This window comes from Lycium barbarum, chromosome 3, assembly GCF_019175385.1.
Source record: "Lycium barbarum isolate Lr01 chromosome 3, ASM1917538v2, whole genome shotgun sequence".
NCBI classification, from domain to species: Eukaryota; Viridiplantae; Streptophyta; class Magnoliopsida; order Solanales; family Solanaceae; genus Lycium; species Lycium barbarum.
In genome coordinates, this window is record NC_083339.1 from 63,326,734 (window position 1) to 63,398,822 (window position 72,089).

Below are 72,089 nucleotides of genomic sequence, written 5' to 3' on the forward strand. Positions count from 1 at the left end.
ACAAACGGCTCAGAGTCATTCAATGGTTTGCTAAAATATGCTCGGGGACTACCAGTTACTTCAATGGTAAGAATGACTTTCATGCAAGTTGTGGAGCGATTTGTGACAAGAACATAGCAAGTCAGAGCCATATTAGCAGAGGGTGGGAGATGGGTACTAAAACCTTCAAAAATGATGGAGCATCACAGGAAAAAATGTGAGCTGCACAAGATGACCGAGTATAACCTGGCTGAATGTATGTATAAAGTCAGAATAGGTTATTACGAGGGTAGGGGATGAAACTTACATACCATTTATTAGGGCACGAGAACGTGCAGTTGTGGTAAGTGGCAAACATACCACATACCGTGTTCTCACGCCGTCAAGTGTTTCAAGTCAATTGGAAAAACGGTATCAAGTTATGTGGCATCGAAATACAGCATCAAAAGTTATGCTAAAGCATATGCCGGCCACTTCTACTAACTTGGTGATCAAGCTTATTGGCCAAACGAGCCATTTTTAATGGTTGCTCACAAGGAGTATATCCATAAAATTCGAGTTAACGCACGAACTCGAATTCACAATCAAATGGATGTCAATGATAGGCATACCCTCGCAGGTACTCTATGTTTAAGGAGTTTGGCCATATAATGTGGGTATATTTTCTTTAACTATTTATGTGTTTACTTTCCCGCAATTATCAACTGTCATTGCATGCATATCATAACTCCGACATTCCTGGCATTTATTTTACACTTTGTTTCAAAGGCGACTTCGCGGAGCACGCGGTCGTACCTTTAGTATAAAACCAAAACATTTCTTTTGGAATCATTATAAGGCGGGGTTGGTTCGTGGTCATCCAACAACCCTAATGGTTCAGCCCCAATTGTCCGCTCGGGTTCCCGGTCTTTTGTGAAAAATCCACTCTAGTAAAACTAGGATAGAGCTAAGCCAAGTTCCTACCGAACTAGAGCATTCGTACCTAGATGAGCTTTGGGTATCTCAGACCTACCTAAAGCTCATTAAGAGAGACCACTTGTGTTCGGACGGTCTATGACCTGAAGAGCACCGCATCTCAGCTATGTGTTATGTGGAAACATTGTTTGTGCCTATGTGATGAACCATTGACCCTGTGAGGATGCAACCATGTTTTGTTTTGTAGATGGAAGGCCGGATCTGTTTTGACATAGTTACCGAGGCTCCAGATTTGTTGAGAGTTTGGTGGGAATAGTTAGGTAGCACTCACAGAAGGACGGTTAGTTGCACCCTAGGTCACCTACCCTCTATCATGACGATGAAGGGTCGTCCGGAACTAATAGAGGTATTAGTCGGATATTGGGACGACAAGGAAATGTTGTTTCGCTTCGGTGATATTGAGATGACCCTGACCCTGGAGGATGTTAGGGATGCCATAGACAGCAATGGAACTTGTATAAGGAGATGACACAAGCCAGATCACAACCTGTTATTTCCACATAGGCCCACAGTCGGCCAAATCATGAAGTTTCTTGCATTGACTGAGGCGTCCTGGGCACGAGGACCCACTATAGCCTTTAGGGATCTGTATCGGAGGTTCGGGGATGTCACCGGATGTACTCTGTATTAGAGGGAGTTCAAGAGTAGAGAAGAATGGGAAGTTGTTAGACCTTTGGCGTTCGCCATGGCCTTGCTAGGCACTATGGTGTTTCCACAGGACGAATCAATGGTCGTAGACTCCCGAGTGATCTACTTGGCTCACGCTATCTTCTATGGTATAACCAAGGATCAGGAAACGAGGTATTTTGAACTAGCACCCATCATCCTGGCAGACATTTTCTGAGGTTTAGACAAATGACGGAATCATTTTCGATACTTCTAAGGGTGTAACACGTTGTTACAGTGGTGGATTATCAAACACATCAACATGGCTAAAGAAGTCCAGTATCTGAGCAACCATAACAGGATAGACCGCCTTACAAATTATTGTCCGAACCTCAGTTACTTGTCCAAAGGGGCATGGGCCCATTTCCTTGAAGAGTTGACTGAAGATAGGGTCCAGTGGATGTTTCCTGACTTCATATCCGAAATCAAGGTGGTTCAAGGCAAGATTTGTCCCTTTGTGCCATTAGCAGGGTTTCAGGGAGTCTGTTCTCATTATCCGTCTCGGGTTTTAAGTCAATTTGGCGGAAGGAAAGTGATACCTCAGGTAGGAAACCCCGAGCAGTTCATCATTGAGCACACAGAGAAGAAAATCAAGAACGCCGGGGTGATCCTCAGAGAGTGGAATGGTCGTGTGAGTTAGGGCCCAGATACTGTAGCTCCAGACAAGTTCGAGGCAGGGTGTACCCAGGGTATCACGAGTGGCTACAGGGACATTTGGTCCGTGCATCCATCTCAAGGCCCACACTTCCTCACGATGCCCGAGAAGAAGAGCGTTTGAAGGAATGTTTGGGAAGCATGGATGAGCATTTGGCTAGGATTTTAAAAGGAACAGATCCGGTGATAATCAGGATGGAGATGTACCCAACGCGACTCTGGATTCAGACCACCCTTCAGAAGGTCAAGAAGGACAAGACGAGCCAGGCTTCGACATCAGCTGCTGGAGGAGAGCCCTGCTGATTTATTGCTTTACATCAAGCCCCATGTAGGCTTCATCATCTTTGTAATCCCTTCAGGGAAGATATTTTATTATTATTTATTAACTAATGATGATTTTCAGGGCAATGGTTCATCTTCACAAATGGCACTTGCATGTTTCAAGCAATTAAGTGAGCCTTAACTCAAAAAGGCCTTAAGAACGCGAGTAGTATAAATATCAAAAAATTACATGAATGCTTGCTACGTGCTTCACATGTCTATTTGTTGTGTGTGTTATTATATATTAAAACAAGAGTACATTTGATCCGATGATCTAAGCTACTTACCCAAAGAAAAACCACAAAGCTTAAAACTTACCCGAATTTATCTCCACTAAAGGTTGACTTACAATGATAAACCAAGGAGAACAAGAAACGTGGACTCTGAGAGAGACAGTTGAGATGCTGAAAGATAAGGTACTACAAATGGAGAAGCACCTCCAGAAAATAGGGAGAAAATTTGACGAAGTAGACAGATTGCTGGAGATGGTTGGGAACCCGCCAGAAGGCATACCCCAGGAACAATATTATGGGAATGTCCCGGAAGAAGAAAGAGAATTAGTACTGAGCTATATAACCTTAGAAAGGAGGCCTGTGATGCCTAAAGAAGGGACCCCGGAAGGAATGAATGACAACCAAGGAGCTAGATCAGACCAGTGGGTGATAGAATCAAAGCCACAAGAAGAGTCGAAGCCATAACAGGAAGCCTCCGAACCCATCGAGAAAGAAGAACCAGAAGAGGGAGAAAAAGAGCCCCAGGATATGGAAGAGGAAGAATTAGAGCCTGTCGACGTAGAGGTTGAGGGAGAAGAGGAACCATTTGAGATGTTCCCTGAGTTTGCAGAAGAATAGAATGATATGAACGACGAATCTGACTACTATGCCCCAACCAATGAGGGATCTGACTTCTACGCACCCTTACCCATTCTGGTACCTACAACCTCTACTATGGCGTCGGAAAATTTTAGAAGGGCAAGCCCTTCCGAACCTGCCTCGTGGGGGATAGCTTTCAAAGCCCATTTCTCCCCATTCAGGGTGGCTCCACGGCCCGTCAGCTGTAAGGAGGTATACGAAAGGATGGTCGCCACATGAGTATCTTGCACCACTAGGGCTAGGTTGCCGCCGCCGGAGTTGGTGTACGCATACAAAAGGTGCCTGTTTCACAGCAACTAGGCAGGTCATACCCTGAATGAGTGTCTGGCGTTACGGAGAAGAATTTGTAGCTTGATTGATGATAGGATCATTGGGACTTTGTGGGGGCCACATATATATACTGAATATACCAATTTCTACACATTTTATGAGTGTACAAAAGTGGATATACCCTGTATCTCTGATTATCTCACTTGGTATATCATGGGAGAAATCAATTAATTAAGAGAATAATAGCAAAGAAAAGCATACTAAGGCATTTAACACTTAGAAATTTTATATAAGCAGCATCAAACAAAAAAAAACCAAAGCAAGTCACATATAGGCTCAATATGCACAATATACAGGTCCTCATATTAGTAGAAACTGGAACAGTTTTGAAGTGCAATTTTGGACAGCAATTTCAAACCAAGAAAATGGGAAATGCAGAATATAAACACACATAGTTTTACTTGTTTTTCTTTTACCATTGGAAGGGTCCCATAAGACATAGACTCCTATGAGGGAACCCCAACAACTTAAGGTAGAGGAATTGAACTGAGTTAGCTAGAAACTCAAAGTTCTCTTCCTTTAGCTTCTAGCCCTAGGTAAATCACACTTATACTTATGCATGTACTAAGTGTCATCCTCCCTTTATATTAGGCTCTCCATTACTTAGGTTCATGCTACTTTTATTCCCATAATCCACACTCAATTCTCCATTTGACAGGCACAAACTGGGGCAAACAAACATGTAGGGTCACAAATATGGGACAATTTCAACATAGACATAAACAGATAAACAATAGATCATTATACATGTTTCTTCACTTACGTTCAATCATATCTATCAGTCATACAAAGTGGGATACAAACTGGCAGTGTTCTAGTTATCAGACATAAACACTTTTAAGTATAAAACAGGCATCAGTTACAGCATTTGATCATGTAAACATGATTGTGACATTTCTTTTAGGAATACCAATAAGACACAGTAATCCCTCCCTTTATAAAGATCTAGACAAGTGTTCTACAAGAGTATATACTCATCCAGTTCACACAATGTCCGCAGGTGAGCACAAACATATCCAACTTAGTAAGAAATGATCAAATAGCACACAGAGAAATTTCAAATATCATTACAAGACTCAGCATGTCACTTATATAGGTTTAAAGTTGCTAAAACAGATTTTTTAAATGCTTCAGACTCTTTTGAACCTATTCTGAGATTTGCCAATACTAGAGCTAACAGTAAGTTAAGGGTGCATGTCCCATAGTTTTTGAACAAAATCACTAAGGAGGGAGCATTCAAGGGTCCTGGTCATTTCATAAACCAGGTTACATGTCATTTAACCTCAAATGGACATAGTCTTAGCTCTAGACAGACTTACACAAACATGTATGCAACTTATCATCAAAGTTCAACAATATAGAATACAACAGCAATTAAACTCCCTAAAGCAAACATCATTTTGAAATGCCAACTCTATTGCCAAGAACCAGATACATATATACTTAGATATGATTTTGTGCTACCAAACAGCAACTCTAAGTCACATAGAGATAAAGTGAACCATCAAACATGTTATTTAAATACCTAACATTTTCAGCAGTTTTAACTGAATAGGATACCAAGGTTGGCATAATATTCATCAAAATACTCATTCCCATAGTTAGACAAGCTCCAAATGGATAGTACCCCATGATGAAACAGGAACAGTATGCTCTTTCACACATTTCTAAGCTTATACAACATTCAAATCCACACAGGGTCATACATCTAACACATACATGCTGAGTTTGACTCATTATGTATCACTAATTTAATCAAACATGTGGCTAAATCCAGGTAATTTAAGCAGTAGGACCATAAATCATACATAAGTGACTATTATAGATTGTACCTTAATCCTATTTAGACATACAGCAGGTATTTAAAGCTAACAAGACTAAGCATACATGTAACTGAACATATACTTAACTAAATATTAACTAATAGACATGCTAATCATATAATTAACAAACTGAACACATAATCAGATCTAAAACAGTGGACTACTCAGCAAAATCATAAACTAGATTTGATTATATTATACACTCAACTTGAGACTAACAATGTTAACACAATTACGTATCATCATATAATATATCACACATTCAACTAAGATAGTATAATAAACATAGAATCAATCTAAGCTAGGCAAATAACTAATATCTAACTACTACGGAAAAGCTACAAAAAAATTAAACGAGACAAGAAATGTACCTCTTGTGTGCGCAGCCTTGGAAGAGATTGAACTTGGAAGATCCTTTGCTTCCTTAACCCCAACACTCAGCCACGAAAACCCACACAGGAACACAGAAAAAATAATTTAAAATTTTAACTTAACTTAAACTATTAAAGTTTTGAAGCAAAGTGCCAAAAAACTTAGGTATTTGAGTTTGTGAATATGTTGCGATATTAGGTTGTGAATGTCTGATGGATTGGGGTTCTTTATATAGAACCCCCAAAATCCTTAAAACCCCAGATTTCTCGATATGGGACTAAATGGCTTTCTAAAAGCTAAATCCCTCAATTCAAGCATCAATGGTTAGCATTCAAGCAAGTACACATAATAGAGGGCCAGATTTGAACAACCCCCAATGGATCGTTATGGTATTAGATGAACCAATGAGATTAGAGGGTTTGAAATCACTTTGTACTCGTTAACCCGCAATGCAGTAGAAAAGTAGAGAAAAAGCAAGAAATACCGTGCTAAGGTTGCATTTGGTGAAGAATTAGTGGTTGCAATTAATGCATTACATTTATCGGCTACAAAAGCCTGGAAACCAGTGTTACCTCTATCACTTTGCCGTTATCGGCAAGCTGACATCACCGAGGAGAGAGAAGAGAAAGGGTAGTCTTGTGGTGGCTAGGGTTTTAATGTATAAAACCCTTGCTTTTCCTTTAAGGGGTCGTTTGGTATTGAGACTGAAAAGTGAATGGGGGTATTACCCCCTTAAACTTTATCTCTTGGGCCGTGTCAAGTCTTTTTGGGCCTGGACTCGGCCGACCTTAAAAGAAAGGAGAATGGGCCATCGTACGTATATGTATATACACGTGATATACATGTATACACACACATATATATATATATATATATATATATATACGACAGGAATTTGACACTAATTTAACAAATGGCCACAATTAAGGAAGTAAATTAATTTTAACCCTTCAATTATGGCCAAGCATAATTAATAGGCCACTTAAACTAAGCTAATATACATGGACAATTACGTAGAAGCCTTCGAATTTGCAAGTATAGCCTTAATCGACTTTAAACCATAGAATTGGTTGTTTCAATTATGGCCATAATTAACATAATCGAGCAACTATAAGGCTAATGAACTTAATTGACTTGCACTAATGAATTTGGCTACTTTAATTAAGACGTAATTGAACTAACAATTAATCATTTCAATTGTAGCCACTATTTTCCATGTAATAAAAAAATTATAGAGTTTAATCACAATTAAACATTAATTAATTATGGTAAAATGCTAATAAAAATGGGGAAATTAAGAGTTGAGAGGGTAAAATGATTAATTCTTTTAATTAATCAAATTCCTTGAATTAAACGGAGTAAAATACTTGATAATTGACCTTTTGACAATTTAAACAATTAAACAAATAATTGTTGTAAGATTTTTACCTTGGTTAAATTTAGAAAATGCATCATAATTGTTGCAATAATGCGTAAAAATATGTAAATTAATTTTTGAATGATTTATAACATTATAGAAATTACTTTAACAAATGAAATGGTAAAATATTTTCTAAATAATTTTATCAATAAACACTATCACAAAGGAGTCTAGTTATGGCTTAAAAATGTCATTCATCAAATCCGTAAAAGTAGTCCGGGCATTAGTAAGCCACAAAGACATAACAAGAAATTAATAATGCCCATATCTAATCCGGAAAGATGTCTTAGAAATATCCTCTACCCGAATTTTCAACTGATGACAACTCGATCTCAAGTCAATTTTCGAAAACACAGAAGATCAAACAAATCATTAATACGAGGGATGGGGTATTTATTTCGTATGGTGACTTTATTTAGCTAGTGGTAATCAATGCACATTCTCATCGTCCCATCTTTCTTTTTCACGAAGAGTACAAAAGCCCTCCCCTCCCCCCCCCCCCCCCCCTATACGGGGAGACACTCGGACGGATGAAACCCTTACTAAGAAGATCCTGAAGTTGTTCTTTTAATTCCCTCAACTCTGTTAGTGCCATCTGATCTGGCGGAATAGAGATAGGGTGGGTCCCTAGCTCTAAGTCAATGCAGAAATCAATAACACGGTTCGGTGGCATGCCTGGCAAGTCTGCGAGAAACGCCTCTGCAAACTCACGTACCACAAGAACTGACTCAAGAGATGGACCGTCTACACTGGCATCACGAATATGTGCCAAATAAACCAAACACCCCTATCTACTAGCTTCTTTGGACGAATAAAGGAAATAAGTTTCTTTGGAGAGGGACTAAGGTTATCCTTCTAGTCAAGTCTAGGCACCCCAGGCATAGCTAAGGTGGCTGTCTTGGCATGACAGTCTAGAATTGCATGATAAGGAGCTAACCAACTCATACCCAGGATGACATCAAAATCTATCATGTCTAGAATCACTAAATCAAACCAGGTGCCATACCCCATAAGTGTGACAGTACAAGATTGAAAAACCATATCTACAATTATAGAGTCTCTAACTGAAGTAGATACATGTATAGGGGCATCAAGAAAATGATAGACCATATCAAGACCCATGTAGACGCATAAGAAAATGTAGAACTCGGGTAAAACAACACAGAAGCCATCCGGTGACAGACTAAGATGATACCTGTAATGACTACATCTAAGCCCTCAGCCTCTGTCCTGCCAGGAAAGGCATAACAATGAACCTGTCCGCCAGTAGCCTGCGAACCATTACGATCAACCTGCCCTATTTGAGCTCCGCCCCTGCTGGGCTGATGTCCACCTCTACCAGACTGAAACCCGCCTCTGTTAGGCTGGGTTCCACCTCTACCAGCCGTGTGACCGCCACGCCCAGACTGAGCAAGGTTATCCCCATAAGATCCTCCCTCTCTACCTGATATTGGAGCACTGGGAGCCTGAAACTGAGTATCCTGGCCACCTTGCCTAAGTCTGGGATAGTTTCACCACACTCAAAGCATCCGCGGTCTAGCGTCGAACGCCGAACAGAAGCTGATGAAGCTGAATAACCACCATAATCTGGAGCTCTACTGTGAACCCCGGGCTGATCGGAATAGTACTGACTGGCCCCTGATAGGCCTCCAACTAAAGCCTACATGGCTGACTGAAGAGGCGTTTCGAATAGACCTGGGAACTCTAGCCCTTAGAGAAAGAGAAACTAAAACTTCCACCCTTTCGGACTTCTTCTCCGCGTACTTGTTATAATCATCCTGCCTAACACCCTCGACGGTCCTAACATGATCCACCACTTCTTGAAAGAAAGCACCTGTTACTACAAGCTGAAGAGAAGTGTTCAACACATTCACGAATCTCCTAACCCTCTCCTCCTCAGTAGGCACAAGCTGGAGGGAATAGCGAGATAACGAATGGAATCGAGCCTCATAAGCAGCCGCAGAAACATTATCTAGCTCAATATTACTGAACTCATCATGCCTCCTATCCCTCAAGGTAAAAGGAGCATACTTTTCTAAAAACACCTGGTAAAACTGTGTCCATGTCAACGGGAGCGACCCCGTTGGCCTACACTCTACAAAAGCCCTCCACCACAACTAGCAGTCACCCAAGAGCTGGAAGGTCACAAACTCAACATCATACTTCTCCACTGCCCCCATTTTATGGAGCCTCTCGTGACAGTCCATGATGAACTAATAAACATCCTCAACCTTAGTGCCAAAGAACTCTGGAGGCTTCATCTGAATGAATCTCCAGAACAGATCATATTCATCCCTTGTCAATGCCGGACCTCCCACTGGCCTAGGAAATACCTCTCATCCTGGAACCTCATCCAAACGAGGAGACACAGTTGTAGCATGTTGTAACTCCGGAGCACGAACTCTGCCCAGAGCTAGATCACCCACTCTGGCACCCTGAGCACCTGGAACAGCTGGTAACACACCTACCTCTATCAACCCATTCAGTAGGTTCAACGCTCAAACCATGACGTTGGTGTTACACTTCGCCATTTCGCATACGTTAAGGTTTTGTTTTAAGTCGGTTGTCGTAGGCTCGTATTGGGAATCATTTGGAAAGTTGTGTATGAGTACTACGAGTGCATCTCAGAGTAAGATAAGTCCTTAAACATGTTTGAATAAGATTACAAAGGTTACACTTTAAATGAATCAGAGAGAATACGTTTAGTCAGAAAATTGGACGGAGACCATTTTCACGCCTATTTTCACGGACCATGAAAATGGTGGTTGGACACCGTGAATTGAATGTAGTGGAGAGGAGACACTGGACTGATATCATGGCCACTTTCACGGCCAGTGAAATTATTCACGGTCCGTGAAAGAGACCGTGAAATTGAGATGGTGGAATTTTTCCCTTTCGTTATAATTAAAGGGCCACGACTTGGAACTTATTTTTTCACTAAAAATCAGATCCCTAGCCCTCTCCAAGCTCTCCCAACCATTTCTAATCATCCCAAATCATCCTGAGCCTTTTCAAGGGAAGGTCAAATCTTGAAACCCTAAGCTAGTTTATGGAAGGTGGATGTTCTTGCTTTCACTTGGAGTTGTGGTGAATTTGTCTTCAAGCAAGTTGTATGAGTTGGAGTTCTTCAAGTATAAGGTATGTTCTTCATATTATTACTTATATTGAGTTGATTTTGAGGTTAGTAAGTCTAAAAGGTGAAGAGAATCATGGTAGAAAGGTTATAAAGTATTGTGTTATAGTTGTTGGCTATGGATGGAATTTGAAAGGAAGTTTTGGACTGATTTGAGTCTAATTTGAAATGTAATTTCTTAGCTATGGTATTGATGATGCTGTTATTGATGTTTGGGTGTTGTTTAGAAGATGGATGGAAGTAAGTAATATAGGGGAAATGCTGCCAAAATTTCGCTAGCTTGCCAATTAGAGTAGTTTGACCTTATAAGTGTTTCAATGACTTAACCTTAGTCTGAATCATCTTGAATGTAGATTTGCTAGCTCAGGAGGATAGATGTTGAGTGGTTAAGTGGACGACGAGGTATGTTAAGGCTATCCCTTATCCTTCTTTTTGGCATGATTCTTATGAACAAGACGTACATGTAACGTTCATCCATAATGATTCTATTCTTAGAGTTGGGGACGATCCGTTTGATTCATGCTCCAGATGGTGTCTTCAGGAAGTTTTTCTTCAGATTCAGTATGATCTCTATGGTTACTTGTACACTTATCATAATTATGTATTGCAGTTCATATATATATATATATATATATATATATATATATATATATATATATATATATATATGTACACACACACACATGCATATACAAACCTGTGACCCCTAAGGCGCTATATACGCGTATATTATGTATTATGTTATATATATATATATATAATGATACACACACACACACACACATGCATGCATATACAAACCTGACCCCTCAGGTGCTATATACGCATATATTATGTATTATGTATTATATATATACACACACATACATGCATATACCAACCAGTGACCCCTCAGGCGCTATATACGCATATATTATGTCACTAGTTGATATATGCATATATATGTGTGTGTGTGTGTGTGTGTGTGTCTATATATATATGGGGGGTATAGGGAAGGTGACAACGTTATATGCACACTACCAACTGATCAGCTGATCATATGATGATGATGATGCCCACAGAGGCTGATACGATATGAAGGGATGCCCATAGAGGTTTGACAGGCGCTATATATGCATATGTATATGTATGACCTCATGCATGCATGCACAACATTTATGTACATCCTATGTTCCCTCAAGCCTCTTTCTTATTTCTCTCGTGCCTTACATACTCAGTACTTTGTCCGTACTGATGTCCCTTTTCTGAGGGCGCTGCGTTTCATGCCCGCAAGAGCAGAAAGACAGATTGGTGATCCACCTCAGTAAGTTGCAGTTCAGCCGACGTTGGAGCATTTCTCTTGTTCCGGAGTTGCTGTCGAGTTTTGGTATGTCATTGTTTTGTGTATATACGGGTACGTCAAGGCCCTATCCCGACCTTTTAATGACATATGTTCCAGTAGAGGCTTGTAGACACTCATGGTTGGTTTTATAGTATATCTTTATGGGCTCATTCCTTTTTAGCATATCTCTTATATGACTTAGCAGATTTCTATCTTGTTTATGATCATAGTACGAAAGTATGTTAGTGGTACTCGGTAGGTGGGGCCCGGGTGCCCGTCATGACCCTCCAGATTGGGTCATGACAAACTTGGTATCAAAGCAGTTGCGTCCAAGGATTGTCTACAAGCCATGTCTAGCAGATTCTTATTTATGGTATGTAGTGCACCACACTTATAAACAGGAGGCTATAGGACCTTTAGGAAAATTGCCTTTCTTTCTCATCTAAGATCGTGCGATAGAGATGTTATGAGGATTTCCTTTTTCCTGACCGTGTGTTACGATTTCAGTAATGCCTGTGACGACAAAAGCTTCAGCAACCCAGAAGGGTAAGTCAGTGGCAGGTCAGAGAACTGGACGGGTACCACCTATAGATGTTGAGAAGAGAGAGTCCTAGAATGAGGTTCCATCTCAGACCTCTTATACTCCGCCCGCTCCATAGGAGCATAGAGAAAATCCAACTCCAGCACCCCCAGTTCCTCCACCTGATCCCTCCAGTCAGGAGATGCGAGAGGCTATTTGGTTGTTGACTCAGTTGGAAGTTGCTCAGGCCCAGCGCTAGAGTACGGTTATAGTGATAGGGCCATTAGTGTTAGGGTCTGAGATTTTATTAACCTAGACCGTCTAGAATTCTTTAGATCGAAGCCAGATGAGGACCTGCAAAATTTTATAGATGGGATGTTGAGGATGTTGTGGGTGATGCATGTTTCAGACACTAGGTTAGTAGAGCTAGCTTCCTATAGACTACGAGATGTTGCCGTTCATTGGTATGAGACTGTGATGTTGTCTAAAGGAGTGAATGCACCTCCACCTGTGTGGCAAGAGTTTACAGAAGCTTTCCTTCAGTATTATTTGCCGCCAGAGATTCGACGGGCCTGATCTGATAAGTTCTTGAACCTTAGATAGGGGAACATGAGTGTTCGGGAGTACAGTCTTTGTTTTAATTCATTGGCTAGGTATGCTCCAACTATGGTAGCTGAGATGGAGGATCGTGTTTACCAGTTTGTGAGTGAATTGGGACCACACTTGATTGATGATTGCATGACGGCTTCCTTTCAGACAGGTATGGATATTTCTCGCATCCAGGCGCAGGCTCAGAATCTTGAGGAGTGTCAGCAGTAGCAGAGGGCCGAGCGTGAGCATAATAGGGGCCTGAGTAAGAGAGCTAGATCTGCAGGTTTTGTTAGTGAGTTCAGATGTGGTCAGAGGCAGCAGTTCTCTAAGTGTTCAGCCTATTCAGCGGCTAGTGCACCTTCATAGTTTCCAGGACCAAGATTTGATAGACCCACGCATCTTGAGCCGGGCCAGAGTTCCAGAGTTTTCGGTTCCCAGATCAGGAATAATTCTAGTCAGATGAGACTATCTCTACCACGATGTATTCAGAATGGGAAGTTACACGCCGGGCAGTGTCGCTTGGGTCTAGATGTTTGTTATACTTGTGGTCGATCAGGCCACGTTATGCGAGATTGTCCCTTGAGAGGTGGTGGAGGTATAGTTCAGCCGACAGGGGTCTGCAGTCGATTCTTCGTCATTTGTATGCCCTCCTAAGCAGGGTCCTCAGACACCAGTCGATCGTGGTAGAGGCAGAGGTGAAGTGTCCAGTTCGAGCGATCTTCAGATTCGCATTTATGCATTAGCTGGTCGATAGGATCTCGAGTCTTCGCCTGATATTGTTACACGTATATTATCAATATCTTCCCAAGATGTATATGCATTGATAGATCCAGGTTATACGTTGTCGTATGTTACTCCTTTTATCGCTGGTCAGTTTGGGGGGGGTGAAACCCGAGTCGATTAGACCTTTTGAAATGTCTACACCTGTTGGCGATCCAGTGATAGCTAGACGAGTATACAGGAATTGCGTAGTTATAGTCTGTGTCGTCATACTATGGAAAATTTGATTGAGTTAGATATGGTAGACTTTAATGTCAATATGGGTATGGATTGGTTGGGCTCTTGTTATGTTAATGTTGATTGCATAACTAAGGTGGTTCGATTTCAGTTTCTAGGAGAACTAGTTCTAGAGTGGAAGGGTAATACAGCATCGCTGAAATGCAGGTTTATTTCCTATCTCAAGGTAAGGAAGATGATTGCCAAAGGCTGTATTTACCATATAGTCCGGGTTCGAGACGTAGAAGCAAAGCCACCAACTCTTCAGTCTGTTCCAATAATTAATGAATTTCTAGATGTATTCCTAGACGAGCTTCCAGGTCTTCCACCAGAGCGGGAGATTGATTTTGCCATTAACGTATTACCAGATACTAAGCAAATATCTATTCCTCCTTATATAATGGTGTCTGCTGAGTTGACAGAGTTAAAGGAGCAGTTGAAGGACTTGCTTGAAAAAGGTTTTATCAGGCCTAGTCCATCACCGTGGGGGGAACCGGTGTTATTTGTGAGAAAGAAAGACTGCACTTTGCGAATGTGTATTGATTACAGGCAGTTGAATAAGGTGACAATAAAGAATAAATATCCACTTCCAAGGATTGATGATTTATTTGATCAATTTCAAGGTGCTAAATGGTTCTCGAAAATAGATTTAAGATCAGGGTATCACCAGGTGAGGGTTAGAAAGAAAGACATTTCGAAGACAGCTTTCAGAACTAGGTATGGTCACTTTGAGTTCCGTGTAATGTCGTTTGGGGTGACAAATGCACCAGCGGTATTTATGAATTTAATGACTAGCGTATTCAAGCCCTTCCTATATCTGTTCGTGATTGTATTTATTGATGATATTCTAGTATACTCCCGAGCGGATCATTTACGTGTTGTCCATAAAGCTCTCCAACATCCGAAGTTGTATGCAAAGTTCTCTAAATATGAGTTCTAGTTGAATTCTGTGACTTTTCTGGGGCATATTATTTGAGTTGATAGTATTCGGGTGGATACGCAAAAGATTGAAGCCGTAAAGACATGGCCAAGACCCACAACACCCATGGAGGTTCGTAGTTTCTGGGCTTGACAGGTTATTACAGGATTTATAGAGGGCTTTTCTTCCATTTCTACACCACTGATGAAGCTGACTCAGAAATCAACTAAGTTCCAATGGACTGATGCTTGCGAGTGCAGTTTTCAGGAGTTAAAGAATAGGTTAACTTCGGCACCAGTTTTGAAACTTCCAGATGGATCGAAAGGCTTTGTTATCTATTGTGATGCTTCAGGTGTTGGGTTAGGTTATGTATTAATGCAGCACGGCAATATTATAGCTTATGCATTGAGGCAGTCGAGGAAGCACGAGAAGAATTACCCGACCCATGATCTAGAGCTAGCCGCGGTGATCCATGCATTTAAGATGTGGAGGAATTATTTGTATGGCGTTCATGTTGATATTTATACGGACCATAAGAGCCTTCAGTATATCTTCAAGCAAAAGGAGTTGAATTTGCGTCAAAGGCGATGGTTGGAGCTATTGAAAGATTATGATATTAGTATCTTGTATCATCCCGGAAAGGCGAACGTAGTAGCCGATGCCCTTAGCCTTAGATCTATGCATAGCTTATCTTATATAAAGCCAGAGAAAAGGGATTTAACTCGTGAGATTTAGCGGTTAGCAACCCTAGGAGTCCGATTATCGGACTCGGGTAATACAGGATTTACTATTCAAGATGCGGCAGTCTCATCTTTAGTAACTGAGGTGAAGGAGCGCCAGTACGAGGATCCCATGTTAGTTCATTATAGAGATACAGCTCCTCAGAAGAAGAAGTCACCATTCGAGATTTCTGCAAATGGAGTTCTCAGATATCATTCGATTATAGGAGAGGCTCGTTACTCTCGCTACTCTATTCATCTGGGGACAACGAAGATGTATCATGATATTAAGGAAGTTTATTGGTGGGATGGAATGAAAAAAGACATAGCAGAGTTTGTAGCCCAGTGTCCTAACTGTTAACAGGTGAAGATTGAACATTAGAAGCCTGGCGGGTTATTGCAGGCTATTGAGATTCCAACATGGAAATGGGAAGTAATTAATATGGATTTCATTAAAGGATTTCCCTGTTCTCAGCGTAAGTTTGATTCTATATGGGTGATTGTTGATAGACTTACCAAATCAGCCCATTTTCTGTCTGTCAGGACTACTTACTCAGTCGAGGATTATGCGAAGCTTTATATCAAGGAGATAGTGTGACTCCATGGTGTTCTAGAATCCATTATCTTTGATAGGGGTGCGCAGTTTACAACTAACTTCTGGAGGTCTTTCCAGAAAGGATTGGGAACTCAAGTAAGTCTTAGCACAGGATTTCATCCCCAGACAAATAGGCAGGCTGAGCGTACTATTTAGACCCTCGAGGATATGCTACGAGCATGTGTGTTAGACTATAGAGGTAACTGGGATGATCATTTTCCACTTATCAAATTTTCGAATAATAATAATAGCTATCATTCCAGTATTCAGATGGCTCCGTATGAGGCTTTATATAGGTGGAAGTGTAGATCACCTATCGGATGGTTCGAAGTGGGAGAATCTATGTTAGTAGGGCCAGATTTGATTCAACAAGCAGTGGATAAGGTCAATCTTATACAGGATCGATTACTAGCAGCCCAGAGTCATCAGAAATCTTATGCAGATAACCGCTGACAAGACTTAGAATTCCAAGTTGATGATTGGGTATTCCTGAAAGTATCACCTATGAAAGGCGTCATGAGGTTCGGCAAGAAGGGTAAGCTTAGTTCTCGGTATATTGGACCTTATAGGATTATACGTAGAGTGGGCCAAGTGGCCTATGAATTAGATTTATCTCCAGACTTAGAATCAGTCCATCGAATCAGTCCATCCGGTCTTCCATGTATCGATGATTCGTAAGTGTATTAGAGATCCTTCCAGAGTCGTACTAGTTGATGATGTTCAGGTCACCGAGCAATTATCATATGAAGAAGTTCCCATTGCTATACTAGATAAACATGTTCGAAGACTGAGGAATAAAGATGTAGCTTTATTTAAAGTTCTCTGGAGAAATAGGAATATCAAGAAAATGACTTGGGAAGCTGAGGAAAATATGAGATCTAGATATCCGCATTTATTTCCACTCCCAGAGAAGGTCCAGACTGAGACACTGTTACTTTCAGGTGCGTAATGTTTCATTTCCCATGATTACTGGTCGTGTGAGGCCGTTGTTATTATTGCTTGTTGTGGCCCTGTGTGGCTTTGTATATTTTGGGGTGTTGGGACAGGTTGGTAATGGTATAGTCATAGGGGAAACTCTTCCGAAATTTTTATAAAACCCCTAGGAACTTAACATTCGAGGACGAATGTTCATTAGGGAGGAAAAAGGTTACACTTCACCTTTTCGTATACATTAAGGTTTCGTTTTAAGTCGGTTGTCGTAGGCTCATATTGAGATTCATTTGGAAAGTTGTGTATGAGTACTACGGGTGCATCTCAGAGTTATATAAGTCCTCAAACATGTTTGAATAAGTCTACAAAGGTTAGACGTTAAACAAATCAGAGAGAATACGTTTTGTCAGAAAATTGGACGGAATCATTTTCACAGACCATGATAATTTCACTGGCCATGAAAATGGTGGTTGTCCACCGTGAATTGGAGGCAGCGGAGAGGAACCACTGGACTAATTTCACGTCCAGTGAAATTATTCACGGTCCGTGAAAGTGACCGTGAAATTGAGGCGGTGGAATATTTCCCTTTTGTTATAAATTAAAGGGCCACAACTTGGAGCTTAATTTTTCACCAAAAATCAGATCCCTACCCCTCTCCAAGCTCTCCTAACCATTTCTAATCATCCCAAATCATCCTGAACCTTTTCAAAAGAATATCAAACCTTGAAACCCTAAGCTAGTTCATGAAAGGTGGATGCTCTTGCTTTCACTTGGAGTTGTGGTGAATTTGTATTGAAGCAAGTTGTGTGAGTCAGAGTTCTTCAAGTATAAGGTATGTTCTTCATCTTATTACTTATATTGAGTTGATTTGGAGGTTAGTAAGTCTAAAAAGTGAAGAGAATCATTGTAGAAAGGTTATAAAGTATTGTGTTGTAGTTGTTGGCTATGGATGGAATATGAAAGAAAGTTTTGGACAGATTTGAGTCTAATTTTAATGTAATCTCTTGGATATGGTATTGTTGATGTTGTTATTGATGTTTGGGTGTTGTTTAAAAGATTAGTGGAAGTAAGTAATATCGGGGAAATGCTGCTCAAATTTCGCTATCTTACCAATTAGTTTAGTTTGACCTTATAAGTGTTTCAATGACTTAATATTAGTGTGAATCATCTTGAATGTAGATTTTCTAGATCGGGAGGATAGACGTTGAGTGGTTAAGTGGACAACGAGGTATGTTGAGGATGTCCCTTTTCCTTATTTTTGGCATGATCCTTATGAACAAGACATACACGTAACATTCATCCATAATGATTCTATTATTAGAGTTAGGGGCGATCCATTTGATTCATGCTTCATAATGTATCTTCAGGAAGTTTTTCTTCAAATTCAGTATGATCTCTATAGTTACTTGTACTCTTATCATGATTATGCATTGCATTTTATATAAATATATGTATTATACGCATATATTATATATTATGTATTATATATATATATATACACACACACACACATACATGCATATACCAACCTGTGACCCCTCAGGCGCTATATACGCGGGGTCACAGGTTTGTATATGCATGTGTGTGTGGGGGGGGGGGGGGGGGGGGGAGGTGACAGCGTTATATGCGCACTACCACCTTATCAGCTAGTCATATGATGATAATGATGCCCACAGAGGCTTGACAGGCACTATACACGCATATGTATATGTATGACCTTATGCATGCATGCACAACATTTATGTACATCCTATGTTCCCTCATGTCTCTTTCTCATTTCTCTCATGCCTTACATACTCAGTACTTTGTCCGTACTGATGTCCCTTTTTTGAGGGCGCTGCGTTTCATGCCCGCAGGTGTAGAAAGACAGATTGGTGATCCGCCTCAGTAAGTTGCAGTTCAGCTGACGCTGGAGCACTTCTCTTGTTCCGGAGTTGCTGTCGAGTTTTGGTATGTCATTCTTTTGTGTATATACGGGTAGGTCGGGGCCCTGTCCCGATTTCTTTTATGACAGATGTTCCAGTAGAGGCTTGTAAACAGTCATGGTATGATTAGACATAGTCTATATTCTACTATACTCTTTTGTCCAGTTTGGTTGTATAGTATATCTTTATGGTCTCATTCCTTTTCAGCATATCTCTTATATAACTTAGCAGATTTCTTTCTTGTTTATGATCATAATAGGAAAGTGTATTAGTGGTGCTTAGCAGGAAGAACTCGGATGCCCGTCAATACCCTCCAAATTTGGTCGTGACAGTCTGACAACTCCGGAGGAGCAATAAAATCTGGCTGAGGTGGTGTTGTTGCAAACTCCGTTGCTTCATCTGGAATTACCTGAGGCTCAGAGGACTCAGCGCGAGCCTGACTAGCCGCAAAAGCCCTGCCCCTGGCTGGTGCTGCTGCTCCCCTGCCTCTTTCATGGCCACGGCCCCTGGCCTGGCCTCCACCACGAACTGCGGCCCTAGTGGCCGGCGCGGGTACCTCATTTGCTGCTGCTGCCGCACGAGTCCTGACCATCTGTGAGAGAATAGAAAGAAAAGTCAGATACCAATTTGAATCATCCAAATAATCAAGTAGCAAAAAGAAAGAAAGAAATAACTTGAATTTTTCTAGTGTCCCATAGCCTTTCGAAGATAAGTACAGACATTTCCGTACCGATCCGCAATACTCTACTAGACATGTCCTTGTACAACAAGATTGATGAACCTAGGGCTCTGATACCAACTTTGTCACGACCCAAACAGCCGTGAGTGGAACCCACACAAATCCCCTAGTAGGCAAACCATCCATTAACCAACTATCCAACCGATTACCAATTAATTAACCACTTTTAGACAAGTTAAGGATATAACAAATATAATAATCACCCAAAACGTCTAGTATAGATAAATAACAATTGCGGAAGTCAACTATTAAAACCTCAAAATCCGAAAGTCATCGTTCAAGGACTTTAAAACATAAATTGTCTAAGGAAATAACATAAGTAATCTGGAATGAAAATAGGCATCAATAAGAGAAGCTCTTCAGGTGGCCTGGCATGGATAAGAGTTTATCCTCAAATCTATCGGAAACTGGCCTCACGCTAAATATGAGCTCTGGTAAATGTCGCTGGATCACAATCTGCACTCAAAAGAATGCAGCAAGGTAGTATCAGTACAAACACTATGTACCGGTAGATATCATAAGCTAACTAAGATTAGTATCATGCATACAATCACAAAACTAATAGAATAGACAGATAGGCACAACAACACATAACCATATGAAATTATCAGCAAGAATCATCCCACTGAAATAAGATAAGTCCGCACAAACAGCAATCAATAAAAGTAACTCAACCCATGTACTCACCAACACAACCATAACTCACGAATTATCTCAACTTTGTCTCGTATCTGTACACACATGCTAATTATTACTATTTGCCCAAATAGCCATGATCTGCAGGGGACCCATATGTCCATGTACCACTTGCTCCGGAACTGCCTCGAATTACGAGCCCATAGCTAGGCCACATCCTCACCCCCTGTCAAATGTGTCTTTTTATATTTATATGCTCTTTCTCATCTCAATGTATTTCCGTTCCACAATCAATAAGGAATTTGAACAATCAGTGAATAAATATCAAGCAACATAAGTCACCAGGCCATAAGTCATATCAAGACTCAAGAATCAATTTATCAATAGCATGAATAAGGGACTACTCCAAGTCAACAAGAAGAGTATTCATTAACTTATACATTATCATATTATAATAGTTCATCACATAATTAATCAATCAATATCAAACTTAGGAATTTCCAACCACACTGTCTGAAGCCCTAATCGTGCTTTCTCCTATCAATTTCATAACATATACAATCAACTAATCAAAGTCTAACTCAAGTAGACCATAACCCACCTCAACACAGAACTGGAACAATGCAAGCTATTCCATACGAGCCTTTCCTTTCCGCAATGCCTCAGAACGTTCAAAGTCTAGAAATATAGCGCTACTTAAGTATTCGAATCATCTACCCAAACAATGCAACAATTGGGAAAAAGAACACAACTACTTCTACCCTTTTCAATTGGGTGCACTATCACTAGGTGTGAATTTACCATGATACCAACCCCAACTATCATACTATTCCAATTCATGGGTTTCTAATCAATGCAATCCTTTTACAAGCAGTTGTTATGCTAAAGTTACCACTTTTACGAAACCCTAAGTCTCAATGCATCATTCTCATCCATTAAAACTTGAATTCCCACACTAGGAAATGATAATCTATAACTTTAGATGAACAAACAACAATATAATCACTAACCCATTCAGTATTCAAGGGTTTCTTAAGCTGGTTTCAGTCCTTTCATTCACCATTAGAGAACTTTAAACTAATCATGGAACTTAAGATAAGGATGGAATGAACAAAGTAGAGGGTTGAGACTTACCTGTCAAGAGTATTTTAGCCCTAGCCTTAGAAAATCGCCGAAAGTGTTCTTGGGAACTATTTTGGAGTTATGTGGGGAATGAGTTCTAAATAAAGAATATAAAACACTGATTCTGTCTCCCGTCGACCGCTGCAGCGGTCAACTTCTCGCTGCGGCAGTCCCACTATAGCAGGAAATGCCCCGCGATGGCGGACCTCATTAACTTTTCCCGCCGCAACAGCGGCGATCCGCTACCCGCTACGACGGACTAGCTACAGCGGTGCCACAACCGCTGCAGCAGTCCATATTGACTAATAGCTCGGGTTTTTCCACCAGTTTTTCACCCAAAGATCCCCACACCAATACGAGGCCCTACAAACGCAACTAAACATGCACACATACATAAACACACATTACGGACTCACCCACGACTTCAGAATTCCCAACGAAGGTCTAGTTTATTAAGTCACCGCCCATAAACGACCTAGCGAATCGTTACACAAACCGTATCGATACCGACATAGAATGATTTTAAAAAATGTAATTTGATTATACATTGTAAAATAACCAAAGAATTAAGATAGTATAATTTTTAAAAATAACCGACCGAACTGTCCTACTAACACCTTACTTGTGAGAGGACAATTTTTTTTTTTCCGGCCATAAGGATTAGAAATTGACCATTTTGACTTTGGTGTCAGTTTCCTTCTGCACAATCTGTGCTCACCTACCCCCAACTCCAAGTCTCTGTGAGTCCGGAACCAAAATAACCCCAAAAAAAGGGTATGAACCAAAATACCCCAGGAAAAAAAATGAGTACAAAAGTACCTTTAACGCATGATTTTCATGCGTTAAAGGACTTAACGCAGACGGAGTCGTTAGGTCCTTTAACTCATGAAAATCATGCGTTAAAGGTTTGTCCCTTTTTGTCAAATTGGTTGATAACCTTTAACGCATGATTTTCATGCGTTAAAGGTTTCTCCCTTTTTTTAAAAATTTATTTCTTTCTTTTCTTTCTTTCTTTCTTTCCTTCTTCCTTTCTTTCACACTTTTTTACATACTTTAGACATACATTAATCATGCTTCGAGACTCCAAAACTTGAATATTTTATATAGAACCCTATTTATTTTTGTGCGATTAATAAGGTAGGCTCAACACATCAAGAATACACAAAACTTCGGATTGTCGTTTTAGTGGTTGAAAAGTGCTCGAAGTACATTTTTGTTTGAAGACTTATTGTCATTTAAGTTATTTATGTTTTAGGGTTACACATTATTTTTATATTAATGCGTAACTTTATTTTGACAATTTCACAAATAAATAAATTAACAATAAATAAAAAATTAACAAATTAATAATCCATAATCAATTAACAAATATTAATTCACAATCAATTATTTTATGTATTTTTTTTTTTGAGTTATCCCCTTCAACACCCAACTAATTGGAGTCTGCAACTTAAATAACTTCAAAAGTGGATTTGGGTACCAAAATAATCTATTAACGAATAACGAACAATAAGTTAAATCCTGAATAACGAATAATAAACTAAATCCCGAATAACGAACGATAAACTAAATCCTGAATAACAAACGATAAGATAAATCCTTAGTTTTAGATTGAACATCATTAACAGAATTTCCGAAAAGGATTAGTTAGTTAACATAATATTTTGATGAAGAATTAGTTAGTTAAGATAAAATTTTGTTCGTTATTACTTTAACTAGATGAGTTAAGTAAATTATAATCGACAATACAATATCATGGATTATTCAAAATAACTAATTAAATCCTCCATAACTTATCCTAGTTAAGTAAGTTCTAATTAGAGATTTTTTTTAGTTAATTCAAGAATAATGAATAATTTAGTATTTACAAATACGACACCTCCATGGATCTCCGTTAATTATTTGTTAATTATGGCATTGTTAATATTTGTTAATTATGTCATTGTTAATATATTTATTTCTGAAATTGTTTTTCCCATGTCATTTACTTGTTTATCCCATGTCAATCGTTAAATAAATTAGTTCATTTTTTTACTAATAATATCTTCTCAACGCTCCCGGTGAGGTTTGATCCCTGGTGGATGAGATTAAAAAAAGTCAAAAGCCAAAGGCTTTACCACCATGCCAAGTTGGTTAAAGTAACAATGTAGACACTTTTTATTATTTTGTATGTTCTCTGATGCTATCTAACTTGTTTTCTTAAATTGAATTTGGAACCTTGAAATTGACATTGAAAACATCATTATCACGGGATTATGGAATTGAAATATATTTTTCGCCATTAGATTTAAAAAAGAAATAAATGAAAATTACACATTAATTTGGGGGAAAATTGAAATTGAATGGGATAACTGACGTTTTTCGAAAATTCGGGGCGGCCGAAGCCGAACAGCCTTGCGGCAGTTCAGACGCATAGATCTGGAAAAAATACCCAAAATAAAAAAAAATTGCATCAAATGGACATCCGAGCACAAATTTATGACCATTTAAAATTTCACCAACTTACAAATAAATTAGTGCGCAAAAGGTTTTATCATGGGTTATTTTGGTACCCAAATCCACTTTTTGGGTTATTTAAGTTGCAAACTCCAATTAGTTGGGGGTTGAGGGGTATAACGCAAAAAAAAAAAAAAAAATTACACATAAATAATTGATCATGAATTGATATTTTGTTAATTGATTATAAAAATAAAGTTATAATCACTAAAAATAAAGTTACCCATTAATATAAAAATAATGTGTAACCCTAAAATATAAATAACTTAAAGCTAATGACAACAAGTCTTCAAACAAAAATGGATTTCGAGCACTTTTCAACCACTAAAACGACAATCTGAAGTTTTGTGTATTCTTGATGTGTTGAGCCTACCTTATTAATCGCACAAAAATAAATAGGATTTTATATAAAATATTCAAGTTTTGGAGTCTCGAAGCATGATTAATGTATGTCTAAAGTATGTAAAAAAGTGTGAAAAAAAGAAAGAAGGAAAGAAAGAAAGAAAGAAAAGAAAGAAAGAAATTAAAAAAAAAAAAGGAGAAACCTTTTAACGCATGAAAATCATGCGTTAAAGGTTATCAACCAATTTGACAAAAAGGGAGAAATTTTTGAATCATGCGTTAAAGGACTTAACGGCTCCGTCTGCGTTAAGTCCTTTAACGCATGAAAATCATGCGTTAAAGGTTATCAACCAATTTGACAAAAAGGGAGAAACTTTGGACTTCCGTCTGCATTAAGTCCTTTAACGCATGAAAATCATGCGTTAAAAGGTACTTTTATACTTTTTTTTTTTTGAAATATTTTGGTTCATACCCCTCTTTTTTTTTTTTTTTTTTTTTTTTTGATTATTTTGATTCCGGACTTCTCCAAACCCAACAATAGCATCAGAAGAATCCAAAAACCCAAAACGAAAAGTAGTAAACCAAGGATCAAAACACTTATTTCCATTACATTTTCCTACAACGGGAAATTGAAACACCAATATTACAAGCAAGCACAAGAAGCAGCAGCAAGTCTTGAAGGTGGCCAAGAATCCAACTTTAATTAGATCATGGAAGAGTAATAATATTCTAGCTCCCTTTTTCACATTTATGATTCATGTCTCTGTTTTTGTTCATTCATTTCTTGAAATTTTTGCAGATCTGAGACATACCCAAAAGAATACTTCTCCCCACAACCAAGAAGAACCACGTCAACGCCGTCATCAGTTGCAACCACCAGTGTCCACGTCACTGCTTTAGATGGGCTAGTAAATGTGAACTCACTTTTCACCATTGCAGTGTTTGTGGGGCTCTCTCTAACCACACCTGGCCAAAAAAGTCTTGAAGACCGCACAGCCTGCGATGCTGGCATTGACGTTGTCAAGAAACTGCTTGTTTTTGAGGTTGTCTCATTCAGCTTTTTTCTCTTCTCTTCACTTGTTGCACAGGGACTCAAATTGGCAATTAATCTGTTGAATAGCAAAGATGTTGATGAGGTTTTCAGGGCTCATATCAATTTGAAAGTGCTTAGGCTTGGAATGATGGGTTCTGCTATTGGATCTGTAATGGGCTGTTTGTTCTTGATGCTTTCTATTGTGAATGTCATTGAGATTCGGCTCGGGATGTTATCTTGTGGAAGTAAATCTGCTATTCATGCTGTCTCCGCCTTGGTCATTCTAGTCTCCACTGCTCTTGTGGTTTATATTTCTACTGCTATATATGCATTTATGCACTAAAGTCAATCTGCAATCTTGAATGTACTCTTTGTAAGTTTTTTTATTTGAATTTTATTGCAACCTATGAACTTTACATGTTGGTATCATATGTGAGAGGAGTATCAGTTTTGTTATGTTATTTCGTGGATTTTGTTCAATTTACAACTATTGGGCCTGGAACTCCAAAGTATAATTTCTCATGTGATCTTTGAAACTTTTAATTGTAGTGATAATTAGGTCCTTACTGTTTGAATTTATTAATTCAAGTGAATTACATTGTGCCAGTGTTTAAAGGTAGTTTCTTTGGGGTGTTTGTCACATGGGATGGAGGGTGGTCTTATATAGTAAATTTTGCTTATCGAAGTTTCTTTTTTCATGTTATTCAATGGAATGGAGGGTGGTCTCATATAGTAAATTTTGCTTATCGAAGTTTCTTTTTTCATGTTATTCAATGGGATGAAGGCCGGTGTTATAGTAAACTTACTACAGCTTTTTTTGTTTGGTCTGGAGTGAACTACAGCTGAGTCATTTCTACAACATCCTCTTTTGTAAAGCATTTTTCCTCTCTAAGCAACTGTATCAGGTTGCTTCAACATAAGTGGGAATTTGCAGAAAGCTTTTCGGGTCTGGAGTGAATGTTTTGCATAGTGGAATGATAGAAAATCCCTTAAAATAGAGTTCTTAAGGTCTTTGTCATTGTAAATTATGATTCAAGGTAGAAAGTTATATGCAATGAAAAGTAGGTCATCATTGTTCAATTGAGGAAGTGATTCATAAGGAACCTCCACCAACTACTGATGCGACAATTTAAGCAGGGTTTTCTCTAGAAAACGCACGTTCTGAATACTCTTCACTGTTCTAATTTAGTTTTAGTTTATCAGCTTTTAGGACCATACTCTTTTTTCTCCTTTTCCAGTAAAAGTGCCTTTAAATGGTCAGGATCATGTAATTTTTCTTTAAAAAAACATATCATAAGTACATCCATAAGTTATTAGGGAAATTCTAGTTGAAGTGTTTGCTTAAGCTAGTCTTAATGTGGTATACTGTTGCTTTCTGATGCAGGGTAAAAATCGAGAAGCTTGTACGTCATTTTCATTGTTGAACTTTAGAGTTATCTGGAGAGTTTGTTATGTTGTTTCTAGAATTAATGTCGAGCCTGTGATTGATGATGAAAAGATTAAATAGGATCCTATATAATGTGAAGTAGATTTATGCCATTCTTACGAGGAACAGAGGAAGTGACCAAACTATTCAATTTACCTTGTGGAGGTTGATGGAGACTGAAGTTGTTTGCAAAACTTTAGTTGGGGTCATTTAGCACTTGTAAAAGCTTGTCCTGAGGTATTATGACAAATAAAACTTAAAAGATTTGATGTTTCTGAGCTTTTTCAATAGTGAAGCCACTTCTCTTCTACTGATTCCAACGCCTGCGACTTATGGCGGGCTTCCTAGACTTCTTTCTTCACTCCTCTCTTTCTAAGTTACTGCTACCTGGAATGAGCTTATTATTTTCTCGAGACACTTGAAACCTTGTTTTGAAGCTTAACCTCTATTATTGTTCAGTTACAAAGCCTTGGCTGCCGCTAAACAACTGAACTTGCACCATAGGAAGCTCTGACGAACCATCATATAACCCATTACAAGGCAGACAATTAAATATTGGTCTCCTTCCTTTCATTTCTCTTTCATTGCATTAGTTTCTGAGTTAGCTTATTAAATCGTTTTCACGTTTGTTTCTTCTTCTTCTTCTTTTTTTTTTTTTTTTTTTTTGCTTGATAATATGAAAAATTCCCAAGGGGCAAGGGCCAGCTGGCGCACGGTCGAAACTCACTGGGTAATGGGGTCCATCCTGCAACCTTTTACACTTTAATATACCAGGCTTTTGTCTGCGGCAGGACTCGAACTCCTACCGTGCACCTAATCCACACATCACATGCTACACTCTTAACTTTGAAACAAAGCCCAGGGGTGTTTCCCCATTTTTACTGTATTGAAAAGTATTGTTGTAATGGTTGGATTGGAAGACCAGTGTATGGATACACCAACCGGCAATTTTTTAATACTAAGCTGAAGGTTTTCATGTGAGGCTGCAAACGTGAATCTAGTCACATTGATCATGTAATGCAGATAGAGGTGAGGGCATCAGCTTGAGAATGCATTGAGTGAATTTTCAGATACTAGGAGGTTTTCATGTAAATTGTAAGTCTCATGGATTAGTCTGGGCTATATATTATTAGGCGGATTAAAATGGGTTGAGTGAATAGTGGACGAGCTCTGGTCAGTGAAGGGCAAATTCTTGAGTAGTTTAGATTTTAGAGTATGCTCACATGTGATGATCTTGTAGATTTTTTTCACCAGGAGTAAACTTCTTGTATGCTCTCTATATTTACAGATCATAGTAGTGCTCATAGTCGCTGTCTAATTGACAGATTATCATTACTTGACTGAGAATAGTGGAGTTGTTATACATAAGTTGGAGTAAATGTATTCAGGGCTAAGATTAACCTCTTCTAGAAGTGGCCTTTGATACACTAGGTCCTATAAAGGTCAACGCCCAGGCTTTGCTAAAGGTCTTTCAAATTCTTGCGTTTCCACCTAATTTTTCTATTTCAGTATCAAATCGTTCTATAGCAGTTTGCTATTTAGTTAGATTATCAGTAATCTTAATCTGATCCTTAGGCTGTAGAAATTTGATACCAAACACCTTTTCATTCTTTTTTAGCTGCAGTAGGAACCAGTACTCATCATCTCGTTCAATGGTTAATATTCTTGTAAATCTTAGGTCTTTTTCTGAAAGTAAAAGTGAAGTTGGAGTCATTTCTCTTGTCCGATAAGAAAGTTTAAGAGGGATGGGAAGCAAGTGGTGGGGTATCTAACATTGTATCAAAAGCAAATTTCATATGTAAAGACATTTACATGACTAGTTCGTTTATACGAGTAACTAGTTTGTATGATAAACACCTATGGTCGGAGTTCAAGCTCGAAATTATTTCATTGATAGGCTTCAAGGTAACTTATACCAAAATGTGAATTTACTTATAAAGAGATGTTTTTTTTCCTCAAAGTCAATATGTAATACAGTATATCATTATCCGTTTATCACAATTCAATCTAAATTCATTTTCGTTAATTAGAACCAAACCTATTGACACGATGATGAGTAACTTTTCAAGCCTTCGGTTTCAGTGTCCACTACATCATTCGCCATTTTACAAAGTTTATTATACTTGTCAATATTTTGACATAATTTTCTCTTTGTGATGTGCTAATACGTCTTCAGCTATTTCGTAAGGCTTGGGGTCAAAGCAAACCACTTCAAAAAAATTAACAAATAAAAATACATGGTGCTATAACTTTTACTTGTTCTCTAGAATAATTTCTTTAAGTCAAACTCACTCCAGCCTGCTTTTAATTTACCTGTTCCCAAGTATCACAAAGCTTATGTGAAGATATATCGAAATCACACTCTTTCAAGGCTCATGCAAATCACGCATATGCAAATGCTTTACCTCCATTTCAAGGAAACACACGTTTAAAAAACGTAAGAGAGAGCTTTCAACAAAACACTCTTGACAGCGAGTGAAAATTCTGCAAATAATCGACTCTGTTTCAAGCATCAACCATGCCAAATGCACGGTAAACCACCCTCATGATCCCCATTTTTCTAGCTTCATTACTCTCTACTTAGTTTTTGCAGGAATTTTAATGTAATAGTTGCTTATGCAGTGATTAATAATGAAATGATTGTTGTGTTGTGATTAATAATGAGGAGATTGTTATCCATGGATTACGTGCTTACTTTAAAAGGCTAGTTTTAAAATAATTCAATCCCCACCCTGCTAACATCGTCATTCTTATTTTCACATTCTATCCCGCCAGGCGCTAGGGCCGGCAAGAGGGTAGAGCCTCTAAGGCCACTCCCATTTTCTAATTATAGTATATGTATATGTTATATTTTTTTAAAAAAAATTATTAAAAGGTATAGTGCATTCCAAGAAAAAAAAAAGGAAAAAAAAAAGTATAGTGTACAAATTATGAAATATTCTCTATTCCAAAATAATCGGTATCTTTCACTTTTCGAGAGTCAATTTGATAAATTCAATATGTTTAAAGTTAGATATTCAAAAACTATACGAAAAGTACATAAGTTGTAATTTTTCTCATATCAATATAATGAAAAAATATCTTTGAAATGTTTGATCAAAATGTATATGATTTGACTCTTTAGAAACGAAATACGACAAGGATGTTCGGATGGAATGAGTATAAAAAAGATTTTTTTTTTGAAATTGTGACTGATAGTGTTGAAAAAGAAAAACTCATTTAGATCTTTTTGGGTCATCTACATTTGTCATTGGAATAAATGACACAAAATAAATTAAGGCCTCATATTGCAGTTTGGCTTTAGGCTACTAAATTTGTTGAGTCGCCCCTATATCCCGCATTAAATAATGCATAGATTCTCAGGCGAATAACTTAACGATTAAACGCTAGCTACATTATTTATGCGACTAGCCAAATACTATATTATACTATATGCAAGATTTTATACTACAGTTACTAGTCCCTATATATCAACTGACACCTACCAATTAAACACTATTAAAATATAGGATTAGTGACGGACAAATTTTGTCGCTAAACAGCAAAATTCGTCGTTAGTCCTATTTTGCGATAGATTGGAAATGGATTGTCAAAAAATTCTATTAGATACGAGCAATTTAGCAAATGGAATAGAGACGAATTTCGCAGCTAATACCTGTTCTTTTTTGTAGTGAAAGAGGATTCTGCATAATGAATATGAAGGTTAGCATAATTGCATCTTTCAGCTAGGATGTTTACTATCAATAGAGTTTTGTACATCAGAAATTCGTCTCTACTAATTGTAAGCTTTTAATTTTACATACCATCAGTATAAATGTTTAAAATATCGGCACCTTAGCAAGTAATCATTCGTAGAAAGTTAAATTAGTATAACCTGGAAGAATAAAGTAATAACCTCGTACACAAATGACATATTTAGGTAGGGAGCATGGGTTCATGTGCACTGGACGTGACTGAATTGTGAACTCGTTCGAATTTCTTGACGCAAAAGACCATTCTTGTTAGTTTTTTTTTTTTCTTGATTAACAGTGTTTAGTTTTGTCCGAACAAAATCCATTGGCAGGAACACCCAAAGTAGAACATCACCATCGAGGCCATCATCACCTAGCCATGGCAAAAGTACCAGCGTGGCCGTGACAGCACTGGACGGAGTCATAAACGTAAACTCACTCTTCACCTTAGCCATCTTCGTCGGGCTATCATTTGCATCTCCGGGTGGAAAAAAAACTCTCAACAACCGCCAAAGTTGTCAGCCTGGAATCTTAACCTTAAAACATCTTGTAATCTTCGAAGTTCTCTCTTTCAGTTTCTTCCTTCTCTCGTCACTCGTCGCTCAGGCCCTAAAGCTCTCTCTCAGCCTTCTCAACAATGAAGAACTTGCTGACGGATTCAGCGTTCATGTAAACCGCACAGTTTTGAGAACGGGAATGTTGATGACTGCTGTTTCCTCTGTGATGGGGTGCTTGTTTCTAATGGTTTCAATGTTGAATGTGATTGAGATTAAGCTCGGGCTGTTGTCATGTGGAGCTAAATCTACGATACTTGCAGTGAGTTCGTTGATTATTTTAGTGGTGTCTGGTCTTTTGGTTTATATTTTTGCTGCTTGGTATGCATTTACTCATGCTACCATTCACCATCCAAGGGAACCAGATAGTAGCTAGTTGTCTTCCCTTGTTTGGTGCTTATGATTGTTCCTACTTTTTCTTTTTGCCACAACAAATAATGGGACGAGTTTGATCCTTACTCGAGTCTTGTTTGAGTTTATCCTTGGTCCATATATAGTTGGAGTTTTGTCTTATTATAGAATCTTCTTTGTAATAATTGATTATCTTTAGATTTTAATTTGTTGCAAGATCTGTCCGGAAATTGACTTTAATTAAGATATGATACTTTATATGTTTGGACATTGTCGCAGCTGTTAATAATCTGTGTTCAAAATAATATGCAAAATAAATTGGAAAATTATTAAACAAGAAAAATAAAAACTTTTAATTAAATATACGAACCCACAAAAATATTCACTGTGTGTCCTTTAAGGAATTTAGTCTCCTCACTGTATCTGAAGGGTTGGATTACTTCCTTACACGATAGAATGAATATACCTTTTGTTGAAGTAGCGATGCCTCAAACGCCAACAAGTTCGTCGAACTTGAAGACAGTCACAAACCACACAGAGACTCTATTTTGTTCATGAGAAAATATGGAGAAGACGAGTGCAGAAATTCGATGCACCCTTCTTGCGATAACTATATTGCTATGACCCCACGGTGGGCGCCAAACTGTTTAGCCTAAAATTTATTGTCATGACCCAAAAATCAAAATAGCCGTGTGGACACCTACGCAAACACATAGGCGAACCCAAATCAAGTCATAAATTTATAACCAATTATTAAGCGAAAAAATAAAGAAAGAATAATGCATAAGTCAATAAAAGCGTTTTATAACTCAAAAATGTGGAAAATTAAACCATACACCTCCCAAAACCTAGAGTAATAAGTACATGAGCCACTAATATGAGTATCCTAGTCTGGAACGTCTACATAACTGTCTAAAAAGTAAAAGACAAGAAATAAGATAGAGATGGAGTCCCGTGTTGCAGATCAGCCAAGCAGCTCACCCGAATAACTCCATTAGTAACTCCTCAACGATCGGTAATAGCTCGAACTTGTACTGGTAACAGAACCTGCATATAAAGGGTGTAGCAAGTGTAAAGTGAGTATGGGAAAACACGTGTACTCAGCAGCATCGTTGACTCAACCTACCCTAAACTGAAGCTATGCGAGGATTGGTCTTTCCAATGCTTCACACTTGATTAGTAATCGATTCATGTAGATTATAAAGTCATTTTGTACAACATGGATAAAGAGAGTCCAAAAATCAATACAATAATTGAAACTAATAAATAAGATATGAAATGCCTTCACAACCAAATAAGATTCCATGAATCACCAAGTAAGCAAATAATCCCGGTTCTTCTCAAGAACCCATGAACAAGCTAGATCATGTAAATGAAATCAAATAAGGACGAGATACAATGCAAATGCAAAGGCCATAAAGCACTAGTACTATACACACGCTCCTGCAGTAGATTTCACGTGACCCTTTGGGGGACTTATGAGCACCAGATACTCACTCGGAATATTGGATCTCCCATATCACATTGGGTGTCCAACCAACATTGGCTATAACATCATCACTCTGTCCGGTACCATATCCAATCGGCTCACCTCGGGCTATTTCCATATGATTCATTGAATAAAGCATGCCATAGATATCATATGAAACATGAAATAAGTATGCATCCAAGAGGTAACTACATTGTACCAAAGAAATGCTATGAATAGCTCATTTTCTTCATTTAGACAAGAATTGGAGGATGTATGCACAAATAATCAATGTCATGAAGATTTAACGAGTTTTGCTACAATAAACCCAAGTACACCGAGATAATGTCAAACAAGTATCTACCAGCTAATGCCCACATGCTTTGGCATTCTCGATTACAACATCAAATGCATATTTATTAATGTCAATATACGCATAAGTGTGGGACCTTCATTCCTCATATCATATGAAACATGAAATGAGTATGCATCCTACTGGTAACTAGACAACACTAAAGAAATATTATGAATAGCTCATTTTCATCATTTAGACGAGAATTGGAGTGATGTATCCACAAATAATCAATGTCATGAAGATTTAACAAGTTTGGCTACAATAAGCCCAAATACACCGAGACAATCAAATCAAACAAGTATCTACCGGCTAATGCTCACATGCTTTGGCATTTTCGATTACAACATCAAACACATATTTATTACTTTACTCATAACATGGCACGATACTTGCACAAGTGCTTGTCACCTTACAAGTGTGGGACCCCCATTCCCCATTTCTCCCCTTAATTAATTAATTATTAACACAACTTCATAAAAAGTGTAGTGAGTCTCAACTTATCTTATTTCTGAAGCTCAAACGATCACTCAATGACATTGACTTTCCACAAAGTCTCTGAACGATCCCAATCTGTTAAAAATGTAATCTACATAAGCACACGAGGTTGTACACACTCATACTGCTATATTACTATTTCGAACTGAAAAAGTCAACTCAAAAACCAATCTAGAGTTGCGAAGGTCAAAACTGTTTCGTCGCAAAATCAGCTTACCCATAACTTATAGGTCATTAATATCAAAAACCACCAAATTTCGATCTCGGATCGGTATTCCAATCAACATTTTACTCAAATTCTCTATTCTAGGGAAAAAAACCCAATTTCTATGACTAAATCATGGATGGAAACGCTAAATGAACAATGGAATCATATGGAAATGGCTCAAGGTTCTCCGATTAGATATGGTACTAGTAGACGGAGTGATGTTGTGATACCCAACACTGGCTGGATACCCGATGTGATCTCGGAGATCTAGTATTTCAGGTGAGTATATGGACCTCACGAGTCCCCCATGGGTCACATGAAACCTACTGCAAGAGTGTGTGTATACAGGTGCATTATGACTATTCCATTGCATTTGCATTGCATCTTATCCTTATTTTATTTTATTCACATGATCTAGCTTGTTCATGGGTTCTTAGGAAGAACCCATGTTTATTTTCTTAATTGGTGATTCATGAAATCTTATTTAGTTGTGAAGGCATTTCACATCTTATTTGTTAGTTTTGGTTATTTTATTGGTTTTTTCTACTTTCCTTATCCATTAGTTGTTTAAAATGACTTTATAATCTACATGAACCAGTTACCAATGAAGTGTAGAAGTAAGCAATAGAAAGACCAACTTTTGCCATCGCTTCAGTTTAGGATCGATCATCGATGTTATTGAGTACACGTGTTTTTCCGTACTTACTCTTGTCACGACCCGAATAGGGGCCATGACGGGTACCCGGGGCTAACCCACCGAGCACCGCTTATACCATTACCCATCGTACACATCAAGTGTCCATTCATTAATCTTATACTCAAATCATAGGAAAACCATTTTTTTCACTTTGAAACATAATTACTTTTATATACATAAGCCCTTCGGCTATCAATATATATATATATATATACACGTGGGAAAAATCGTGAGACCATACTACCCACACATGCGTATCTACGAGCCTCTACTAGAGTACTAGACATATGGACGGGACAGGACCCCGTCGTGCCCAAAATACATATATATATATATATATATATATATATATATATATATATATATACACAAAAGAATGAGTCAGTGGCACCTCCGGAACAATGGAGTGCTCTCAAGTCAGCTAACAGCTCCTACGAGTCTGGATCACCTCCCTGTCTACCTATGGGCATGAACACAGCGTCCAAAGAAAACGGACGTCAGTACGAACATTGTACTGAGTATGTAAGACATGAATGAAATGAATATAATAAAGAAATCATAAAACATAAGATGAAGATATAACCTGCGTAACTTTTAAGGACGAATACATTTCATACATATATCATATATAATCATAGTACATGTATCATCATAGTGCATACATCATCATATCATATATTTCATCATCGTTAACCCACGTCCAGGTAACCATCATATGCCGCCCACTAGTGGTGTCATTCTCGGCCTTCTAGGCTCGGTGTAAACATAGTAGCCCGCCTTAGCAGTGACATGCCCGGCCATTTAGGCACGGTGGAATCGTATGCAGCCCGCCTTCGCGGTGACATGCCCGGCCAACTAGGCGCGGTGGAATCGTATCGTCATATAGTTAACATAAACTTATTATTATTATACATCTCATAGGCACATCATGACCTTATCATAACTTAGCATCATTATACATTTATCATCAAAACATACATTAGAGCTTGAAGGCAACTATGGCTATGTCGGGGTGACATAAGGTCGTGAACCCCCGATTATGCTCATCATCATCATCATCATGCTCGTATCTTATCTCTTTTCTTTATCATGTGCATACGTAGCTCTTTATAGTCATAGACTCATAATTTCCGTTATTTAGGAAGATTATGGAAAATTAGGAAGATTCATTCCATAGGAGTCATGCCTTAGAAGGAAAGGATTAGCCTTACATACCTCTTTTGTTTAAAAATTCCATCGCTTGATTGTTCTTCTTTAACGCTCACGTTTCTACCTTCAAGAGAATTCGCATCAACATTAGCCAATCGATTATATGAACGTGTTTACTAAAGCTAGAGAAAATTGGGCATCATTTCCTTTGTTTGTACAACTTTCCTCATTTTACATATCAACTCCCAAACGTCCATAACAACATTCACAATATTATAAACAACAATCATCATTCATCTACATCATCCACATTTCACAATTTCACTTCAATTCCTCCATAATCGTGGTCATAGTTCACTATTGCGTTTTCTCACATATAATGCTTATCCCATGTTCTAAATGTCATTCATAACATACTTACAATTACAACATATCAATATTCATGATTCACTCCAAACTACTACTCAAAATCTCATTATTCCTATCTTTGTGACCCATTTTCTATATCATTCTACAATCCAAGTGTTTCAACTTCTCAATACCTTAAACAACATGAAAAGATCATAAAACTTACCTTAGATAGTGTAGGAATAAGCCTTGAGTGAAAATACTTCTCTTGCACCAAAACCCTAGTTCACTTCCATTGGAATTCCTTGGCTTGGATGAACTTTAACGTGTCTCATACACTTGATTTTGTTAGTTTGATGAAGTTGATTCTTGTTTAGTCTTAGATTCTTGTAAAAGAAGTGTGTGGAATATTCTAGAGCGTTAGAGAGAAGTGGAGAAGTGAGGGAAATGAAAATAATAACATGGGGTCTTATATTTATATTTGAAAAATCTGACCCGTCGGGAAATTATACGGACACTTATACGGTCCATATAAACTTATACGGTCCTTATAAGTGACCGTGAAATCACTCCATCAACTTCTCGCTTCTGTGACCATTATACGGCACAATATACGGTCCGTATAAGTGACTGTATAATCCCATCAGTGAGGGACCTTCACTGTGACGATTTTGCGGACCATTATACGGACCGTATAATTGGTCGTATAATCTATCTTTTCTCCGATTTTGTTCCCGTCACTTCGTTTGATCTCAATTCCTTATGGAACCTTCTTAGCACTTGTTTAACACTTCATTAACAATCTAAGGGGCATTATAACTCTTCTCCAAAACATCATTAAGCCATCATTAATTCGATACTCATAAATCTTGCCCGACACACAGCATATACCTTGCTTTCCTTAACAACTTTCGTCTCCTACCTCAAACGTCTTTGAAATCTCATTTAGAATCATCAAATGTTATTTCTTACTTACCAAAACATCATATACGTCGTTCCCTTCGTTAGTCTATTCACTGTATGTTAACGGAAAATTTTTTCGGGGTGTAACAACTCTACACTGATGCACCCTTTGTGTGAAGATCTATTTCGAGCACGAGTGGTAAACTATTGCCGATCATTGAGGAGTTAGCTATTGGAGTTATCGAGGTAAGCTGCTTGGCTGATCCACAGCACCAGATTCAATCTCTATCTTATTTCATGTCTTTTACTTTCTAGGAAGTTATGTAGACGTTTTAGACTTGTACTCCCGTGTTAGTGGCTCTTGTTACTTATGACTCTAGGTTTTGGGAGGTGCATGGTTTAGTTTTTCCGCACATTTTGAGTTATGAAATGCTTTTATTGACTTATGTCTTATTCTTACTTTACTTTTCGCTTAACAATTGGTTAAAAGATTTATGATTTTATTTGGGTTCGCTTATAGGTTTGGGTAGGTTCCCTCACAACTATCTTGCTTTTTTGGTCGTGACATTTGTTTATTAGGAAAATCAGTTGAATTTTCTTGAGAAAAGGTATTTAGTGACAAAATTGATCAACTTATTTGTAAATCTTAGTTAAAGTTTGAAGCAATGAACAACATCAAAAAAGCTAGGCGAGACTAATAATAATTGAAAAATTGAATAATGAAAAAGTAAGAAATTCTTATTCAGTCTCCTTGAACAGTAAGATAAATTGCTTGAATGATGACCAGATGCTTGAAATAATTGAGTGCTTCTAATGAACAACAGTAAACAATGTTGTATTCATGTGAAAAATTAGATGGGGTACAATTTAGGAAATGAACAACAGTAAACAATGTTGTATTCATGTGAAAAATTAGATGAGGGTACAATTCAGGAATTACGAGGTAATTATAGATTTGACCTAGCTAACAAACTCCCTTAACCTTTCATATGTACTAGCTGTTGCTAGTGCAAATGTCGAGGAATATAAGACAAGATAGATGGTGATCCCTTGAATTTCGGGGTGTTGCCATTTTTTGGATATCTTGAATGTACGGGATGGCCCTATCCTCCGCGGCGTGTTGAGCATATTCAGAAAAAATGTTTGGACAGACTTATTCGAAAAACCTATTCGCGCAATGTTGTGACCTGTCGGGCACAATTCTCGAACCCCACTGTTTGTCTCTAAGTCTAGAATCCTCTTCGCCGCGTATGCTAAATTATGCATCAAACATGTTTGTCAATACAATAGGTCTGAATATATCTGAATGAATCAGATATGTGAAAAAGTCTTAACACCATTTAGACTCTTTTTAAAACTCTAATTATTTTGGCGAAAAGCTCACACGTCGTTAGTATGTATTTTTTTCGGCTATTTTTAGGCACTCTATTATGTGTTGGACTAAACTTATCCACTTATACAAACATAATGGTTTATGGTCAATAGTATAAATAAGGGACCAAAATATTTCTACATCCATACTTTAAGGACTTCCCTGGTTTTTTCCTCACTAATTTCTCTTAGGGAAAAAGGTCAAATATCTACTTTGTTTTATTAGCTAATTTTATTTCCCGTTTCACATTGCGAATAATTATACCTCTGTCGTTAACAAAGTTAACATATTTACCCCTATTTTGGCGAATTCCCTCAAATCGGACCTAAATTACTCAATTTCAATCAGAAATTACACATTTCAAACGGATCCTCATTTAAACCCGACCCGCGACCCACAAACCAAAACTTTCCGGAGCTTAAGACCATCTATCCCATTGCCACTATTAATAGAGCCTCTTTCAATCATCCAATATACCCTCTATCATTAACTCTCCGAGCACCAGAAGTCCGGAATCAATATTAGTGACACCACTTTCCTAATAGAGAAAAAACAAGAACTGGAGATTAGAGCAGTTCGTCTTCTTCCTTCGATCCTCGAACTGAAACCAGCATTGATAGAGCTTTAATGGTGTCACGCCCCAAATCTGAAGGGCCGCGACCGGCACCCGGTGCCTACCTGGACTGGGCGAACCAACATTTAAACTTACATTTAGCTAAGAACGTGGATAGGCCTAAAGTGGCCACCTGCACTCAGAAAAATTCCAACACAGATATATATATATATAACTCTCTGCGGTCTGGCCGCCTCCTCAAGAAACAAAACATAACTGTATGCGGTCCAGTCGCCTCATGGAATATATGCGAAACTGCTCAAACCACTGTACGAGCCGAAACGACTCTCATAAGTAACTATGCATCAAATGATGGGCCACAGACTGACTGACTATACTGTACATGTGTCTACAAGCCTCTAAGGAAGCATAACTGAGTCATGGGCAGGACAAGGCTCCGGCTCACCCGTCGTCCATAAACACAAAAGAAAGACTCCACATAGACCTGGCAACTCCGAACAAAAGGGAGCTTACCACCAGCGGATGTCAAGTACTGTCTATTGAGGAGTTCTGTCAATCTGCCGATCTGTACCTGCAAGCATGAATGCAGCGCCCCCCCAGCAAAAGGGACGTCAGTACGAATAATGTACTGAATATGTAAGGCAAGATAACAACTGAAATGAAATAGCAAACTATACTCTGGATATTTCAAGAAAGCATCTGGAGGTGGTCTACCTGGGTTGCCTCTCATCTGAGGCAAGATAACATCACTCTATAGATATAACTTCGTGACTCGAAGGTCAGGCATAGATAACACAACTCCATAAGTAAAACTCCGTGACTCATAGGCCAGGTATAATCAACCCCATGACCCGTAGGCCAGGTTTAAGCAACTCCGTGACCCGTCGGTCAGGTATAATCAACTCCATGACCCGTAGGTCAGGTATGCGCATCTCCGTGACCCGTAGGCCAGGCGATAACTCCATGACCCGTAGGCCAGGCGATAACTCCATGACCCGTAGGCCAGGCGTATACATATAATGATAACTCGAAGGCAACATAATAGCCTATAAACAACATATCCACTAATTATACCTCCTGACATTCAATCATCTCATATAACTCAACTATTCTTATACTAGATCTTAACTAGAGAGGAGTACTACACTAGGGTTATGGTAACCCAAGTATAATCTTTGTGAATAGCAGACCTTTGTGCGAATAGTCAAAAAGGTCTCAATAGTAGGAATCTTAAGAAATGGAATCATCATCATTGTTACCATCATAGAAGCATCCATCTTTAGCATCATAAGCACTTTGAGAATCGTGAGCTTCGGGCTTTTTGGAAATAAAGATATTATAGAATCCATGTATGCGTTCATAGGAAAAAGAATTATGCCTTTAGAAAGAAAGGAAGTAGCCTTAACATACCTGGAATCTTACTTCTCGACTTTTCCAACTTACTTTCTGTCTTGTAATCTACATAAGATCATTCGTACCATTGTTAGGATAATTATCATATGCTTGTCTTAAGCCTTCAAATTAAACCCTCTTAAACTTTGCCGAAATTTGGGCAGCATCTCCCTTGTTTATATCCCTAGCCCGAAATCACAATACCAACAAAACAACAACAACAATAGCGCTAACATCAACAACATCATCATCAATACCAAAATATACTCAATAAACTCGACGTCGGAGCTCAAGGTCGGTACTGTAGCATGAAGCAAATGACCAGATTTTTAGTCTTAAATAAGAGCTCAAGGTCGGTACTGTAGCATGCGGTTCTGCTCTGTCAGCCTAACTTGTAATGTTCACAATTCTCTACTCTGATGTCGTATCGACGAGCGGTTTATTGCATTGGAAACTAAACTCGACGAACTTCAATTTCGGCTTTTGTTTCACTCTAAAACACTTCATATGCTAAGAGATATCCGTCCCCCAAGTTGGACCAAAATTTTCACACACAAAACTTTACCCATCCTTTCTCCAAGGTCGTACTACTCCATTTCTTCCACTCATTTCCTTATAAAACCTCCCGGTATACCTTATATATGTCCTTTACTCATAAAATATACTTAATAATGCTTCGCTTCATATATTCCAAAGTTATTTTACTTAGCCATAGCTTGACATACTTACACTTAAATTTAACAAGGGCTTCTTCAGAAGTACGGGGTGTAACAAATGGCTGCTAATGGGGGAAAAGGAAATAAAAGATTCGAGCTAAAATTTTGATTTAAGTAGCTGGCATGAAGGCTTGAATATCAATTCAAAAGCCGTTGATCGTTTCTGAGCTTAAAAACACCTGAAGTTCATAGAAGTTCGAAGATTGCTGTCGTGGATCGATTCAAACGACAAGACAATATTAATCGAACTGAGTTGTGGTGGTTTGGAATTTGTGCTTGAAAACACTGGTTCCATTCGTCTGAGTGTGGACGCCATACTAAAACCACCATTGGCAGCCATTGAAGCACCACTAAAGCTTCGATCTTCCGCAAACGAGCTTCGTTTTGAGTGGGCGTTTTTTCAAAAGATCATGAATACCTTGGAGAATTCAAATCTCAAATTTGGTGAAGGATTGGATGAGTTTTGAGTCAAATTATTGTCCACGATTGAAGGAAAAAGACTATCAAAATTGGGTTTTAGTTTAGTGGGTCGCCGGTCGAGTTTAAATGGACTATTTGAAATGGGTAATTTCAATTGAAATTTGGTAATTTAGGTCTGTCCGTCAAAATTGGGATAGATGTGTTGACTCTGTTGACGGCAGGGTATAATTAACGGCAATGTGAAACGGGCACAAAGTTTAAGGGGTTTATATTCGACCTGTTTTCCCTTTCCGTTAACATCGCCTGCATAGTGCATACAAATAATCCCCCGAAGGCGACAAGTTGATAGAAACCACCGGATGCCGGTAAAGATATCCCATTAAAGCCTTTTGTTTTCTTCAAATCTCCGATTGCAAGCTTCTTCTATATTAACCCTAACCCCCTTGATTTAGCGGCTTCTATCATATATTGTGAAACCTAGAATGGAATCACTGTTTGCAAACTATGCTTCTTCAGATGAAGATGAAGAGCATCAACAACAACTACAGCCCTCCAGTTCTTCGAAATCTTCTTCTTCTTCTTCTTCCTTTCTTTCACTTCCCCCACCTAAATCCCAATCCAAAACTTCCACATCTGTAAAGCCTCTTGAAATTTCTGATAAACCCTCATCCTTTTTATCTTCTCTTCCTCAACCTAAATCCACTTCTTCTTCTTCTTCGCTTTTCTCTGTCCTTCCTCCTCCCAAAGCAGATCCATTGTCTTCTTTGGATACTAAACCAAAAAGGGTTGTTCAGTTTAAGCCTCCTGTCAACCCTTTTTCTGTCAAGTCTAATACTGTGGACCATGAAGACGAGGATGAAGATGAGGATGAGAAGGAAAAGCAAAGAAAAAGGTCTGGATCTTTTACTCAAACAGCTACAGTTAAGTCATTTTTGTCTAGCATTCCTGCTCCAAAGAACTCCACTACTTTGGGTGTTTTGGGTTCGGGCTCTGGAAGAAGATCCACCATTGAAGCAGATGTCCCTGTTCCTAATAATTCAGCTATCTCGAATGAGGTTGTAGTTAATGAGAGCCAACAGGTTGATGGATCGTTTGCGAGTTCAATAGGAGGTTTTGATGGTCCCTCTGAACACACCAATTGGAATCAACAGAGTTATGTGAACCATGAAGGCTATGCTGGCTATAGTAATGATGGGGCTAGTGATTGTTCTCACGCGGCTCCATCAAGTGTGAACTATGCCGGCTATGACAGTAATTATGGCGCTTACACGGGTTATGAGCAGTATGGTCATAATTGGACTGATGGGTCTAGTGCATCGGCAGTTACTGAGACGGCTGAAATTGCATTTAAATTGCCTGGGAAGAGAGGCAGGAATGATGCTCCACCGCAAATAGTTGAAGTGAACCAGGACGAGTTGATGAAGAATCGGCCAAGGGAAGACCAGGCAAGGCTTACCGGGATTGCCTTTGGCCCATCGTACCAGGTATGAAGTACTTTGGTTACTCGTTATGAGAAGCTTAAACTTTAATTGTTGTACTGCATATTAATTTTTTCTATCTGATATTGTGATTGTAGTGTTTGTTGTGAGTTTTAACTATATTTTTGTGCTTAATTTTAGATTTTATTTACTCCCTCTATCCCAATTTATGTGATGCACTTTCTTTTTTTAGGCTGTCCAAAAAACAAAAAAATGATACATTTTCTTATTTGGCAACAATTTAACTTTAAATTTTATGTTTTATACTTAACGAGATGATCTATAATCACACAAATATCTTTGACTTATTTTAGACCGCAAGATTCATAAGTCTTCCTTTATTTCTAAAACTCCATGCTCTGTCAAACTATATCACATAAATTGGGACGGAGGGAGTATATGACTTCTTCTCAGTTTGAGCAGGAGAAATGAATCTCAGAGATTTAGATCGCAATTGTGAGATATATTTACCTGATCCATTTAGTGTTATATATGTATGTTTTGAGTTGATTTTTCCTTTAGACAGCCTTGTATTCTAGCTTCTAGCCCTTTTTTGGGGGGATTAGGTTAATATTCTAGCTTCTAGGCTTTAAGATCAAATGATATTCCAGTGGGAGGATTGAGAATTTTCTGTCAACTAGTAATGGTAGTTTAGATGCCTGCTCTTGCTTTTTGCCCTGTCTCTTGCTTGTCGTGCGATGTTTTTTTCCATTTATCTTTTTGGCATGTCCCACTAGCATAAGGGTATTTGTTCATTAATACAATAGTCAAGTTAACGTGAACATGAATATTTATAAGTTAACTTAAACATGAATATTTATGCATTTTCTTTTGGTAATCTTTTTTCAATGTATGTTGTTCTTTAAAAAAAAAAAAATTGAGGAGAGGCTTAATCTGAGGATACTAGAACAAAAAATTTATGTACAGTAACATTATAGGTAGATAATATAATGATAACATGAGACAATCACACCAATCTAGATTTTAAAGAACGGGAAATCTCTTGGTTTCTTCCTATCACCGCTGGCAGATTTGACCTAGTGTCATTTTTCTTGGAAGTCTGCATGGTGGAAGGGAAGTAGCTTCCACAGTACTTCCATGTGTCAAAGCCGTAGGCAGGAGTTAAAATAATTAGTCAACTGGTTATGTGCTGACCTTAGACAGCTAAAGAGCTTCGTGGGGTCAAGATCTTAAGCGCCCTCCAATAGAAGAATGTTTAGTGTTATTGGAATGTAGAATTGATGAATCTAAATGAAAATTGAGCTGTCTAGTTCACTAGACACCTAGGTGATGATAATGGTCGTTGAATCTGGGTCATCACGTCGATAAATGTGGAGGCTACTGGGAAATCTATACAAATTTTGGTTTTATTTGAATTACATACAGAATAATGATCTTTTTTTTTTTATTGATGAAGTAAAAGGCAATAATGTAATCTTCCTTCTCATTGATTCCCTCCCCCCCAAACCCCCCTGCCGGGTTTAAAGAAAGAGATATCTGCAAGGATTTGGGAGGGTGAACTAGTTAACTTTAGCTGTCAGTGGTTATTTGATAGGGGTGGGGGGTATAAGAACTAGTGGACACATATAATATAGTGAGATAGGAAGAGCCATGAAAGAATTATGGAGAGTAGGCAATTAGAAGCGTGCATTGTGACTTTGGCAAAACCTACTTCAGGTAAAATACCTGTAGTGTATCCTTTTATTGCCAATTTCTATCAAGATACCTTAAGCTTTACAACAACAACATACCTAATAGAATCCCACAAGAGGAGTCTGGGGAGGGTAGGATGTACATAACCTACCCCTCCCTTTATGGGGTAGAGAGGCTGTTTGCGAAAGGCCTTCAACAAACCTTAAGCTTTACAGTTAACAAATTAAATTTCTACTATAACTATCAATCAATTTATTACATCTCAGTGCTGAATTAATTAGGTCAACTATATGAATCCTTATAATCCATTTTGCTTTATTTGAATCCATTCCATTCGATACTAAATAAGTTTCTTCTAACAAAATTAGGAGTTCTCTATAATTAGTGGAAAATTAGGAGTTCTCTATAATTAGTGGTTTCCTAAATTTCACATTTATCCCAACACAAGTATGCAAGTCTAGGGTACCTGATATCTTTCTCTATTACAACCATTCTATTATAATTTTTTTTTTGGTAAGGATTCATTCTATTATAATTCGAAGTGTTACATATTCACCAAAAATGCATTCTCACCCACAAGGTTGGCTCAGTTGGTTGAGCATGGGGCTTTCATAATGGAAGTCTCAGGTTCGAAACCCCCTGCCTACGACAGCAGGAGATTTGCCTTTTGGGTCGAGCTCGTCGCACGGGGCTTGCCTAGTGCGGGTTATCTCTTCTGTGTGGTTTGCGAGCTATTGCACAGGAGCTGGGTTTACCCTGTGCGCACTCGAAGGGTAGCGGCTGCGGGTTCCCATGTTATAAAACAAAAAAAAATGCATTCTCCTAGAAGACTTACCCTATAGATCTAAATTGGTTGCATAGGCATTTGATCTCAAATTACCTTCATTCTTTTTATGTGGACAAACTTGCGGTGCATATTCTGTGTTTTACTTCTGCACTAATACCATTGCTCTCTTGGTGTGGTCTTCCCATGGTTCAACTGTTGATTGACTTTCTTAATGGTTTTGTTGCATATCACAATATTACATGAGTAGTGTGCACCGTCCCACCTGTTATTGTATAAACTTTTAGTTAATTCATGTATAACTAGAGTAAACAAGTACATGCTTAAGGTAGTATAAAATGTCAGGTGTGAGAAACTCGTGTACTCTTCCACTGTTGTCACACTTTTGATTGCCTCTTTGTACATATTCATTTTTTGGCATTTAAGAAGTTGTACAGGCTAGCCAATGCGAGGGAAAGGAAGGCCCGTGACCTAGACCAAGTAAAGTGTATCAAAGACAAGGAAGGCGAAGTATTGGTGGAAGATGCACATATTAGACGAAGATGGCAGACGTACTTCATAAACTCCTGAATGAAGAGGGGGACTGGAACATCGTAGTGTGCACCGTCCCACCTGAATAGGAGCTCCTATTCTTTTTTGGCATTTAAGAAGTTGTACAGGCTAGCCAATGCAAGGGAAAGGAAGGCCCGTGACCTAGACCAAGTAAAGTGTATCAAAGACAAGGAAGGCGAAGTATTGGTGGAAGATGCACATATTAGACGAAGATGACAGACGTACTTTCATAAACTCCTGAATGAAGAGGGGGACTGGAACATCGTACTAGGTGAATAGGAGCACTCCGGGAGTCATCGTGATTTTGGGTATTGTAGGCGGGTCAAGGTTGAGGTGGAGGGGGTTATGCGTAAGATGAGTAAAGGAAGAGCGATCGGGCCAGACGAAATCCCGATAGAATTTTGGAAGAATGCAGGCAGGGCAGGCTTGGAGTGGCATAAGCGGTTGTTTAATGTCATTTTTAGGACGTCAAAGATGCCCGAAGAGCAGAGGCGGAGCATGATGATCCCGTTGTACAAGAACAAGGGGGTACCAAAATTGCAACAACTATAGAGGTATTAAGCTGCTGAGTCATACGATGAAAGTTTGACAGAGAGTAAGGGAAGATAGGATGAGGAGGACAGTGTCTATTTCAGAAAACAAGTTCGGTTTCATGCTGGGGCGATCGACCACAAAAGCCATCCTCCTTGTGAGAAGGTTGGTGGAGCAATATAGAGAGCGGAAAAGGGACTTGCACATGGTGTTCGTTGACCTTGAAAAGGCATACGACAGTCTCGAGGGAGGTGCTATGGAGGTGTCCGGAAGCTAGAGGTATTCCTGTAGCATACATTAGAGTGATTAAGGACATGTATGATGGAGCCAAGACCCGGGCAAGGACAGTGGGAGGTGACTCGGAACACTTCCTAATCATGATGGGCCTGCATCAGGTATTAAGAGCGTTTGCCTTGGCGATGGACGCACTGACGCGGCACATTTAAGGAGAGGTGTCATGGTGCATGTTATTTGCAAATGACATTGTACTGATTGACGGGACGCGAAGCTGGGGTTTTGGAGGCAAAACCTGGAGTTGAAAGGTTCCAAGTTGAGCAGGATTAACATAGAATACTTGGAGTGCAAGTTCAATGACCTGACTCATGCAACAGACGAGGACGTGCGTCTTGGTACTCAAGTCATCCCCAAGAGAGGCAGTTTCAAGTACTTGGGGTCAATTACCTAAGGCAATGGAGAGATTGACGTCGATGTCACTCATCGTATTGGTGCGGGAGGGATGAAATGGAAGCTCAATGTTTTGTGTGATAAGAAGGTGCTGTCTAGACTTGAGGGCAAGTTCTACAAAGTGGTGGTTAGACGGACTATGCTCTATGGTGCAAATTGTTGGCCAGTTAAGAAAGCTCATAACCAAAAGGTGAAGGTAGCAGAGATGCGGATGTCAAGATGGATCTGTGGGCATACCAAGAGAGATATGATTCATAATGAAGTGATTCGGGACAAGGTGAGAGTGGCCCCCGGGGTGGACAAGATGCGGGAAGGAAGGTTGAGGTGGTTCAGTAATGTGCAGAGGAGATGCGCAAATGTTTCAGTGAGGAAGTGTGAGAGGTTGGCAGCGGTAGGCCTAAGGAGAAGGAGGGGTAGGCTTAAGAAGTCCTGGGGAGAGGTGATTAAGCAGAATATGATGCAACTTCAGCTTACCGAGAACATGATCCTTGATAGGAGGGTGTGGAGGTCGAGTATCATGGTAGAGGACTAGTGGGTTGGCGCGCAGATTTCTTTTCCATACTAGTAGTAGTAGTATCTTTTTACGTTTGCTTATTCTTAGATCCCTGGTACCAGTGTTATTAAAGGCGCACTTTAAGCGTGCTTAAGCCTTGAAACGAGGCTCAAAACATGTTGAGCGCTTCGTCTCGCTTTATGTGCGCTTCAGTGTCATCATCAAGGCTTTAAGACATACTTTTCTTTGCCAATGAGCCTCTCTTGGAGAGGTGACACTAGATGATTGATATTTCACTTTATCGTAATATTTTTACAATTTCTTTGTCCATATATTTGTTATTCATGCTTATTATTATCAATCTTGGACTAAACATATATATATTTGTATTTTTGCATCATTGGCCCTTTTTTTCATTAAAGCCCATGCTTTATTTGCGCTTTGCGCTTAAAGCCCCAGCTGACCTAAGAGCTTTTTTGCGCTTTTCACTTTTGATAACACTGCTTGGTAGAACTTGATTGATTTCACTTCATTTATCTTATTATCTCGTTGCTGTTATTTCCTATTATTTCTGCTGTCTTTACATCTCTTCTTGAGCCGAGGGTCTATCGGAAACAGCCTCCCTACCTTCACAATGTAGGGGTAAGGTTTGCGTACACTCTACCCTCCCCAGACCCCACCTGGTGGGATTATACTGGGTATGTTGTTGTTGTATGATATGCTTTCTTTAGGTTGATGTACATCATATGGAGATCATTTCTCCTCTCGTTAGAAGTTCTCATAAGTTTTTTTTAACAAAAATAGTCTCTAGTTAGATCTTCCAGACATGGGATTTAGACTTGTTTTCTTTTCTGTTGTCACTGCTATTTCCTAAATCCATACTCTCATTTTCTTCACAAAGTTTCAAAGTATGTCTCATAAGTTCAACGCCACAGCAATTCGCTCTTTGAATATCTCCTCTACTCTTATGTATCGAAACCACTTGTTCGACACTCTTAGACATGTTAATATAACAATGAATAACTTGGTAGCTATATAATTGCCTCTTTGAGGCACTTATAAACCTGTACAGGGATACCATTTAAACCAGAGTTTTTCTAATCCTCATATTTTCGGCATCCTTTAGTCCAGCAAAGGTCATTCTGCAAGTGAATTAAGGTTTTCATCCGTCAGTGTATAAAGATCTATAAAGTTATGCTCCTGATTTGCCAGGGCCAGGCAACCCCTGGTGTAACGCATCTAGCTTTCATGTGGGATATCGGCTTTCACTGCTTTTCATTTTGATTTGCCCTTTTCTATGTGCTGCTTTCCCGACTTTTGTGTGCTGCTTCGGTTTGAAGTTATAGGCATTTTGTCCTTTTCCCCGTTTCTTCATTTGTTGATTTGCATTTTATTATTTTTCTTAAGGAGGTGGCTAAAGTCTTGCATATTCCGGGGTTCTCTTTGTTTTTGCTTCTTTCCCTTTTAGTACAACCATATTGAGAAGCTATGCATAAACTATTGTCATAAGTATGTCCAAAAGATAGTGAAACTTATCCAGAAAGACGTAAATGTTTTTTATTTTTGTGAAAGTGATTGCAGTGACAAATATTTGATCCGGGCAATTTCACTTGCCAGTAAAAAGGATATAAAGAGAAATAAAGGAGAAGAACAGAGAAAAATACTGTCATTTTACTACCACTGTCATAGAATTATGTCAATTTTCGTAATTAGGATCTAAAGGTCTACAATCAAACTAAAACGCTAAGGTTACTAGTACCAAATCTTCCAGCTCCACAAGAAAAAGGAAAGGATCAGGAGAGGAGGGTGAGGGTATAGTGGAGTTATTGGTTACTGCAAAAGGAAATAAGAATTTTGAGGAAAGGCATTTGTATCTGGGGTTAAGGGGGGTCAGGGGAAGGATTTTGTCCAATTGCTTTTGGTGAAATCAAATTATAATTACCTCATCAATTAGGTAATAAGTAACAAAACTCGCTTATTAAAAATACTTTCTGTGGAAAACATTTTCCTTCATACAAAACACAACCTATGAGTCAAAATTAATCTCTTCTACTTGTATTTATGATGTACAAAGTAGATTCCTTATTGTGTAGAAAGATGGTTGGATTTTTGGGAGGTCTACTTCACTTTGCATTAAACCACCTTCGAATAGTTTACACCATTTCGGTGTCATCCTTTGATGCCTTGTTTATTTGATTTTGTAAAACATTAATAGATAGGCTCCTGCAAGTGATAGTCTTGCCTGAACTTCTGTCTGTCCTAACTTGATTTGAATATAATTTATTATGGGGACTTTTGACCATGCTCACCAATCTATGACCATTTAGCGAGCAAAATGAGATAATACCTGCCAGCAAAATACAGAATCCCTTTTACTTTTTTCTTGATCAGTAAAGCTTAAGGTTTCATTCACACAAAAGAATCCAGGCACTCAGTGCTGAATAGTATAAAAGGAAGGTAGGGAGCCCCTGTACAAAATAGTTGTTGTACAGAGCTAATAAAGTCTATCATGTTGATTTCCGAGTATATATTTCAAGCTTACAAGTTACCTGAAAAAGCCAAAATAAACAACTGTATTTTAAATAGGGGTGGCAAATTTAGTTTGGGCGGGTCATTTAAACCACCTCATTTATTGGCTCAATCTATGATGACCCGCCCAATTAAGCTCATTTAAAAATTGGACCGCTATGTAGTCGAAATTGACCCATGAGAGACCTTGTTAAAATATTAAAAGGCAATCTTTTTGTTTGCTCTGTCATATAAAGTCTCATAATAAAGGGAAAAAAGTAGTGTAGGTACTTAAAAAATTATAAAAGAACAAAGGAATTAAAACTTAGTAAGAATTGAAAAAAGTTTAGTAATTAACTCCCGTATGCTTAGGAATAAATCCCATAATTGTCTAGCAACTGGGCAATGAGGGACAAGTGGCTCTGCTGTTTTCTGATTCTTTATCACATGCAGCATCTATTGCCATATAGCCGAACCTCTTTTCTATAGAATTCTTCGTGTGAGACATGCGTTATGAGTCAATCTGGCTGAAACATGCAAATTTATATGCTGTTAAGATATACAAATCTTTATTTGCTTGTTTTTTGAACTTTAATGTAGGGCACCGAGCTGTAGTGAAACAGTTGATATAACTTTCAAGGTACCCGAGATTTGTCATTGTCTCGTCCGAGTTTCTCCTGCCCTCCATTTAAGGAGTGAAGGCAGGGTGTGACTTGGGGTCTGTTTGGTTAGACTTATGAAACTGATTTTGATTATCTATGCCTGTATTTAACATTCAGTTTTCTTTCTGATTTTTACGCTTGATACCAAACATTGATTGTAACTGGGATTAAATCAGGTGAAGTATTCCAAATAGGCTTTCCCTACTCCCTTCCTTGCCTCCTGCCAATGATTAAGGTTGATAAGTATTAAGTTTCTCACATGCACGCTTTCTTTCTTGTAGCCTGTTTCGAGCAAGGGAAAGCCTTCTAAGCTGCTCAAAAGAAAACATCAAATCAGTACTTTATACTTTGATATGAAACAAAAAGAAATGGAGCTGGCAGAGCGACGTGCAAAGGGGATGCTAACAAAAGCACAAACCCAGGGAAAGTATGGTTGGTGATGATATTAAGCTTGACAGTTTTATGGTCTTCGAAGACATGGTGAACTGGCAACTTCACTTTGTTTGCTCATCAAATTTCGGATCTGTATTCTGTCCTCTGTTTTAAATGTTATTGATAGTCTTTCTGTTGTCTTTGAAAATATTGTAGTGCTGCAGTATTTCTACAATTTCCAAATGCTATTGGTTCTATAGGTTCCTTTAAATGAAATACTGTACAATGAAGGGAAATAGTTGATTGCATCTGTGATGGTCCGTGGAAGATAAGATTTATATACTTAATTTGATGCAAGTTTCAAACAGGGTGCTGAAACCTTGGAAAGCATAGTCATCTGAGGGAAGGAAACCAGTCCATAATAATGCAGAAAACGCTGAGTTGAGAAATGACGGCATTTGACCCTAATAGTGAGTTACAATCATTATTTCTAATACAGAGTTATGAAAAAAATACAGCATAGAGAAACAATGAGAACTGACAAAGTCACAGTTGTGTTTTCTGCATCTAGATATAGAGAATTGCTCAGCGGGTTTTAGTCTTGTGCTCATGCGCATATCTGCAGCACATATTTTCTTCCAGCAATGGATCACTATGAGAGTTTGTAGGATAATACTTGATCAAAAAAGAGTTGGTAGAATAATGGTAGGGGCTTACAGAAAACTTGTCTCCGTCCAAGATAGCTGTTAGCAAGTAAACAGCAGTGCCATAGAGCTGTCCCAGACAAATGGCGATTCGGAGTAGGTGCCTGTATGACGTCTTGGTGTCTATAGAAAATCTGCCAATTGTCAATTATCAAAAGTAGAATTAGAAGTGTTAAAAATTAATCCATGAAAATATGACCCACCTAACACGCTCAAGTTGATCTGTCTATTTGTTGGCTCAGCTCATTTTGATCTGTTTAATTTAAGCCCATCTAAAAAATTTGTTGATATGCTTGCCAAATTGATTTGTGAGAACTTGTCAAATTATTTTCAAATTGACATTTTTTTTTGTTTGATTTGTATATTAGTAATAAAGAAGAAAAAGTTTTATTAGGTATTTTGAATTTTATAAAAGAAGAAACAAAACAACTAAAATTTAGTAAGAATTGGGCGAGTGGGTTATGGAATGCTATTAAGCCCAACTCATTTCAGGCAAGTGACTTTTAGGCGAGTCACAAATGACTTAGAGCCCGTTTGGATTGGCTTATAAGTTGGCTTATAAGCTGTTTTCAGCTTTTTTGAGTGTTTGGTTGGCCAGCTTAAAGTCATTTTATGCTTAAAATAAGCTCAAAAAAATAATTGGACCCATTTGACTTAGTTTATCTAAAGCAGCTTATAAGCTGAAAACAACTTATAAGCCAAAAAAAAATAAGTTGGACTACCCCAACTTATTTTTTTCAGCTTATAAGCTGCAAACAGCTTTAAGCTGTAAGCCAATCCAAACGGGCTCTTAGTCTATTTGGACCTGTCTAGATATAGCACAACCCGCTTATTTGATACCCCCAAAGTAGAATGAGGTTCAAAATGATCAGCTATGAACACATGCTCATGAAGATGAAATCATCACAGGGATCAAGAGTGTCATTTACACAGCATGCTTGGCCCTTCTAGGATGGCTATAATTCCTCAACAGAAACAATATCAGCATCCATGCCTGCGTAACTTGAATCACCTCTACTGTATTCTTTTCATGTTCGTTTGTTTTTCAATTTTGCATCTGGACCACTAAAAATTTACATAATTGAAATATATGAATGTTGCAGTATGGACTTACAGACTTCAGCAAGGAAAAATAGAGTTTGCACCTTGTAAAAATTTGGAGAAAAAAAAAATACCCTTCAAGAATATACGGGCCAAGCCCGTGAAAATCAACAAGCTCATAAAGTTCGCGACCTTTGATCCTTTAGAAAACCGTCCTAGTGGGTCAATACAGAAACAAAATCAAAATAACGTGTGCCACAATATGAAGGTAGAAACAAAACATGCAACGAAACTTGTGAATTGAATGAAGCCACATCAATGACACAAACTATGTGAGATTTTATTTTGTTTTAGAAATTAGTGGACTCAAATATTACACTTTACTTCACAAACTTTGGATCCACCTGTCACAATCCAAATTACGGATCGTGAGGGCACCTACCTTATTGCTACCTGATAGGCGAACCCTTACCAACCAAATCCCTTCGTAAAGTTGTTTTGAAAACAAATGTAACCAACAATAGTAAGTAAAATAAACATTTCGAAGACATTCTTTAATTCTTTAAAAACAATTCACTTTCCTAAGGATCTAGTCTAGACAGGTACAAGAGCTTCTAAATCACAGAGAGATAACATAATAAACAGACACAACTTCCACCTTCGGAATGAGATGTACAGAAGCTGTAGGAAGACGTTCGCCACTGCAACTAATGAAACCTTCAAGCGAAACTTGAAACACATCTACACCCAAAAAGGATGTAGCAAGAGTAGTATCAATACACCGCACATACTGGTAAGCATCATAGGTCGACTAAGATTGTTCACGCAACACGATATAAAATCAAACAGAATAGACAGATGGGTACAGTCGTAACACCTCTTTATATCCTACTCATAATGAAAGAGATTAATTCCGTGATTATTCTCATTGATGGAATTGGTAAATATACCATAGTTACAATGTCCTATTAGGATACAAAATATACTAACCTAAATTAGAAGATTTACAAAATATTCTATGACTACATATTTACATTATTTATCACACCCCCGCAGTCGAAACGGGAGGTTGACGAACGCTGAGACTGTCCCGAAAATCCTCAAATAAGACCTGCGACAGTCCTTTAGTGAAAATATCGGCGAGCTGATATCGGGACGGAACATGAAGGACACGTACGTGGCCGCGCGCAACCTTCTCACGAACAAAATGGATATCCATCTCAATGTGCTTGGTGCGCTGATGCTGGACTGGATTCCCTGACAAGTAAATAGCACTGACATTATCACAATAAACCAAAGTAGCCTTAGGGACTGGACAATGTAGCTCCAAGAGTAGGTTACGTATCCAGCATGATTCAGAGACAACATTAGCAACCCCCCTATATTCTGCTTCCGCACTGGAGCGGGAAAGAGTAGGTTGGTGTTTGGATGACCAAGATATCAAATTATCTCCCAAAAACACGCAATAACTCGACGTTGAACGTCGTGTGTCGGGACATCCCCCCCAATCAGCATCAGTATGCGAAACCAAATCAGTAACTCAAAATGGATAGAGATGCAAACCATGATCAAGAGTACCCTGAATATACCGAATAATCCGTTTAAGAGCAAGCATATGCGTATCTCGTGGAGCATGCATATGAAGACAAATTTGCTGCACGGCATAAGAAATATCCGGTCTGGTGAAGGTTAGATACTGAAGAGCACCTGCAAGACTCCGGAAATGAGTGGGATCTTCACAAAGATCGCCAGAAGTGGCACTGACCTTCGGTTTAGTGTCAACCGGAGTGGTAGAAGGCTTACATGATGACATGCCCGCACGCTCAATAATCTCTGTAGCATAACTTCGTTGTGAAAGAAACATACCACCCTTGTGACGGGTCACCGCAATGCCAAGAAAATAATTCAAAGGACCTAGGTCCTTCATTGCAAATTCTGAGCCAAGAAGGTCCATAATCGAACAGCGGAGAGTATCTGAAGAAGCAGTAAGAATAATATCATCCACATATAGTAAAAGGTAAGCCAAGTCGTGCCCTTTGCTATAGATGAACAATGAGTTGTCAGACCTGCTATTAACAAAACCAATGGAATAAACAAAGTCAGCAAATCTTTTATACCAAGCTCTCGGTGCTTGTTTAAGCCCATATAAGGACTTGCGCAACAAGCACACATAATCGGGATGAGATGGGTCTCGAAAACCCATTGGCTGATGCATATATACTGTCTCCGTGAGCTCGCCATGAAGAAATGCATTTTTGACATCCAACTGATGAATGGGCCAATGCTTAGAGAGAGCTAGACTTAAGACAGTGCGAATCGTAGCTGGCTTTACGACCGGACTGAAAGTCTCACCACAATCAATGCCAACCTGTTGTGTTTTGCCATCACCTACAAGACGGGCTTTATGCCTCTCAAAATCACCATTAGAATTTTCTTTATGAGTAAAAATCCACATAGACCGAATAACATTCACATTAGGTGGACGGGGTACCAACTCCCACGTCTTATTTTTAATAAGAGCATCATATTCATCATTCATGGCCAATTTCCAATTCGGGTCACGTAGCGCATCCAACGGATTACGTGGTATGGGGGACCTGGTAACGGCCATATGTAGATTAAATGGGTGCTTGGGCTTAAAGATCCCGCGCTGACTACGAGTGACCATGCGCGTTTGGGTAGGTGGCTGCTGGATAGGAGGAGTATTGGTGGAGTTTTGTAGGCTGTTGGCAAGCTGGCTGGGCATATGTGCGGGCTGGTCTAGCGTAGAGGAAGGGATACGTTGCTGCCCAGCCGAAGGTGGCGTAGGCAGCTGGCCCATAGCAGGCGGAAAACCACTGGGCAGCGGGGGAGGGGGACACGACTGCGGTGGAGAGGGGCTGGTGGCGAGATGACGGATCAAGTAAGGGGAAAAATCATCATCAAGGAAGTCATACAAGGTGGGAGTGGAAGTGTGAATCTTAGAAAACGGAAATTGAGTCTCATCAAACAACACGTGACGACAAATAATGATTTTATTTGAGGATAAATCAAAGCATTTGTAGCCACGATGGCTTGGTGGATATCCCAAAAAGACACATGGAGTTGACCGAGGTTGCAACTTGTGAATAATAGTAGACGGAAAAAGGGGATAACATAAACACCCAAAGACCCGGAGATGAAAATAAGATGGTTTCCGTTGATAAAGAACTTCTAAAGGGGATTTGTGACCCAACAACTTGCTTGGTAGAATATTAAGGAGATAAGTTGCCATTTGCAATGCATGATGCCAAAAAGATGGAGGAATGTAGGCATGAGCAAGAAGAGTACGGATGAAATTATTTATTGAACGAATTTTTCTTTCGGCTTTCCCATTTTGAGAGGATGTATGAGGACAGGAAAGACGGAAAGACATCCCATTGGACGCACAAAATTTTCCGAATTGACCATTATCATATTCCTTCCCATTATCACATTGGACATTTTTGATAGGACGTTCAAATTGAGTAAGGATATGGGACTTAAAATCTATGAATTTTGAGTAAACATCAGATTTTCTAGCCAAAGGGAAAGTCCACAAAAAATTAGTAAAATCATCCAAGAACAGAACATAATAACGATGCCCCATAGAGCTCAAAATGGGAGAAGTCCACAAATCACTATGAATAATGTCAAACGGAAATAAAGTCTCGGAAATAGAACTAGCAAAAGGCAACTTAACATGTTTACCAAGAACGCAAGAGTGACAAATACTAGATGAACTAGAACTATTACATTCAATGCTTTTATTGTGCCTAAGAAAATCCAAAATAGAAGCTCCCGGGTGGCCCAAACGATCATGCCAACGTGTATAAGACAAGGCAGCAAAAGGTGATGGTGAATACCATGTAAAGAAATGGATCATGGGCCTAACTCAACCTCAAAAGCTAGTTTATGAGGGGAGGATTGCCCAAGTCCATATAAAGAAACCACCCATCTCATTAACCACCGATGAGGGACTTTTTTTCATTCTTCAACACCCCACCTCACGCCCAGGGCTGGACATCTGGAGCGTGGGCAATTTAATTTGGGGGCCTAACATCGGGTGAGATGGGTCCTGCTCTGATACCATGAAAGAGATTGATTCCGTGATTATTCTCATTGATGGAATTGGTAAATATACCATAGTTGCAATGTCCTATTAGGATACAAAATATACTAACCTAAATTAGAATATTTACAAAATATTCTATGACTACATATTTACATTATTTATCACATAATTAAACCGTTTTGACTTAACATGCTCATAACTCATTACCACGCCTAGCAACATTAGGAAGTAAGGACCAACAGTCAACAATGATCATCTTCAAGAAGGATTCCTAAGCTAATTAAACCACATCAATTTGTACATAACACAACTCAATCTCCCTATCAACCGTCACTCAATGGGACCACTAATTCTTACCTTATTCCCCTTACTTTAACAAGCTCGAAATTTAACAATTAGACTCATTCAACCACCTAACCCACAATAGACACCAGACTCAAACTAATTATCAAGTATCAAGTAAGAACAAGTAAGCAACAAAATCAATGATAGCGACTCAACATACTTCTTAACTCTTAGACACGCTAATGGGGTCAATCCAACCCACCTTATTTTATTATCAACGGATTATGAGGTTACTTGTAAACGCCTCATCTCCACTATCATAAGAAAATCAATTATACTTATCGTGATAAACCATGTGTATATGCCATAATTAGCCATGACCATGGTGTCCATATACCACTCGCTCCGAAACTGACCTTAGATCACGAGCCTATAACTAGGCACATCCTCACCCCTGTCAAATGTGCCTTTTCATATTTATATTATCTTTCTCATCACAATGTATTTTCGTGCCGCAATCAAATAAGGAATGTGAACAATCAATAGGTCAATACCAGGAAACATAAGTCACCATGTCACAAGTCACATCAAGACTCAAGAAATCAACGTCATAACAGTGTGGATGCTCCAAGAGGATACATAAAATAAGACTACACGTCATCACACGACAGCCATGCCAAGACTCAGACTCGACTCGTTAATAACACAATTAAGGAAACACTCTGATTCAACAAGAACGTAAATACTGACGATTCCCGCATACTCAGTACATGGAACAATGACAACATGAATACTCAATGAGGGCACCTATAATTTAGCAATAGGTTTCCCCCATCCATGGTACAATAAGACTCTATTATGGCCAACTCAAGAATTGCATAAGCCCCGCACTCTAACTAGATCAATAACAAACCATATTTACTACTTTGCTTCCCCTTTTGGCATATCAACTACACATCTTGGTTCACTTATTCACTTAATGGCACGATGCCCACAGAAATCAGCATTTATCCTAACCTAAGCAATATTCAACCGAACGTGTCCGAAGAACTAAATCATGCTTTCTCCCGTCAACTCTATAGCATATATACGATTTACTAATCAAAGTCTAACTCAAGTAAAGCATAACCTACCTCGTTGTCGAGCAGCTTTCACAAACGTGCATGGAATATCCACCATCCCGTCCTTGAGCTGAAAATCGTGATAGAGGAATCCTTAGGCAAGACACCGCGAAGGATGTTTAGAGGGCTACTCTTCCCTAGTATCCAAGTGTTTTACTCAGGGAATACCCTAATGACGGCTTAAGAGAGGGGTTTTGTGGACAAGAGGGGTTAAATCCCGAAATAAGTATTTAAATGTGGGTTCTAGTCCGCGTATACCACTGCAGTAGACGGATCCTCCACTACAGCGGGCTCGCTATGGCGGTCAATTATCCGTTGCAGCTAGAACATACTCCCCGAGCCCACAACTCTTTAACTCCTGTCTAACTTCGACTATGAGTAAATATTACACTTAAAATTCCTCCGGGGACTAATCTTATGATGATACCCTGGGTTTTCATACACAGGTTGCGAAAGTTCCAATAACGACCAGACGGGTTGTTACACCACCAAGTTGAGAAATAAAAAAAAGAAGCTTCCTACAACTTTTTTCAGTTGCGTGAGATACAACGCAAAATATTTCCTGCATTGAAGTAGAATCAATGTCATTTTATAAGGTCAAGGCAACCATTTTGAATAAAAAAAATTCAGTCATCAACTAGAGTGTGACAGATCCTTTAGGTCTATCTCTCTCACACACAAACCCCTTTTGTTTTCCTTTTCTTGGAAAAGAGGTGAGATTAATTTAGGAAAAGCGTATTTTTCATGAATCGATAATCATTTTTTGTATGCCCTTTGACTCCTTTATTCTTTCTCACTACTTTCATTCACTTTAAATCACATCAATTGAAAAAATTAAAAAAAAACATATCTAAAGATAACTAAAAAGTGTAGTTGAACTATACCTTTTTCATCACTTTCCTTCACAATTCACATAATCTCACCCCAATACATTTCTTTAGCTCTTTATTAGAGACGTAAAATGTAACGACCCGTTTGGTCATTATGTGCATTTTGACCCTTTTACCCCCGTTGAACCTTCCCCAAGTTCCATTAGAATTTTTTTGACCCGCAGGGATGGGCGACATGGTTCCCGAGGCCATTGGGTGAGTCTTGGTGAGATTTGAGGAATTTAAAACCTTAAAGTGGAAGATGTTTGACCAATAGTTGACTTTTGGGCAAAGGGTCCTTTTTGGTAATTTCGTTGGTTCCATGAGGTCCGGAGGTTCGATTATGACTTGGTGGGATGTTTGGTTCGGTTCTCGAGGCTTCTGAGAGCATTTTGTACCCTTGGTTAGATACTTGGTTTTGGCCATTTGGGGGTTGATTGAGTCAAGGTGACCTCCGTTAGGAATTTTGAGGCCACGGTTGAGTTGGTAGCATATTTTTACATGTTTCTACATGTTTGGTTTGTATCCCGAAGGACTTGGATGGATGTCGGTATTTTGGGTCGAACTTGGGCTGGTTTTCTGATGTCCCGCTTCTATGTGTGTGTTTCGGCCTCTGCAGGTCTGCCTATGCGGTACTTGTCCCACAAACACGAGAGTATGAGGTGTCAAATGACTCCGCTTCTGCTCGTCCTATGTGTGCTTGAGTGAGTCCGCATATGGGACAAGGTGTCCACGGATGCAGAAATCGCTGAATCAGTGACCTTATATTTCCCAATTTCAAACCATTCTTTCCATTCTAAAAATCTAAACCTAGAGAGTGTTTGTGTAGGAAATTTGCAAAGCTTTGGGATAAATTCTTCCTTGGGTAAGTTCCTACTCCTCTCTGTTATTTTCTTATGCGTAAGAATGGAATCCATGGTAGTTTAATGATCTAATTGGGGAAAATGGTTTCATGAACCCTAGGATGATGATTATAAATATCTTTCAATCTAATTGGGTTTTATTGGTTAAATTTACTGATTTCTATCATCTAATCATTGGGTAATTAGCTTCGAGGCTTGAATCTTCCTTTATTTCAAGAATCAAAATCATGGAAATTAGGGATATTCTTTAATTTGGGGGTTTTCATTCTAATGATGGAATTGATGATAAAATGGGTTTAATTAGTGATTGAGGGATAGTATTGGACTTCCTAAGCATTTATTAACCGATTGTAACTTCAAATTCCTATTTTTCCCTTGTGGTCCCGGTTCCTTCTTTAAAAGGGTTGTTTTCGACTCGAATGATATTGTAGCAATATGGGTATTGTTAGTCTTTGTTTCTAATGTAGATTACATTGTTGAATAGACGTCGAACATTCAGAAGCTCTTCGGAAGGGCAAGGCTCGTGTTGGATAGTTCGTGGCACTCGCTCGGCATCGATTTAGGTTACGATTTACCTTTTGGTTAGACTCTAATTAGTGAAGCATACGTAGGAGTAAGATATTGATGGGAACAAGCATGTTACGCCTTCGGGTATGGTGTGGAGGTGAAATCCTATTAGGTTGGTTCTATTGATTGTTGTGGGCTTGTCGCCTTGTGGTTATGATTGGCTTGTCGCCTTATTTGTTATGTTATGACTTGTGTATGCATTCATCTCTCTCTTGTTATGTCACTTATCATGGGAAAAAGGAAGGATAATGGGATTAGGCTTGAATCGTGATGTGTGCTTATGATAAGACATGGATGAGATCTTGATTATGATTCTTTGTCGATTATGATATCATGCATGGAATACATTCTCATTTCATATGATGCATTGATATAAACTGTGACTTGGTACTGATGATGATAAGTGAGACAAAGGAACATCTGAGGTCTTTGCCGGATCGTGTAAAAGAGAGATGGGAATCCGAGATCTGAGGTTCTTATAAGAGTGACATGTGTTATACTCGCTGCCCAAGGTCTCGTGCTGGGACGAGGGTGTAAATGAACTTTGCAGGTCTCCATGGGTCATGACTATTGAGACGTGAAGGTTTTTGTCCGTAGCATGTGTGTACAGGTTTGAGGTATTTGGCCAGTGCATTGCATCGCATATGCATTCACTCATACATCCATTCTTCATTGTTGATTTTGTATATGGCACTTGACATTGAATTGATCTTATGTTTAATTGGTTCATGAATGTGTTCGATTGCTTGCATGTCTACTTGTTGGTTCTTTCTTCATATATGTGAACTAATTGCTGTCGGCCTATGATATCTACCAGTACTAGTTGTTTGTACTGATACTACCTTGTTATACTTTTTTCTGAGTGCAGACTTCATAATAGGCTCTACTTCTGGACCTCGTGAGTGATCCCGAGGCCTGTTTGCTGAGTTTCTAGGGTGAGCTGTTTGATGGATTTCGTAGCCAGGGTGAGCTGTTTGATGGATTTCGTAGCCCAGACAAGTAATACCTCTTTATTACTTGTCTTCTCTTGCTTTCTGAGACAGTATTAGTATTATGAGACTTGCATTTATTCCAGACTTCTAAAGTATTAATAGAGCTCTTGTACTGCATTTTGACCAGATTTTCGGGATCGATGTATTAGTATTCCACGTTTGGTAGTTTATTTATATATTGAGATTGTTGTGCTATTTACCTTCCGCATATGATGACCTAAAAAAAATTAAGTAGGTGGAAGGGTTCGCCCACTAGGGGGGTTAGCGTGGGTGCGTGTTCGATCCTTGAGTTGGGTCATGACAAGTTAGTATTAGAGCCTTAGGTTATGTTACACCTCGGGAATTCCCCCGTGAACGTACAGTGAATAGACTAACGAAGAATACGAGTATATGATGTTTTAATAAGAAGGGAACGACGTTTGACGACCCTAAGTAAGATTTCAAAGGCAATTGCAATGAAAGGTAGGTTATGCTCCACAATGACTAATTATAGGTTTTGGAAATGTGAAAAGTTACAGGTTTGCATTCTGGCCAGTTGGTCGTAAAATGACATACAGACCGTAAAGTGGTATACGATCCGTAAACTGTCATGTCGTATTTCAGCTTCCAAAAACTTCAACTTTCTGTCAAATGCTGGAATGGTTAAAGATGACTTGGAATACGGACCGTAAACTGAAATACGACCCGTAAACTGAGTCGTAAACCACCATGTCCTCAGCCTGACTTTCTGTTTCTGTCATCCTTAAATACGACCACAAAATACGGTCCATAAACTGGAATACGGACCGTAAACTGTGTTTACGACCACTGTGCACTTTCAATGACTGTTCATTTAAGATCAGATTTTGGGTTATTAATAAGAGACCAAGTTCATTATTTCATTTCCACATGACACCCCCTTCTCTCTAAAACCTCTCTCTACATAAATTCCACAAGAATTCAAGGATATTTGGTGATCAATAACATAAACTAAGTAAATCAAGTATAAGAAAACCCATTAAGGATCATACAAGTCAAGAAATCTCATTGGGGATAAACTAGGGTTTTGCTCAAGTGGAGTATTATCAACCAAGGATTGTTCCTACGACATCTAAGGTAAGATTTATGATGTTTCTATGTTGTTTAAGGTATTTAAGAGTTGAAAATACTTAGATGGTAGAGAGGTATGGCAAAATGGGTCATAAATGTGGAATAGTGCCATTTTGAGAAATAGTTTGAATTGAGTTATGAGTCTTGATGTATTGTAATGTAAATGTGTTATAAATGATGTTGAGAACATGAGATGAGCAATGTACGTGAATGGACATAGTTGTGTGTTATAGCCATGGATATGAGTAATTGAAAGTAAGTCTAGAAATGTGGATAATGTTTATGAATAATGTTTATCGTTATGGTATTGTGAATGCATTATTGACGTTTGGGAGTTGATATACGCTATGGAGGAATGTCATATAAATAAAGGAGATGCTGTCCAATTTTCTCTAGCTTTAGTCGTATATGCTAGCTATCAATTCTAATGATAATATGACTTCAATGAAGGTAGAAACGCTAGCATTGGAGGTGAACGTGCAAGTGTAAAATAGTGAACAGAAAAGGTATGTAAGGCTAACCCTTCCTTCATAAGGCATGGTTCTTTGGCCAAACATCTAAATCTTCCATAAGTCTATGATGTCTCATAAATGATTCGATCTTCCGAGATATTAAGCTCACGATTCTAGATATGCTACGATTGTACTAAGTTCCTCGTATGACGAGTAAGCCTATAAAGATAAGTGTGATGAATGATATTGATGACGACTATAATGGTAATGGCGATGACGATAACGATGACGATGATGATAGCGATGAAAGTAGTAAAGATGCTTATGAGTTTTATGTATGTGTGCCCATGTATGGCTACTATGAAACCCGAGCCTATATGGCCGGGTAGTATGTGTATAGATGTATATGTATGTATGCTTACGTAACGCGCGCACACCACAGCAGTTGGGTACAAATAACACTGGGCCTTGGTAGGGCCAGGTATGTGTAACACTGAGCCTTGGTTAACCAGGTATGTATGACCACCGAGCCTAGCTATGGTCGGGTACGTGAGACACCGAACCTTCGGGGTCGGGTATGTTATGTAAATGCTATGTATATGATATGATTATGTATACAATATGAATGTGACTAAGGGTATGTATACGAATACGAGTACTAATATGGAACAGATACGAATATGAAGGTATGAGCACAAACACACATTAGAATGGAAAGTTTCTATGAAAGGCAAGTAAGTGCCCATAGCGATAATATTACCATCTCCCATCTTGTGCTATTTCTTAGGATGTTCATTATGCTTCTACATTGATATTGATCATGCTTTACATACTCAGTACATTCTTCGTACTGACGTCCTTTTGTTTGTGGACGTTGCGTCATGCTCGCAAGTGCACATGGAGACAGGCTCGATCCATAGCGGTATTCTCAGAGACCACCTAGCAGAGCTCCATTTCATTCGAAGCCATAGCTTTTGGGTACTTATTCTTTTGTGTACATAGTTATGGGCATAGCAGGGTCCTGTCCCGCTTATGTGATGTGTTCTACTCTCCTTAGAGGCTCGTAGTCACGTGTATATGGTTAGATATGTCTGGCCTTGTTGGCCTATATTTTGTATATCATTTTGTTAGCCTTGTTGGCTCATGTACATTGATGTGGCATAGATGCCAATTATGATATAAAGGCATTGTTGTCCAATGGAACTAGCATGATGAATGAATAGAAGTATGTTAAATTATGTGGCTCACCTAGATGTAAGTATAAGCGTAAGCCAAGGGGCGCCCGGGTGGGCTAGCACCGGGCGCTCGTCGCGGCCCTCTAGACGGGTCGTGACAGGTTACCGGCCTTACAAGTACAAGAGCATGTCTAATAGGGTCTTGCGGATCGGTACGATGAGCTCCGTTCTTATCTGCGAGAGGCTATAGGAAATTTAGGAAACTTTCAATTCTTTCATTCTTTTGTCTACCTGATTCAAATTGGTATCTAGGATGTTCAAACTAGTATCTGAGTTGATACGATCCTAGATGGCTTGAGAGTGATTATGAGGCCTAGGACTCATTGTAGAGCTTGTCCTCAAACCAATGATGTTCTGTGGAGCGCATCTACCATATTTGAGGTACTTCAAGAGGTCTCAACTGTGTATCTTCATACTACACACTCGTTGATGATGGAGATAGAGCCTTTGGAGGCTATTGAAGACCCATATGTGAAGGTGATCAAGATATGAGAGATAGCTTGGAAGGTGGTAGCTAGTTATGCAAATGGTGGCTAGTTTTGCAAAGAGGCTAGTCCTAAAAGCCAAGCTATCATCCATTGAGAAGACTACCAAACAAGGCCCTTATTTCATTAAGGGTGTTATTGTAATAGTTTTATTAGTCTTCTTAGCTTAGTTAGTATAAATACTATACTTGTCATTTCATTAGGAGACTTTTGATGAATTGAATGTTGAAGAAACATTTTTTAGAGTAGATCTCCTTATATGGAGTTAGGTTAGCTAGTGTTAGAATTAGGCTAGATTCCCTTAACTCTTTAGAATTAGGCTGGATTCCCTTAACTCTTTACCTTGAACCCTCTTGGATAATCTCTTATTAGATGTCCATGTATGAGTTTGAGTTTCTTTTCTCCCTTGGATTAATTCAATGTTGATTTAGTTGGATTAGTCCTTTCTTTCTTCTATTCTCATCTCTTATTTTCTTCATTCTCATCTCTTGATTTATTACTATCTTTAATTTTCGCATTTGATTGATTGATTTCGGGATTCTCCCAAGTCAAATCGTATCATAACTTCACTTCTATTCTCTCACAGATGGTGAGGACAAGTGCTTCTATTGCAAGGGATGAAGTGCCCGACGCCGCTGCCAAGGTCGAAGAATGAGGATGAGGCCAAGCGAGAGGTTGTGGCAGTGGCAGTGGTGTAGCGCCGGACAGGGGCAGGCTCCTTGCCATTGGTCAGATATGAGCCATATCCTTATCTCTAAAGCCAGAGCATCAAACTAAGCATGAGCCCATGGATGAGGGAGAGATGGGACCATCCCAGGCTCAGCCCGAGGTTATGCTACTCATGTGCTTCAAGACACCATAGTCTGTATTCTACACTATCTTGATGGGTTGCACGCAGTGGGTGGCCTTCTAGCCACTCCAGGAGGGTCTCAGACTAGAGCGAAAGCACAGACTCCCGAGCAGGGCTTGACTTAGGGGATGCGCCTGTGGCTACTATGACTCCCTGTATCGACGAAATCCCAGCACCTACATGTGCTCCTAGTCCTGTTGCCGGTCCAGCTATGACCGTTGGGGATCAGGAGTCATTTGCTAGATTTATTAAGATGGAGCCGCCGAAGTTCTTTGATACTCCTACTGAGGATACCTATGAGTTTATCGTTGACAGTCATCAGAGGTTGTACAAGATGGATCTTATTGATTCACATGGAGTTGATTTTGTGTCCTATCAGTTGCGTAGGGATGCAAAGATGTGATGGCGGTTCTTTGTCAAGTATCAGCCAGCTGGGTTGCCTCTGTTTTCTTGAGCCCAGTTTCATTCGGCCTTCTTGGAGAAGTACGTCCCTCGTACTCTGAAGGATCTAAGAGAGACGAGTTCAACAATATGTAGCAGAGGGGAATATCTGTTGCTGAGTACGAGGCCAGATTCCCTTCCTTGGCTCGTTGTGCTGTTCAGTTGATTATCACCGAGGCCAAGAGGGTCAGGAGGTTCGTCAAGGGGTTGGTACTTCCATTGCATTTGGCTTGTCTTCAGCTTGTGACTATAGGTTCTTCATTCCAGCCAGTGGTGGATCATGCTACGAGTGTTGAGTTTGCTAGGCTTCGAGCTCACGGTGGGGGTAGTAACAAGAGGGACCCTTAGGTTGGCAGTGTCAGTGCTTATACTTCGAGAAGTGGGGCCAGTTGGGCAAGATTCACCAGCATTATCCTAGCCATCCCATCCAATCAGCGCCAAGCTTCGGCTAGTGGTCCTTCGAGGCAGAGTGGATTTAGTGCAAGGCAGACTTCTAGGGATTCCTATTTTCGACCTACAGCCGTGGTGGTTATACAGGTTCTTCAACTTTCATGTCACAGCCCGAGAGGTTAGATGCTATGAGTATGGCGACCTAGGGCACTTTTCCAGAGAGTGTTCCAGGCATAGACAGAGTGGGGCCCAGCATAGTTCCAGATTTCAGACTCCCATGATTCCAGTTCCTTCAGTTAGCAGGGGTGGATGCTCTAATAGAGACGGTACTCAGATAGGCCACGGTGGTTCTCAGTCTGCTAGATCAGCCCGGCAGAGGCGATCCTCAAGGTTTTAGAGGATGAGCTCGGTCAGGCCAGAGTGGCCATGGTGATGCGTAGCCCAGTGGCAGACAAATCCATTAATATGCCTTCCCTGGGAGAACAAAGGCAGAGGCTTCTGATGCTTTCATCACATTTACCATTTCTGTTTGTCATCGAGCAGCTTCGGTTTTATTTGATCCAGGTTCTACCTTTTCATATGTGTCTAACTACTTTTCTACTGAATCAGATATGACTTGTGATATTCTTGATGTGCCCATGCGTGTGTCTACTCCGGTTGGAGATTATGTGGTAGTAGATCGAGTCTATCGGTCTTGTGTGGTTACTTTTATGGGCTATGATACGTGGGTAGACTTGATGATCCTTAGTATAGTGGACTTTGATATTATCTTGGGCAAGAACTGGTGATCTTCGTACTATGTGATCTTAGATTGTCACGCTAAGATAGTCACATTAGCTATGCCCGGCATTCCGCGTTTGGAGTGGAAGGGTACTCCCAACCCTGCCCCTAAGAAGATCATTTCGTACCTCCGAGCGAAGAAGTTCGTGGATAGAAGATGCTTAGACTATTTGTCCCACATTCGAGATACGAGTGTGGATACTCCTTCCTTGGAGTCGGTTCCAAGTGTGAGCGAGTTTGCGGAGGTCTTTCCCGCAGACTTAACTGGTATGCCACCTGACCGTAATATCGATTTCTGTATCGATTTGGAGCCAGTCACTCATTTTATTTCTATTCCACCTTACCATATGGCTCCAGCGGAATTGAGAGAGTTAAAGGAATAGTTGCAGGATCTGTTGTGCAAGGGGTTCATTCGTCCTAGTATTTCCCCTTGGGGTGCTCCCATCTTATTCGCGAAGAAGAAAGATGGTTTTATGCGGATGTGTATCGATTATCAGAAATTGAACAAGGTTACTATTCAGAACAAGTATCTGATACCTGCATATATGACTTAGTCGATAGGCTGAAAGGTGTGTCAGTCTTCTCTAAGATCAACTTGAGGTTAGGGTATCATCAGTGGAAGATCCGAGCAGAGGATATTCCGAAGACAACCTTCAGGACCCGTTATGGCCATTGTGAGTTTCTGGTTATGTCTTTCGGGCTTACCAATGGCCCTGCAGCTTTTATGGATTTGATGAATGGATCTTCAAGCCATATTTGGATTCATTCGTGATTGTGTTCATTGATGACATCTTGGTATATATTCTCAAAGTAAGGAAGAGCATGAGCAGCACTTAAGGATCGTACTTGCTCTATTGAAGGAAAAGTAGTTGTATGCTAAGTTCTACAAGTGTGAGTTTTGGCTCAGTTTCGTGGCATTTCTGGCCATGTTGTGTCCAAGAACTGGATTATAGTAGATCCCAAGAAGAACGAGGCTGTTAGAGATTGGGCGAGGGCTACTTTAGTTTCTGAGATTCATAGTTTCGTGGGCCTTGCGAGCTATCATTGTCAATTTGTGAAAGGGTTTTCATCGATTGATTCGCATTTGACTCGGTTGACTCAGAAGAATGTTCCTTTCCAGTGGTCCGACGAGTGTGAAGAGAGCTTCCAAAAGCTTAAGGCTTTGTTGTCTTCAGCCCCGATTTTAGCATTACCCATGGAAGGTAAGGACTTCACCGCATATTTTGATGCTTCTAGCATTGGTTTGGGTTGTGTGTTGATGCAAGAAGGTAAGGTTCTTGAGAAGAACTACCCCACTGATGATTTGGGGTTGGCAGTGATTGTATTCGGGTTGAAGATATGGAGGCATTATTTGTATGGGGTTCATTGTGAGGTGTTTATCGATCATGGTAGTCTTCAGCATGTGTTCAATCAAAGAGATCTCGATTCGAGGCAACATAGATGGATGGAGTTGCTTAAGGATTAGGATATCACCATTCTTTATTGATATGGGTTGTGCATTCACCAAATAGTATGGAGGGACCTGGTTGTGTACTAGTTCCCTTATGCAATGCAATATGTAAAGGACACGCGATTTTACCATGGAAAACTCCTTACTCAAGGGATTAAAAATGACAACCTACCCCAGTAGGATTTCAACTCCACTATACAAGCAACTTTAGCTTACAACTATATCATAAAGGAATTAACTCTCATAATTCCTCACCGTTACAATAACGCTTATGCAACCTAGAAACTAACCCCCGTAGTCCCTCCACACTTGCAATGCTCCCATTGCAAGGACCTCCACTTGACTAACTCTTGGCAAGGACCACTAATACACCTAGACTAACTCTAGCCTAGTGTACCACTCAAGAGCTTGTGGAAACACACTTCCAACAAGATGACCTTGAGACTTTTAAATACCTACAAACAGCTTCTCAAACAAGAAGAGTAGGTTTCCAATTTAAGTACAAATGAAACAAAGTTTAAGACAAACTAAGAGACTTTGATATCTTTAGAGTTAGCATCTGGTCCTTCAGTTTGTTTTCAGCTCTCTTAGTTGAACACTTGGGAATCTTGTGATGGCTGCACTTTTCAAGTGATTTTTAGGTCTTCCAAGTGATACCAATATGTTGGGATATATTGAATAAATATTGGGGAACATATGAGATATGATGTAGGCTTCTCAACCAAAGTTTGACCCGAGGCATGGGCTGTAGCACTACTGTTGTACGGTCCAGCTTTATAGTTGTTTAAAGTTGCACCACTGAGTGCGCGCGGTATATTCAAAACAGATCGCAGACCAGGTCTCTTGTGGGTTCCCCATCAGTTTGTGAATTATCAAAACATAGGAACATTGGGTACATCTTATCAATTTCTCCCTTTTGATGATGACAAACTTATAGACGATGTTCCCCCTGAGAGCCAGCTTCCCACCTATTTCCCCTGCTAAGCAGACCATCATTTTCAGGATAACTCCAACATATTAGCAAAAAAAAAATCAACTGGAAAACCAGATCTCCACATTATCAGTACATATTTTTTTGCTCAGCATTTTCCCCCAAGTATCTCTTTCCCCTTTGTTCAGCATTTCTCCGCCCCCTCCCCCCCTGCCCCCCAAGATCGTCTTCTTCCTTTTCTCCCCTCTTTTGTCATCATAAAAAAGAGTCAAGATAACAAAATAAAATCAAGAAGTTCAGTAGCATAAACTTAGCGCCACTCGGGCAACACAACACAGATAATATGGGAACAATATCGTAAAAGACAACGCACAAGACAGAGCGATAGCCAAATGAGAATATCGAGAAAATTAGTAGCCAAACAATGGGACATATAAGGATAAAAATGGTCTTAAAGCCAAGCCATATGCTAAGAAAAGGTGTGTAGAGAGGGATGAGAACAAAACCTGGTTCAAGAAGAAGCAGGAGAGGAAAAAGAGGGAACAAAAGTCTGTAAGAGCCAGTCAATGCGCTCATTGCTGGTGCTCTAATCATGCGGCATTTGATCACGAAGAGTATCAATATTTTGTTGGAGTCACACATTCAGAGCTTGTAGACGTGCAATTTCAGCACTGGCATCTTTTGAAGCACTAGAAAGACCCGATTCCTGTGGAATGACACCAACGTTTCCTTGTAAGGTCATTCTCCTGCATTTGGCAATGAGTCCTGGTGCACATGCTCTGCGACTGCGACCCGTGCTTCTCCGTGTGGAACGAGGTCTAATAATTCATATTTTGGAAATGCACAAGGTACTCCCATCCTTGGTCAGATTTACCTCCAATTACCTTTTTTGAGGCTGTGCTCGCTTGAGAGCACTTGCCGCACCATCAGCACATGTAGAAGCGACAACTGCTGCATTCTGCATAATACCAGTTGAAGATTTAGATTCCCTTACAGATGGACTGAGTCCCTCGTTTGAATCCTGTGATAGTATGGCAACCTGAGACTCCATGCCACTGACAGCACTTTCATCATGTCTCATAGCTTGCAAGGTTTTTGCTATGATAACCAGAACTTCAGCTTCACTTTGTAGTAGATCTGATTCACTCATCCCCTATTTAGAGAAACACCCATCTGATTGTGCAGACAAGTTGTCTATGTCTTTGTTGGAAAGTGAATTACTTGGAGATGTAGTTCGATCTATCATTTCTCTATTTGGGTTGATTGAGCTGGAGGCAGTCAGGGAAGCTATGAATTTTCTGAGAGTGGGAATTTTGCGGATTTGGAAGGAGCCGGAGATTTCAAGTTTTGAGGAGAGGGCAGATAGATCGTTCTTTGTGAGATTCGAGGATTGAGCCATAGAAGTTGTCAGGGACGACTGCTAGAAAGGGAGAGACAAGGAGAAATTCAGCAGGGTTTCAAATTGGTGGGAGGAGAGAAAAATGAGAGGCATGTATTAATGGGAATATTTCGGTAGTTGAGTAGGATGTTACGTGAATTACTTGGCACTTGTAAAAATTTCAAGAATTAAACAATCATTGAGTAGGCTGCTAACCTGAGCCTCAGAGACCAGGTCTATGGGCTGTTTCATGACACATTTTGGCAGAAACTCTGAAATATGCACTGTCTCGTATGCCAACTTTGCCTTCCAAGATTGTTTTGTGTGTACACCTGTAGTAGTGTAAAACTGAGTTAGATGCTTGTTGAAAAACACTTTATTACATTGCATCTTTCCCCTCTACATAGCTAAAAATATTTTGGAGGCTTAGTTAGGCTTGATCAAGCCCAGCTCCAAACGGTTTCTTTCAAAATGCTCCCTACTCAACACTTTTGAAAAGATGTCAGCAACTTGATCCTCTGTCTTGCATAACTCCACACGTATCAGACCTTTTTCAACATTATCTCTTAGAAACTGATATCTGATATCGATGTGTTTAGTTCGTTAATGGTGAACCGGATTCTTGGCCATGTTGAGTGCACTTGTATTGTCACATAGTAAGGGAACACAGTCAGTGAGAACACTGAAGTCTTCAAGTTGTTTCTTGATCTACAGCAGTTGAGCACAACAAGAAGCAGCAGCAACATATTCAGCTTCGGCAGTTGAAAGAGCAATTGAGTTATGTTTCTT

The 72,089-nt window shown here is 39.2% G+C and overlaps 3 protein-coding genes across 3 annotated transcripts; all 3 read left to right on the forward strand.

Moving 5' to 3' along the window:
• The first annotated feature begins 24,918 nt into the window (after positions 1-24,918).
• LOC132631436 (uncharacterized) lies at positions 24,919-25,890 on the forward strand. The gene is made up of 2 exons (XM_060347009.1): positions 24,919-25,114; positions 25,196-25,890. Exons 1-2 carry the CDS (start codon positions 25,107-25,109, stop codon positions 25,770-25,772), a joined length of 585 nt encoding a protein of 194 aa, XP_060202992.1. The 5' UTR covers positions 24,919-25,106; the 3' UTR covers positions 25,773-25,890.
• Positions 25,891-29,162: 3,272 nt separating this feature from the next.
• Positions 29,163-31,718, forward strand: LOC132633893 (uncharacterized). Its single transcript, XM_060350288.1, has 2 exons — positions 29,163-29,387; positions 30,919-31,718. Exons 1-2 carry the CDS (start codon positions 29,374-29,376, stop codon positions 31,514-31,516), a joined length of 612 nt encoding a protein of 203 aa, XP_060206271.1. The 5' UTR covers positions 29,163-29,373; the 3' UTR covers positions 31,517-31,718.
• Positions 31,719-41,763: 10,045 nt separating this feature from the next.
• On the forward strand, positions 41,764-51,613 carry LOC132631438 (uncharacterized). Its single transcript, XM_060347012.1, has 2 exons — positions 41,764-43,072; positions 51,215-51,613. Exons 1-2 carry the CDS (start codon positions 42,071-42,073, stop codon positions 51,371-51,373), a joined length of 1,161 nt encoding a protein of 386 aa, XP_060202995.1. The 5' UTR covers positions 41,764-42,070; the 3' UTR covers positions 51,374-51,613.
• Positions 51,614-72,089: the final 20,476 nt, after the last annotated feature.

What these genes read in the sequence shown, in the direction of transcription:
- LOC132631438 (XM_060347012.1), top strand. Translation starts at nt 42,071, where the DNA reads ATGGAATCACTGTTTGCAAACTATGCTTCTTCAGATGAAGATGAAGAG. An exon ending in CCTTTGGCCCATCGTACCAG is followed by an intron (nt 43,073 to 51,214) that starts GTATGAAGTACT and finishes TCTTTCTTGTAG; the next exon opens with CCTGTTTCGAGCAAGGGAAA.